At 44.8% G+C, this 72,089-nt stretch overlaps 1 long non-coding RNA gene across 1 annotated transcript; it reads left to right on the top strand.

Annotated features, from left to right (window-relative positions):
• The first annotated feature begins 30,064 nt into the window (after positions 1-30,064).
• On the top strand, positions 30,065-47,039 carry LOC115482280. Its single transcript, XR_003944054.1, has 3 exons — positions 30,065-30,384; positions 30,617-30,712; positions 46,861-47,039. It is a non-coding gene; the product is annotated as an uncharacterized LOC115482280 (long non-coding RNA).
• The last annotated feature ends 25,050 nt before the right edge of the window (positions 47,040-72,089 follow it).

Here is a 72,089-nt window from a genome sequence, read left to right as displayed (position 1 = left end):
GAGGGCAGGTGGAACATTCAAAGGACTACTCAGCTGGTAGATTGAGCAGGACTGACAGAAGAGCTCAACTTGCCTGAATAGATCTGGCTAGAAAAACTGGTCCAAAATCCACTCCCAGGTCTTCTCTTCCCCCAGGTGATCTTTTAACAGGTGACTGTGGGCTAATTGCAAGACCTCTTCCCCCTGCAGGGTTCCCTTGGACACCCTATACAACAAGTCATTCTTTATTATAAAAAATGGGAATGCTACCTTAGAGGGGTCCTGGTTGCCCATGGGATTCCCATCTACCGAAACAACCCTAGCTCGGGCTGCCCTAAGGGACTCATCCTCTGACTATGCCCTTCTCTACTCCATTTGGGTAGGCAGTCTAAAGGGTCGGGAGTTTTCAGACCACCATCCTCTCCTGGATCCAGATCTTGTAGAAAAAATTCCATTCAATCTCCATCCACTGCAGCTCCTAGATTCAGAGAGCAGCTCAGTTTCTCTAACCACCACGTGGCGGGGTTTATGCAATTTCAAGATTTCAGTATACAAGTCAGGGTCCTCCAGCAGAAAGATCTCAAGGAAAGACTCCTTCTGTAGGCCAGTGATCAGCTGGGCCCAGATGGCACCGAAATTTGGAAACTCCCAGTCCAAAACTACTGGGTAAGGTAACCAAGGCAAGAATGCTATTTCCAGCTGAGCTTGCCCAACAGGTATTTTAAAGAATACCTGAGCTGTCGGATACTGCCTCTGGTCAACATGTATGCATGCTAGGGTCACAGTCCTCTCATAATTCAATTGCAGATGGTTGAATATCTCTCTCTGAACAAGGGTCTTGACACTGCCGGAGTCCGCTACTATGGGTGCCCTTTCATCTCAAATTGTAACACGCAATTTCTGCTTTCTGGATGGAAAGCTTCCACAATATTGCAGTCGTGTGTAGCTACCAAATTCACATCCATGGCATCTTCAGCAAGATCCTAGCAGTCCCTTACTACATGACCTGAAACAAGTTGGGAAGTAAGAATCCTGTGACAGGCTAAAGGTATGCGGTGCGTTTGTGGGGATGAGGGCTTCCATTGCTCCGGCCCCTTTCTTGGAGACCCCGGGCTGAAGGGTGGTTTCTTATTCCTCTGGTTGTCTGGTCCAGCCTTTTCCCCCTTTCCTCCCAGGACTTCCAGCCTGCTTCTTTTCTTTATACAGTTCTGACTCTGGTTGTGCTTGATAGAAGTCTTCAGACTCTTCTAAAAGCACTCTCTGGGGTCAATTTAGGGTGCTGCCTTACCCATTGTTTCATAGAGGGGGTAACCCTTCAAGGAACTGCTCCAGGACAATGACTCTTGTGATCTCCGGGCCCGTCTTGCCTTCTGGTTGCAGCCATCTCCAGGCCACCTCCTTCAGTCGGCAGAAGAAACTCCATGGGTTTTCTTTAACTTGCAGGGACCTCTTCTGGAAGTGCTTCCCTCTTAGCGGGCACTTGTAACTTTCTGACTCTCCACCACCCACACCACAAAGGAATACGCTAGAAATCTATATACGCCACATGTTTTTCCCCTCAACCAAGGAATGGAACACCCTACCGACAGACATCAGAAGTATCACAGACTATCTATTCTTTCGTAAACTGCTAAAATCATACCACAAAAAAATGTATCACTGATGTAGGATAATTAAGCTGACAATAATAACCTAGTCCTCCCAATTGCTAGACTTCAAGGAACTGAATCCACACCCGATCATTATGTCAAGTCACTTCCAACATCACCGAACCATAATACTAGGATCATAAATACTAAATGTTCGCTTATATTGTTCAGAATAACACCTCACAACATGCTCATCTGTTTCAATGCATATCTTACATACAACTGCTTATTGCTGTTTCATGGTTATTTCACTGTTATACTGCTGGTTACTGGTGTATACTGTTAAATGCAAGCATACTGTTACAACGTACTGTAAGATACGTTACTGCTTACTGCTGTTTATTGTTAACTGTAAGGTTATTGTTAACATGTAACATAGTAACATAGTAGATGACGGCAGAAAAAGACCTGCACGGTCCATCCAGTCTGCCCACAAGATAAATTCATATGTGTATACCTTACCTTGATTTGTACCTGTCTTTTTCAGGGCACAGACCGTATAAGTCTGCCCAGCAGTACTCCCCGCCTCCCATCCACCAGTCCCGTCTCCCATCACCGGCTCTGGCACAGACCATATAAGTCTGCCCTCCACTATCCCTGCCTCCCAACCACCAGCCACGCCTCCCAACCACCGGCTCCGGCACAGACCGTATAAGTCTGCCCAGCACTATCCCCACCTCCCAACCACCAGCCCCGCCTCCCGATCTTGACTAAGCTCCTGAGGATCCATTCCTTCTGCACAGGATTCCTTTATGCATATCCCACGCATGTTTGAATTCCGTTACCGTTTTCATCTCCACCACCTCCCGCGGGAGGGCATTCCAAGCGTCAGTCGTTGTCAGACAGAGGGCAGGAAGGAGGTGCGGTCAGAGGCTCTGAGGAAAGGGAGCCAGGCCTGGTCCCTTCCCCAGCTATGCGGAGGGGGCCTGGGGAGAGAGGCCCAGGAAACTCCCAGGCTATGGGGCCTACAAGGCCGAAGGATCTGAAGGCCCGGCGGAGTAGCTCTCAGCCAGTCCCTCCTCCAGCACGAAGGGAGCGTAGTCCCCTGGACCGTAAAGCGCCCAGGGCCAGGGAGGATTGTGGATCTGATGCCTCCTCCATGACCCAGCGGCGTCCAGGTAAGGAGCCTGAAGATCATGGGGGAGGAAGGAGGAAGGTTGAGGCCCTAAAGGTGCAGACCCAGAAGGAGCAAGGACAAGAAGGAATGGAGGTGGGGCAGGAGGCCCAGTTGGGATTTGAGGCAGCCGGCAGTGAAGAAGAGTGGTCAGAAGAAGGGGAGGAGGCCGGTGAGTGGGAGAATATGGACCCAGGACAGTGTGCCAGAGAAACGGTGGAGCGGGTGAGGCACATCAAGTCTCTGGAGAAGGAAATAGAGGAGCTGGGGAAACGGTTGAAAATGACTAAAGCCATGAGTAGGCTGGCCCCAGCAGAGCATGGTCAAAAGTATAAGACTGAAGAAAAGCGCTTAACAAAGTTGCTGAAACAGAAGGAAAAAAGAATTGCTTGTTTTAAAACAGGCTCTGCAAATCCCTTGAGGGAGGTTTATGAGAATCAAGAGAGGATGCAGGCTGGTACATCTAAAACTATGAGCCAGGAGGTTTTCTCCCCAGCACAGGAATCTACCAGTTTAAGCTCAGGAACATTGTTTCATAAAAGGCAGTTGGTAACAGAGATTGTACAAAGTCCAAACAGTCAAAGTACATTGCAAACTATGAAAGCCCTGATGAGCCCAAGGGAAGAGGGAGTACTCAGGTTGGATACAGCTCCAGGAGAAGGGGGAGGGGCGGATTGTTTGGCCTCAGGTATTCCGGTAGAACAGAAAGGAAAAGACACAAAGTTACAACACTGTCATATTATTGAAACGGATGGAGACAGGCTTTTCACCCAGGACAATTGTTCAGTACCCACTAGTGGGGAAGAAGAACAGGGTGTGGAAAAAAGTATTGAACTTACCTGTATGGAGAGATTGCAAGAGAAGCAAAAGCCAGCAGGCTTCCAACTGCAGGAGCACTCCAAAGGTGCTCTGATTGAGGCAGCAGTTTCTGGTAATCAATTATCATCAGCTGTGCAGCTTGGCTCAGAGCAGGTCTGCCCGCGAGGTCAGGACGGACAGGAGGAAGAATCAGGAGAGGTCTCTGTTCAATCTGCAGTCAAGGTTGCAGGGGACCTGCTAGGGTATGGTTCCCAGGACATGGAGAATCAGCAGGAGAAAGAGGAGCGGGAACAGGAGTTGCATGGAATGGAGCAGGACATTGGACCAATTGCTCAGTCTAGAGTAGGCTCTGAAAGTGCACTAATTGTTAAAGCTCCTGATGTCCCAGTTGAAGGTCTGGGTTTGAACTGGTTGAGGGGGGGCTGTGGGCGAGGGGAGGGTGGGGGGCGGGGGGAGGGTCTTGGTCAAGAGAGGGGTATGCTTTCTTGTCGGCAGGTGGGGGAGGGGGATGTGGGGAGCCGGGATTCGGAGGAAGGGAAGAAGGGTATGGGAGAAGTGAGGGGGGCGGGGGAGGGGCAGGGTGCTCTTTCCTTTGCGGCGGTGGTGAGGGGGGAGGGGAGATGGGGGGGCGGCCAGTGCCTGTGGAGGGATCAAGGGGGAAAGGGGGGGAAGGGAGAGGGGCGGGGCAAATCCCCAAACGAAGGAATGTTGTGCAGATTAGATTAGGGTTACCATATTTGCCCTAAGAAAAAAGAGGACACATACCCCGCCCCCTGACACACCCCTTCCCCGCCCCCCGCCCCGCCCCCTGACACACCCCTTCCCCGCCCCCGCCCCGCCCCCTATGCAAGACTTCAAGAAAACTGTAATATCTATTCCTTGTATGTCCAGGATTCCCAATGTCTCCCTGTTCACTCTTCCACTTTCATCCTGTCTTCTTATCCAGCATATCTCCCCCATGCTCAACCTCATTCCCAGTTCCAAAATGTCTCCCAGTTTCTTCCCCCCCCCCCCCCCCTTGTCTGTTAAGCTATTAGGAATGAAAAACAAAAATGAGAATTTGTTCCCAGAGAATGTGTGGTAAAACAGTTAGCGCAGGGTTTTAAAAAGGTTTCAATAATTTCCTAAAAGAAAAAGCTAATAGACAGAACTAGGGTGAGGAAGGGGATGAGTGCTGAATCAGTACTGCAGGTGAAAGCCACATGGACTGTCTTGGAAAATCCACTTCTTATTTCTAGCATAATGCAGCATTGGGGGGGTGCTGAAATGTTTTTTTTTTTTACAGGTGATGCAGCATTCCCCTCCCCTTAGACAGTTCCAGTCCCCATCCTTCCCAGTTCCCCCCTCCCTCTAAATTCCAGGGCCCCCCCCCCCTCTCTCTCTCCCATCAAGTTCCAGGCCCCCCTGCCCTGCCTGCTCTGTCCCTTCCTTCCTTCTTCAAGTTCTAGGGTCCAGTCCCTCCCCACCTCCGAATTTTAAAGATCGCGAATCTTCCTACAACAGTATTATTTACCTCAGGTCCAGCAGCTCAGCCAGGTTATGCGTCTAGAAGGGCAGCAAGGCGAGGCCCAGGGCCAGGCGGGGCACAGAGTCAGAGACAGACACCAAAGACCGCAGGTCCTGCAGCTCCCAAGTCCTGCCACATGCATGCACTGTGCCACACTGACTCGCCCCCGCAGCAGCAGCCGCCGGACCGGGATCGCGGCTCCAGACCGCCGCCCCCGCGCTCGCTCCTCGGCTTCTCCACAGGCGCCGCAACAGGCTAGACTTGGAGCGTTTGGACCAGAACATACGCGAGCGGCGAGCCGGGATCTCGGTGCCAGCGGGCGGGCCGGGGCTGGCTCGGCCCCGCGTCACCGACTCCACTCGCTCCGGACATTGGACTCCAGCCGTGAGCTGTCCAGACTCCAGCAGAGATGCTCACGCTGCAGCTTCCCTCGTCGTCGTCGACTTTATGGCAGGCTCAGAAGCGGCAAGCTGCAGTACAGCAGGAACTGCGCCTGCGTGCCGTGCAGCGTCATCATCAGCTGATCTTCAGGCAGGCAGGCGCTGGTTGTCACGCACACACGCAGACGCTGCCTGTGTAGCTTGCCTGCGTCGGCCGGCGCATCAGAGGAGTCAGTGACTGATGATGATGATCCCGCGAGTCCCGACGTCACGAAACCCGGACAAATCGTGGAAATGCGGAAATCCGCCCGGATTCCCCATGGCACCCTCAAAAAGAGGACATGTCCGGGGAAATCCGGACGAATGGTAACCCTAGATTAGATGGGTGGGGGAGGGGGCTATGCCTTCTCGGGAGATGGTTTTGAGGATGGTCATGGGTCTGGGGTTTGTGCCGGAGGACTTCTATGCCTGTATTCACCCAGTTAATTTGCCTGAGTACGATGTTAGTTTTCTAACGCAGAGGGGTATGGAAATCTTTTGGGAAAGGTATGAGGAGGTGAAAGGAAGGGGAGATTGGAGCAATTATGTGGTTATTCCTATTAGTAGACCTGACTTGGTGCAAGTCACGGTATTGGTACGAAACGAGTCCATTTCAGGGGCAGACCTGGCCTACTGGTTACAGAGGCATGCGGATTTGAGAACCCCGTTATCCAAACTCCCGGATCCAAGTAGGGTGTGGGCAGGGGGGTGGGGGGCTTGGGTTAAGCTAAGACAGGAAGGGCAAGTGGTCAAGCACATTCCTTCTGCGGCTTTTATTGGCCGGGACAGGATTCTCTGTTTTTACAAGGGACAGCCACGGCAGTGTTTCCGTTGCGGATCCTTTCGCCATTATAGTATGTCTTGCCCAGTACAACAGTGTGTAAAGTGCGGGAGTAAGGAGCACTATACAGAAAATTGTTTCTCTATCCGTTGCAATTTGTGCGGGGGTCTGGGGCATGCCTTTAGAGACTGCCCGAGGGCGCGTCATAATAGGAGGGATGAGGGCAGGGGGAATATGATTCGGGGAGAGGGGCAGGATCTAGGTCAGGGTTCTGGGGGTCTGGGGGTTGGGAGGGCTTGGGAGGAAGGGGGAGGAGAGGGAGGTTTGGGGGTACAGGGGAGGGGTGGTTTGCAGGGGGAAGAGGAGGGTTTACGGTTAGAGGAGGGCGGGGGTCTAGAGAATAGAGGGGGACAGGAGGGAAAGGGAGAGTGGGTTCAAGTGTCAAAATTAAAGAAACGGAAGGTTTCAAAGGGTAAGGGTTTGACATTACAGGGGTCGCCTGGGGTGGGGCAGGGGGGTAATCGATTTCAGATTTTGGAAGAAGAGGATGGGGGGGCAGAGATACAGGGGGAGGGGGATGATGGGGAGAAGGGACCTCAGGAAGAGGGAGGAGGGGAGAGGAGTCGGGGAAAGGATAAGGGGGAAAGGAGTCAAGGTAGGAAGGGAAGGGGTACCCATGACGAGGAGGGGGGGATGGAAGTGGAAGATGCTGGGGTTGGGGAGGAGGAGGGGGTTCCGGTAGGGAAGGGTGGGGGGGGGTAAGAGGAGGATGGGGCAGGGGGTGGTTAGCCAGGAGCAGGCTCAAGGGGACGGTAGTGTAGAGGTAGGAAAGGAGGGGGAGGGGGTGCAGAGGGGAGAGGTTCAAGAGGGGAAGGTTGCAGGGAGGGATTCCGTAGGGTTTAAAAAGAAGAAAGGGAGGAAGAAAGGAATGAGGGAGGGGGGAGGGGAAGGTGGGGATCAGGATACAAGGATAAGGGACTGGGCGGCAGAGATAGGGGATAATGGAGAGGAGGATTACATTCTGGGTAGCAGGTTGCCACAGAGAGTAGATAGTATGCAAAGGAAAGAGGAGAGTGAGGAGTTGCATGAGTCCTAATGGGGGGTATGGCAGGGCTTCTTCTGACGTTCGCCACCCTAAATGTAGCGAGTGTGGCTTCCCAGAGAGCTCAGTGTTTGGCCTATGAGTGCTTTTCTCAGGTTAAGGCCGATTATTTTCTGATTCAGGAAACGCGTTTGCAGAACCTGGAGCAGCTGAGAAGGGCGCGCAGGGATTGGAGATGGGGACCCTCGGTGTGGGGGCTGGCAGGGGAAAGATATGGGGGAGTGGGGATTTTATTTAAGTCACATAAGGTGGAAATTCAGCGTGTGATGGAACTCGGGGTGGGGAGGTGTTTAGTGGTAGACGTATTATGGCAGGGTATGGCGTTGCGAATTATTAATCTTTATGGGCCGCAGACTAGGAAGGAGCGCAGTTTGTTATTAGGGAAGATCAGGCCTTACTTGTTTACTGCACGCCAGGTAATTTGGGGGGGAGATTTCAATTTAATTATTAGGAAACAGGATAGTGGGGGTACTAAGGTACAGGTGACATATGATGGGGTGCGCTTGCTCGGGATCATGAAAGAGGGGGGGCTGATAGATGTTCACATAGAACATTTCCCAGATGAGGATGGATTCACGTTTAGCAGGGGGAGATGTAGGAGCCGAATTGATCGGTTTTTGGTTCGTAGAGGGGTATGCCAGCGGGGGCCTCGCCTGCTGGACGTGGATTTTTCCGACCATAAACTGCTTCTTGTGGAAGTAGGGGGGTCGGCGGCTCATAGGATAGGTAGGGGGTTGTGGAGGATGAATTTAAGATGGGTCCAGGATGAGGAGGCTCAAAAGAAATATTTGAATTTTTTAGAAGACCAGTTATCCTTACGGGGGATCTTTCCCTCCAGAGGAGAATGGTGGGAGGTGGTGAAAAAACGGACGCGTTTCCTTTTCATGGGACAGGCACGGAGGAGGGGAAGGGAAAGGACACGTTTGGGGATGGCCTTGAAGCAAAGGAAGGATTATTTGATTTCCAAGGGAGGGAGGAAAGAGGATATCCAAGAATTACAGTCTCTGTTAGAGAAGACTCAATACGATCGGTATTCCTCTTTAGTTTATGAGAGGGACTTTGGTAAATTGATTAGCCCAGATCCCTTCGTTTGTTGTAGGGAAAGAAGAGAGCATAGGGTGGTGGAGGGTTTTAGGGATACTAGGGGGGTGATGCAGGATTCCAAAGAGGGAATATTGAAGGTGGTGGAAGAGCACTTCAGGGGTTTTTTTTCGGATCAGCACTTGGATGGGGGGAGGATGGATCAGTATGTGGAAGGGACTCCGGGGGTGGGGAATTGGGGGTCTCATCTCCAGGCCCTTTCGTGCCCCTGGACACTGCAGGAGGTTGAGGAGGCTATAGGGGCCCTGAGAAAGAGGACATCTCCGGGGCCGGACGGGCTGCCGGCAGAATTCTATCATACGTTTCGCAGGCGCCTGGCTCCGATTTTATTGGATCTCTGGGAAGAGGCACGTCAGAGGGGGTCTCTTCCAAAATCCTTGTTGGAGTCTGCATTGATTTTGTTAAGTAAGGGCAAAGATCCGCAGCTGTTAACTAACTGGAGGCCTATTGCGCTACTAAACTGTGATCGTAAGATCTTTGCGCAGATGCTCTTCAAGCGTATGCGGCAATTCTCGGGGGACTTGTTGGCAGCCTCACAGGCTTGTGGGGTGCCGGGTAGAGGGGTGCTGGAGGCTGCGGCATGGGTGAGGGAAGGTTTAGAGCGGAGTCGGGAGGAGGGGTCAGGGTGGCTGATGGTGGCGCTTGACCAAGAAAAAGCCTTTGACAGGGTCCAATGGGGATTCCTCTGGCGGGTTTTAGAGTATTACGGGTTCCCTAGGGATTGGGTGGCACAATTACGGTTGTTATATTCTCATGCACATGCATTTCCATTGATCAATGGGTGGAAAGGGGGGGAATTTGAGCTGACGGCAGGGGTTCGGCAAGGGTGCCCTTTAAGCCCTTTGCTGTATGCATTTTCTATAGACCCTTTTATTAGGCGTCTGGAGCAGGGTGGGGTGGGAGGATTGAGGGGGGTGGAGGTAAGCACGGGAGAACAGTTGCGGGTGGTGGCATACGCAGACGATATTACTGTGTGGGTGGCAAACAAAGCAGAAGGGGATAAACTTTTGGAGTTCATCCACGATTTCGCAGGGGATACAGGGTCACGGGTGAATATCCACAAATGCAACAGTTTGTGGTTAGGGCCAGTAGGGGAGCAGTTTGAATTAGGAGGGGGTTTCCCGGGGGTGGTGGATAGAATGAGGGTTTTGGGGATTTACTTTGAGATAGGAGATTATGCTAAATTCAACTGGGACCGTTGTCTTCAGGAAGCAAAGGGGCGGGTGGACAGGTGGAAGAGGTGGAAAATGTCCATGGAAGATCGGGTGAAACTCATCAAGACCCATTTGGTGCCCCTCTTTTTGTTCATCAGCTACATTTGTTTGGTACCTGAAAAGTGCTATGCCTCGTTGTATAGCATTTTCTTCCAGCTGCTGTGGGGCAATCGGTTGAATCCAGTCAAACGAAACACCACATATCTATCTAGGAAGGAGGGGGGGGGTAGGGATGATCAATCCGGTTTTGTTTTTTAGTTCTTTGTTTGTGCACTTTAATCTAGGGAGAGCGGTGGGTCAGGCTCCTCCAGGGTGGGCGAGTAGTGTGCTGGGGTGGTGGGAGAGGGTTTGGGTGGGGTGGAGGAGAGGGGAGAGGGTAGGGGTATTGCGGAAAGGGGCTCCGGAAAGGGTAGGGTACTATAAAACGTTAGTAAAATTAGTTCGGGTCTGGGGGATTCTAGTGGGGGAGATTAGGGATGGGAAGAGAGGAATCTGGGTGGAGAGAGTGCGCTCCCAGATGTTCTCGTCCCCTCTGGTACTTAGGGATGCTCCCGGGGAAGTGCTGAGGCAAGGGCTACGGAATATCAATTCGGAGAGGATTCCGGCTAAATATCGGGACATTGCCTGGCTGTCCCTACACGGCAAATTATATGTCAGAGAGAATCTGAGAGATAGGAAGATCCAGGACAGGAATTGTCCAAGGGGGGAATGTGTGGGGAAGTTAGAAACCATGGACCACTTTTTGAAGGACTGTCCCTTTTCCCGGGGGGTGGGTGACAGGGTTTCTGCTCTCCTCCAGATCCCCACGTTCCGTTCCTATACGTATGCGGACTGGGTGTATGGATATCGATTCAAGAGAGGTCAGCTGGATCCGGGGACGGGGTTCTTGATTTCGCTCATTCTCCGGTTCTGTCTTTGGATGGCTCGTTGCCGGGTATCCCTGCATCAAGAAGATCGATCCATTGAACAGGTCAGTTGGGATGTGGTGCGGGCTGTACAGCAAGTGGCGCAATGGGAAAGAGTGGAGAGGGATTCACAGATGGTGTCCTTGTGGTGGAAGCATGTGAGGTTAAAGGCCTTATGATTATAGTTACTGTGATGTTGTGTTGGTTGTAATTTTAGGGGGGGAATAAGGGGGGGAAAAGGGAGGGGGAGGGGTGTATATATGTATAGGGGCAGAAGGGATTGTTTTGGTGATAGAATGGTTTGTGTTAGGCATGTGAATATTGGTATTTATATGATTTCTGTATTTTTGTTATTCGTTGCTGTAAATAAAGAAATCTCCAAGCATCCACCACTCTCTCCGTGAAAAAATACTTCCTGACATCTTTCCTGAGTCTGCCCCCCTTCAATCTCATTTCATGTCCTCTCGTTCTACCGCCTTCCCAGCTACACATATTTTTACTGTTCATTTCTTACGATTTAAGTCACATTGAACTCAACATAATAATATTAAGACATGACATTTATATCTCACACTTACTACAAAAGTTCAGCGTGAGTCACGAAAGAGTAAACTGGACCATCTCCAGGAATGTTACACATGACATGATGGTCAACTAACTGTCAAGAAAAATAACACAGTCACATTAAAAATGTCTTAAGCAGGAAGGTTTCCAACAGTTTTCGAAAAACTTGATAACCAGATTGCCTTCTTAGATCAATAGGTAATTCATTCCAGTGGCTGGCTGCTAAATAAGCAAACGTGCTACCTATTTTGGATCTGGACACGTTTTGGAAAATGCGGGATATAAAGACGAATAAATGGAAAATGAAAATGGGAAAAAGTTGAGGTGTATTGCACAGACCAAATCATTTTGCATTGCATCTGCCAAATAGTGATATGTCCAAAATGATATGCCAACCCCTATTCAACCCTTGCTTACTTCCTGGTTTACTGGCCAGCATGCCACCTGAGCCTGGCTAAATCCAATCCTCCTGCCCAACAGGAAGTTATCTGTTTCAAACTGAATTCTCTGCAGGCTGTGATGCCGTTTTTTCTTGAACTGACACAAGAATTCTCCAAAGATGATGCTGTGTATGAGTTTCCAAGACCACATGGGTACTTTGTACTTAACTTGGGCCAAGAAGAACCTTTGGCAATATGCAAGGAATCCTGTTTTCCCTCAGACTTTCTGCTCTGAAAACTACAGCTCAGCAGCTCCAGAGCTCTGTCATACATTCCTTTCCTGTTAATCACTTTCATTTTCCTTCTACAGACACAGCATCACAAAAAAAGCACTTTGATGTGATTCCCTATAATGGGAAAAATGCCATTGTTGACAAACAGATTTTCAAGTCTAAAGGAAGGAGGGAGGGGAAGGTCCCAAAAGTCACCCCCCCCTTTTATTTGTAATCTTTATGACATCATTTGAATATATTTTGTCACACTCCACCAGGGCTCAGCTGTGCTCTGCCTCCACTCCGTCCCAGAGCACAAGTCCACCCCAGGTTTCCTATGGAACTTTTCAATCGTTCAATAGTTCAAACTATAGAAAAACAAACGCAAGGCTTCTCATTTTAATATTAGGGGACAGTCTCCCCCTAGACTATAGCTTCCAACAGCTCAGTTCATATAAGCAACCCAGCTCACAGTCTTGTCCTCCCAAAAGGGATCCTAAAAGAAAACCTTCTCCAACTGACAGCAGCCAAGTCCTCAGCTCCCCTGCTCCTCTCCAAATTCAAGGCAATTTCAAAAAGGCATTCCCTCCCCAAATTTAAAGCAGTTCCAAAGTTCATTCAGCAATTTTGACTTCCTCTAACTCGTCTTCTGTACCCTCCCCTCAGAGAATATCCTGAGGGAAGGGGACCCCCCCCCCCCCCCCCTTTCACACACTAGCAATTAAACTCCTGGTATTAGCCCCACGGATCAAACTTGACTTCAGTATCAGGCTTCTATTCCATTCCCTGGAAATCTGCTCAGGTGCTTCCATTAAGTTTTCTCTCCACATATTGAATCAAACTCCCCACCAAGGTTGCTAACAGACTCCTAGATTTCCTACTCTTTATCTTGGCCAGAGCAGACGTGTCCATGGGCTGTATTTCAGTATCTACATCCACCTCTGAAGTCTCTGAAATCCCCTCTGCTGGCATCCACTCCATGGGCTCCCCCTCTCCTCCCTTCTCCCGCAGCTGCTCATGGGACTCCCCCTTGGGTACTTGGGACTTGTAGTCTGGTTTTAACCAACTTCAAAGACTCCTGTGACCCCCTCCGAGGATTCTGGGAATTATAGTGTGGGTTAACCCTTCTACAGGAGTTAAGCGACCTACCCCAGGGAAGCTGGGAATTGTAGTCCCTCAATAGTTCCAGCATCTGGTTCCAGAATCCTGCCCTCTCACTCTACAGGGTACATCACAATTTGTAATAGGGATATGTGGTCAAGTTATGTCAGAATTAAATTAATTATCTCTGATTGACTCTGCTTTATTCAGACAGATTAGATGTGGCTGTCTGTGATTATGTCTCAGAGCCAGTGCAAGGGTGACAGATACTCTAGGTTGGAATGGGCAACCTTTACTACTAATAATAATACTACTATTATTTATAATTTCTATAACGCTACTAGATGTACACAGCACTGTACACGAAACATGCAAGAGACAGGGACTGTTTACAATCTGATTGAAGAATTTGTGGGAATGATAAAACAGACATGGGCACTAAACAGGTGAATAGGATTTAGGATTTAAAAGCAGCCTCAAAAAGGTGGGCTTTTACCATAAACTTGAATAAAGCCAGAGATGGAGCATGATGTAGTGACTCAGGAAGTCAATTCCACGCATATGGTGCAGCAAGATAAAAGGAACAGAGTCTGGAGTTGGCAGTGGAGGAGAAGGGTACAGATAAGAAAAATTGGAGTGTAGGGAGAGACAAGAGTGGAGAGGTACTGAGGAGCTGCAGAATGAATGCACTTGTAAGTCAATAAGAGAAGTTTGAACTTTATTTGGGAACAGATTGGGAGCCAATAAAGCAACCCAAGACAGAGCCCTGAGGTATACCAACTGATGGTGGGATAGTAGTGGAAGATGGGAGAGATAGGAAGAAAACCAAGATAGAAGAGAGTCCCAAAATTCAAGAACAGACAGCGTATCAAAGAGTTGCTGGTGATCAACAGTGTCTAAAGCCAGGGCCGGTCTTAGCAAGTGCGGGGCCCTAGCAGACCAATCTGATGGGGCCCCATCCTAGCCCCGCCCCCACCCTAGCTCCAGGGCCGGCCACCTCTCCCTCTGAGCTCCAGGGCGGCCACCCCTCCCTCTGAGCTCCTGGGCCATCCCCAGGGCTCCCCAGCTCCCTCCCTCCCAGCTCCAAGGTCCCCCTCCCTCCCAGCTCCAAGGCCTCCCGGCCTTCCACCCAGCTCCAAGGCCGGTCTCTCTCTCTCTCTCCCTCCCTCCCTCCCTCCCACCAGCTCCAAGGCCCCCCTCCCTCCCAGCTCCAAGGCCTGTCTCTCTCTCTCTCTCTCTCCCTACCACCCACCAGCTCCAAGGCCCCCCTCCCTCCCTCTGAATTGTAAAAGTTAACTCGTCATCGACGTCGGAGCGGCCGGCAGGTAGCAGCAGCAGTGAAAAGTGTGGACCCTAGCATCAGGTAACTATGATTCAGATTATTCTTCCCAACGTGCATCACTTTGCATTTGTCCACATTAAATTTCATCTGCTATTTCGATGCTCAGTCTTCCAGTTTTCTAATCTATTTGTGCATGGATCTAAGGATCGCACGTAACTTTGGGCTCCATTTATAGGATCTGGGGGCTAGTGCTTAGGCTGGTCCTACTGTATCTATATCATTTCTCTCTGTCCCCCATTTCCTCTTCTAGATATTCTGGAAAAGGTAGTCCAAGTTTGTCTGAATTTGTCAAGAAGGGGTGCGAGGAAGCCTGGTCTGGGACATCCATTCATTTTGTCACGTTCTTCTCAATGTCATCCAAACTGATTTAGGCACCCTGTAACCTGTGTATTTCATAAGTTTTAAAACGTTATTTTTTAAAATTATTTTCCTTTTTCTTTTCTAGAAACTATCTTGCCCAAGTCCACTAAAGCTCACAGACATTTTTTAGTACTTACTTGAAAGGAAAACATATGACAAGAAATCGCTTTTCTGTGGCTTTGCTTTGTGGTTTTGTGGTGCTCACAGACAGATTTTCTGAGTCTGAAGTCATTTCTCTTTATTACACAGCAAAAAACACGTCTACAGATGGTGGGTCATTGAGCGGAGTCTGAACCACAGGAGGATGACTCAACTGAAGCTGAAATGTTTGGGTGTAAAGGAAAACAGAATCAATTAAAACTGCAAATTATTATGCATGAATTAGTATATTGGGAATTTTTCAATGAGTCACTGTGGAAAAGCAAGAGATTCATATAATGAATAGCTATAATATGGGAGTCTATCCAAAGTTATGACATACTGTGATTCCACATTGAAAATTAGCATATGCTGTTGTCTGTGCTTTCACTTTTTACTCCCAAATATTCATGGATATGATGTGACTGATCAGTCCAAGCAGTAAGAGAGGGCGGAAATTTCTTTAGACCATCCAGAACAGTCCATAAAGTAGACTTGAGTAACTACTGTTTATCTCGGGGGAAAAGCAGCATGGAATCCATCCACTTTTGTTGGGATCCTGCCAGGTGCTTGTGATGTAGGTTGGAAAAAAAGATACTGGGCCAAAAGCCTCCCCCCCCCCCTCCCCCAGGGAGCCTCTCCTGCCCGGTTAAATCACTTTGAATATTGAGCGGACAGGCTTTACGTGTTAACATGTGTAGGAATTAGGGATCATGGGAAGAGAGTGAAAAAGATAGATTAATGTAAATAAATATTTCTCAAATCAGGCACTTGGCACACACTCAGCTCTGGATCTATAATTCTGCAAGCACACAGGAGCCAGTTTCCAAGAGAACGTGGGGTTTATTAAGGCCACAGTCAAGAACGTAAAACACAATATTCATTTAAACAATATAACAATTCTATAACTTGCAACTTCCCTACTAACTCTGCCTGGCTTCATGCGGCAAGAAGCACTGCCCTACCCTAGTCCTTCGAATGCTGATTTCCCTACTTCCCCTATTCTCTAACCTTTTCCTCCACCTCTCATCCCTCCTTTCCTCATTTCTCCTTACCTTACCCTTAACCCTTTCCTCTCCTCCGCCCTCATGTTCTCCCTATCCATTTTCTTCATTACTAGGCTATTCGCCCTCTTTCCCCCATCCCCCCCCCTTTTTCTCTTTGCTGGCCTTCAGGCCGTTTGTGGTCTGCCCCCACCTAACGTGGTTGCCTTGTTCATTCTAGGAAGATTGATGGATGCATGGAACAGCTCCCAGTGGAGGTTGTGGAGATGAAGACAGTATCTGAAATCCAGTTAAGAATGGGGTAAGCACAGAGGATCTCTAGGAGGAGGAAGAAGAAAAGAAGTGTTGATGCCCCTGTACAAGTCGTTGGTGAGGCCCCACCTGGAGTATTGTGTTCAGTTTTGGAGGCCGTACCTTGCGAAGGATGTTAAAAAAATGGAAGCGGTGCAAAGAAAAGCTACGAGAATGGTATGGGATTTGCATTCCAAGCAGAGACTTGTTGACCTGAACATGTATACCCTGGAGGAAAGGAGGAAGAGGGGTGATATGATACAGACGTTCAAATATTTGAAAGGTATTAATCCGCAAACAAATCTTTTCCGGAGATGGGAAGGCGGTAGAACGAGAGGATATGAAATGATGTTGAAGGGGGGCAGCCTCAGGAAAGATGTCAGGAAGTATTTTTTCACGGAGAGGGTGGTGGACACTTGTAATGCCCTCCCGCGGGAGGTGGTGGAGATGAAAACAGTAACGGAATTCAAACATGCGTGGGATATGCATAAAGGAATCCTGTGCAGAAGGAATGGATCCTCAGAAGCTTAGCTGAAATTGGGTGGCGGAGCAGGTGGGGGGGAAGAGGGGTTGGTGGTTGGGAGGCGAGGATAGTGGAGGGCAGACTTATACGGTCTGTGCCAGAGCCGGTGATGGGAGGCGGGACTGGTGGTTGGGAGGCGGGAAGTACTGCTGCGCAGACTTGTACGGTCTGTGCCCTGAATAAGGCAGGTACATATCAGGGTTTGTACATATGAGTTTGTCTTGTTGGGCAGACTGGATGGACTGTGCAAGTCTTTTTCTGCCGTCATCTACTATGTTACTATGTATGTTACTATGTTAGTATTGTAAATTTAAGCATTTGGGGTGAATGGTCACACTATGGTCTCTTTTTGCTGTCATGATCTATGTTTCTGTCTTTAAATTTAAGTGAATCATAGGATATGAAAGAGACAGGAAGAAAATTTCTGAAAAACAATGGAATAGTAGACTGAGTAGCAGCGTAATACACTCTCTGCCATCTTTAACAGTGGAGAATAGCTATAACATTATTCATAGATGGTACCTTACACCTTATAAGGTGCATAAAATATACCCAGCAGCCCTCTCTGAATACTGGAGCAGCATGGATTGGCAGCTGCCTTTTTCTATAGGTAGTGGAAATGATAGTTCCCCTTAGTTTTTCTTCCAAGGTTTCCCCTCCCCCTTCAATGGCAATGTCAATAAATTACTGAGACGGCCTCTCACATACAGCTAATAGTCCCCTGGCATCAACTTTGCATCCTTGGCCACCTTTAAATCTAGACTGAAAGCCCACCTCTTTGACATTGCTTTTGACTCGTAACCACTCGCCTCCACCTACCCTCCTCTCCTCCTTCCTGTACACATTAATTGATTTGATTCGCTTACTTTAATTTTTGAGCAGGGACTGTCTTTCTTCTATATTTGTGCAGCGCTGCGTACGCCTTGTAGTGCTATAGAAATGTTAAATAGTAGTAGTAGTAGTAGCAATAAATCACATTCTCCTGCATTATCTGGCTTACTGGGGCAAATCTGGGAATTATTTACTATGGAACAATGCACGTATAAATGAAGGGTTTACAAGTCAGCTTTTATAACAATATCCTCAAGTCCTCTTTGGCCTCCAAAATACTCTTTCCAATTTTAATTTCATCTAATGTAATCTGAAGATTTACAAACTGCACCTGGTTCATGACAATAAAACTGCCTGCCCTAAGCACTATTCAAAACTAGGGGCAATTTTGAAAGTACCCCAATTGCAGCAAAGCCTATGGGCATGTTACACCTGCAACAGTCTTGAAAGGGAAATGACTCGGTACTTTCAAGTTGTCCCAGGGTAAAATTGCCTGTTGGAACGTTGTCCAGCACAATTAAGCATGTGGATGTGTAAATGCAATCTATGGGCTAGATTTACTAAAGAGCATTATATATATATATATATATATATATATATATATATATATATATATATGCCCCCGGATTCTATATAGCACGCCTAGTGTTCCATGCTGAAATCTAGACATATTTCATAACAATGTGCATAACTTAATTGGCTTGACAAGCTAATCAGCATTAATAACAGCACCTAACAAGCAATAATGAGCACCAATTGGCAATAATTAGAATTTATTGTCAATTAGTGCTCATTATTGCTTGTTAGATGCTGTTATTAATGCTGATTAGCTTGTCAAGCCAATTAAGTTATGCACATTGTTATGAAATATGTCTAGATTTCAGCATGGAACGCGCACAATTCACTAAGCATATTCTGTAATGAACTGCACCTAAATTCTAATGCACGCAGGTCAAAAGAGGCATGGTTATTGGCATTTCGTGGGCGTTCCAAAGTTTACGTGCATACTGATAGAATATGGCCCGGTGCGCGTAAATCTACATGCAAGGATTTTGGTCACATTTTCATTGGTGTAAATGGAGGCGAGTAGTTTTAGGTGCTGGGATATCAACTAAGCATATTCTATATATCGCACCTAAATCTAGATGCCGCTTATAGAATACACTTAGCCAGAAATGTTTACTACATGGAATGTTTAGGCATCTTACATGGAAACTGGCTCATGGTGTCCACATGTGGGTGCTGAAATTTGTGTGCGGATTGAAAATGCGTTTGCAAATGAATTGACTAACAAGTCATTAACTAGCAATACATTGATGTTAACAATCAATTACTGCAACTAATTTGCATTAGATCTTGCGCATTCATCTTCCTACGCACTATTTTATAACCCCATGCGCCTAAACCCCCTTGTGTGCAATTCAAAAGGGGGTGTTTCTAGGGGATGGGGCAGAAATGTTCCAGAAATTTGTGCACGGGGTTATAGAATAGCGCCGTTCCCGTGCCCAAATGTCAAGAGTTGGGCACCCGCAAAAACAGAGAAGGTCCAAAAATTTCCACAAAAATCCGATGTCAAGAAAGAAACAAGTGGAAAAACAACTTCAAGAGATCAATCCAAGACAAGGGGTAAGATGCTCCAAAGAAACTTTATTAAGGACCCTTAATAAAGGGTCCTTAATAAAGTTTCTTTGGAGCATCTTACCCCTTGTCTTGGATTGATCTCTTGAAGTTGTTTTTCCACTTGTTTCTTTCTTGACACAAGAGTTGGGCACCGGCATTTTTACCGAGTTTCAGCTGGCGTAAATACCTGCACCCAAATGTGGGTGTGAGAATGGTTTCTAAGTGTTATTCTATGAATAAATCAAATTTATAGAGTAACACTCTGTGCTGGTTTATTTCCGATGCTCAAATTTGAGCACTGTTTACTAAATCCGGACCTTAGTACGCTCATAGTGTCACCATAACAGGGAAGATAGAGTATCCTGATAGTGAGGTTGCAAAAGAGATTGTAGTAGATCGGGTATCTTTAAATAACAATAAAAATCAGACAAAAGATTGCCAATTAATACTGTCAAGTACTAAGCATGATGTACTTAGGAACAACAAACATAGTTTGAAATGTCTATATGCGAATGCCAGGAGCCTAAGAAATAAGATGGGGGAGTTAGAATATATTGCACTAAATGAAAAATTAGATATAATAGGCATCTCTGAGACCTGGTGGAAGGAGGATAACCAGTGGGACACTGTCATACCGGGGTACAAATTATATCGTAGTGATAGGGTGAATCGGATTGGTGGAGGGGTAGCATTGTATATTAACGAGAGCCTTGAATCAAATAGATTGAAAATTCTGCAGGAAGCAAAACACTCCTTGGAATCACTGTGGATTGAAATTCCATGTGCAAAGGGGAAAAGGATAGTGATAGGAGTGTACTACCGTCCGCCTGGCCAGGACGAACAGACGGATGCGGAAATGTTAAAGGAAATCAGGGACGCAAACAAACTGGGCAACACAATAATAATGGGGGATTTCAATTACCCGCATATAGACTGGGGTAATGTAACATCTGTACACGCAAGGGACATAAGATTTCTTGATGAAATCAAGGACAGCTTCATGGAACAGCTAGTTCAGGAGCCGACAAGAGAAGGAAAAATACTAGACTTAGTCCTTAGTGGTGCTCATGATCTAGTGCAGGGGGTAACGATACGAGGGCCGCTTGATAACAGTGATCATAATATGATCGGTTTTGATATTGGCATTGAAGGAAGTGAAACTAGGAAATCAAGTACGCTAGCGTTTAACTATAGAAAGGGTGATTACGACAAAATGAGAAAAATGGTGAAAAAAAGACTGAAAGGAGCAGCTCGCAGAGTAAAAAACTTGCATCAGGCGTGGATGCTGTTTAAAAACACCATCCTGGAGGTTCAGGACAAATATATTCCACGTATTAGAAAAAAGGGAAAAAAGACTAAACGTCAGCCGGCGTGGCTAAACAGTAAGATAAAGGAAATCATTAGAGCCAAAAAACAATCCTTCAGAAAGTGGAGAAGAGAACCAACTGAAAGTAACAGGATAGATCATAAGGAATGCCAAGCCAAATGCAAAGCGGAGATAAAGAGGGCAAAAAAGGACTTTGAGAAGAAATTAGCGTTGGAAGCAAAAATACATAGTAAAAACTTTTTTAGATACATTAAAAGCAGGAAACCGGCCAAAGAGTCGGTTGGGCCGCTGGACGAAAATGGTGTTAAAGGGGCGATCAAGGAGGACAAAGCCGTAGCGGAGAAATTAAATGAATTCTTTGCTTCGGTCTTCACCGAGGAGGATTTGGGGGGGACACCGGTGCCGGAAAGAATATTTGAAGCGGGGGAGTCGGAGAAACTAAACAAATTCTCTGTAACCTTGGAGGATGTAATGGGTCAGTTCAGCAAGCTGAAGAGTAGTAAATCACCGGGACCTGATGGTATTCATCCCAGAGTATTAATAGAACTAAAAAATGAACTTGCGGAGCTACTGTTAGAAATATGCAATCTGTCCCTAAAATCGAGTGTAATACCGGAAGACTGGAGGGTAGCCAATGTTACTCCGATTTTTAAGAAAGGTTCCAGAGGAGATCCGGGAAATTATAGACCGGTGAGTCTGACGTCGGTGCCGGGCAAGATGGTGGAGGCTATTATTAAGAATAAAATTGCAGAGCATATACAAAAACATGGACTGATGAGACAAAGTCAGCACGGATTTAGTGAAGGGAAGTCTTGCCTCACCAATCTAATGCATTTTTTTGAGGGGGTAAGCAAACATGTGGACAATGGGGAGCCGGTTGATATTGTATATCTGGATTTTCAGAAGGCGTTTGACAAAGTGCCGCACGAAAGACTCCTGAAGAAATTGCAGAGTCATGGAATCGGAGGTAGGGTATTATTATGGATTAAGAACTGGTTGAAAGATAGGAAGCAGAGAGTAGGATTGCGTGGCCAGTATTCTCAGTGGAGGAGGGTAGTTAGTGGGGTCCCGCAGGGGTCTGTGCTGGGTCCGTTGCTTTTTAATGTATTTATAAATGACCTAGAGATGGGAATAACTAGTGAGGTAATTAAATTCGCCGATGACACAAAATTATTCAGGGTCGTCAAGTCGCAGGAGGAATGTGAACGATTACAGGAGGACCTTGCGAGACTGGGAGAATGGGCGTGCAAGTGGCAGATGAAGTTCAATGTTGACAAGTGCAAAGTGATGCATGTGGGTAAGAGGAACCCGAATTATAGCTACGTCTTGCAAGGTTCCGCGTTAGGAGTTACGGATCAAGAAAGGGATCTGGGTGTCGTCGTCGATGATACGCTGAAACCTTCTGCTCAGTGTGCTGCTGCGGCTAGGAAAGCGAATAGAATGTTGGGTGTTATTAAGAAGGGTATGGAGTCCAGGTGTGCGGATGTTATAATGCCGTTGTATCGCTCCATGGTGCGACCGCACCTGGAGTATTGTGTTCAGTACTGGTCTCCGTATCTCAAAAAAGATATAGTAGAATTGGAAAAGGTACAGCGAAGGGCGACGAAAATGATAGTGGGGATGGGACGACTTTCCTATGAAGAGAGGCTGAGAAGGCTAGGGCTTTTCAGCTTGGAGAAGAGACGGCTGAGGGGAGATATGATAGAAGTGTATAAAATAATGAGTGGAATGGATCGGGTGGATGTGAAGCGACTGTTCACGCTATCCAAAAATACTAGGACTAGAGGGCATGAGTTGAAGCTACAGTGTGGTAAATTTAAAACAAATCGGAGAAAATGTTTCTTCACCCAACGTGTAATTAGACTCTGGAATTCATTGCCGGAGAACGTGGTACGGGCGGTTAGCTTGACGGAGTTTAAAAAGGGGTTAGATAGATTCCTAAAGGACAAGTCCATAGACCGCTATTAAATGGACTGGAAAAATTCCTCATTTTTAGGTATAACTTGTCTGGAATGTTTTTACGTTTGGGGAGCGTGCCAGGTGCCCTTGACCTGGATTGGCCACTGTCGGTGACAGGATGCTGGGCTAGATGGACCTTTGGTCTTTCCCAGTATGGCACTACTTATGTACTTATGTACTTAATGTAAATAAGTCCTACTGCATAAAATAGAACATTAACGCGTGTTGGCATGCGGTAGTGCAGTAGCATGCTTTATTAAATCTGGTCCTAGTGTGCTGTTTTCCTCCCCCAGGGATCCTTCTTTCTAATGAAATTGAAAGTGCCCTTGATGAGAAACAATGCACACATTTCTAAATGGCAAAAGAGTGGGTGGTTTACAGAGAGGCCAATTTGATCACCTGTCCTGGCTGAATCACACGTACCAGTTTTAAAGTTCTATATTTGGTATTAAAAGCCTTTTGGCCGAAGGTTCCCATTTATCTCTCTGCTGATATTAGTAAATATGTTCCATCCAGACAATTACATTCTTCACAACTAATCTTACTACATAAGTACATAAGTAATGCAGAAGCGGAGCCAGGTTGACGGACTTCCGCCAGCGTCGGTGCACATTTTTAATGCAACACATTGAAAAAAAAATAGACTCCGGTACTGGCAGAACTCCATTTGAGGGAGCAGCTGCTCCCCTGGCGCCCCCTAGCTACGCCATTGAAGTAATGCCACACTGGGAAAAGACCAAGGGTCCATCGAGCCCAGAATCCTGTCCACGACAGCGGCCAATCCAGGCCAAGGGCACCTGGCAAGCTTCCCAAACGTACAAACATTCTATACATGTTATTCCTGGAATTTTGGATTTTTCCAAGTCCGTTTAGTAGTGGTTTATGGACTTGTCCTTTAGGAAACTGTCTAACCCCTTTTAAACTTCTGCCAAGCTAACCGCCTTCACCACTTTCTCCGGCAACAAATTCCAGAGTTTAATTATGCGTTGGGTGAAGAAAAAGTTTCTCAGTTTTCTTTAAAATTTACTACACTGTAGTTTGATCGCATGCTCCCTAGTCCTAGTATTTTTGGAAAGTGTGAACAGAAGCTTCACATCCACCTGTTCCACTCCACACATTATTTTATATGCCTCTATCATGTCTCCCCTGAGTCGTCTCTTCTCCAAGCTGAAAAGCCCTAGCCTCCTTAGTCTTTCTTCATAGGGAAGTCGTCCCATCCCCGCTATCATTTTCGTTGCCCTTCGCTGCACCTTTTCCAATTCCACTATATCTTTCTTGAGATGCGGCGACCAGAATTGGACACAATACTCAAGATGTGGTCGCACCATGGAGCGATACAACGGCATTGTAATATCCTCACACCTGTTTTCCATACCTTTCCTATTAATACCCAACATTCTATTCGCTTTCCTAGCTGCAGCAGCACACTGAGCAGAAGGTTTCAGTGTGTTATCAACGACGATACCCAGATCCCTTTCTTGGTCCATAACTCCTAACGTGGAACCTTGCATGACGTAGCTATAATTCCGGTTCTTTTTTCCCCACATGCATCACCTTACACTTGCTCACATTAAACGTCATCTGCCATTTAGCCGCCCAGTCTCCCAGTCTCGTAAGGTCCTTCTGTAATTTTTCACAATCCTGTCGCGAGTTAACGACTTTGAATAACTGTGTCATCAGCAAACTTAATTAGCTTAATTAGCTAGTTACTCCCATCTCTAAATCATTTATAAATATATTAAAAAGCAGCAGTCCTAGCACAAACCCCTGAGGAACCCCACTAACTACCCTTCTCCATTGTGAATACTACCCATTTAACCCCACTCTCTGTTTCCTATCCTTCAACCAGTTTTTAGGACATTTCCTCCTATCCCTCCAATTTCCTCTGTAGGTACCTTGTCAAACGCCTTTTGGAAATCCAGATACACAATATCAACCGGCTCCCCTTTGTCCACATGTTTGTTTACTCCTTCAAAGAATTGAAGTAAATTGGTCAGGCAAGATTTCCCCACACAAAAGCCGTGCTGACTCGGTCTCAGTAATCCATGTCATCGGATGTGCTCTGTAATTTTGTTTTTAATAATAGCCTCTACCATTTTCCCCGGCACCGACGTCAGACTCACCGGTCTATAATTTCCCGGATCTCCCCTGGAACCTTTTTAAAAAATCGGCTTTACATTGGCCACCCTCCAATCTTCAGGTACCACGCTCGATTTTAAGGATAAATTGCATATTACTAACAGTAGCTCCGCAAGCTCATTTTTCAGTTCTATCAGTAGTCTAGGATGAATACCATCCGGTCCAGGAGATTTGCTACTCTTCAGTTTGCTGAACTGCCCCATTACGTCCTCCAGGTTTACCGTGAAGTCAGTAAGTTTCTCCGACTCGTCTGCTTGAAATACCATTTACGACACCGGTATCCCACCCAAACCTTCCTTGGTGAAGACAGAAGCAAAGAATTCATTCAATCTCTCTGCTACGTCTTTATCTTCCTTGATCGCCCCTTTTACCCCTCGGTCATCCAGCAGTCCAACCGATTTTTTTTTGCCGGCTTCCTGCTTTTAATATACCGAAAACATTTTTGCTATGTTTTTTTGCCTCTAATGCTATCTTTTTTTCGTAATCCCTCTTGGCCTTCTTTATCTGCGCCTTACATTTGCTTTGACACTCCTTATGCTGCTTCTTGTTATTTTCAGACAGTTCCTTCTTCCATTTTCTGAAGGTGTTTCTTTTAGCCCTAATAGCTTCCTTCACCTCACTTTTCAACCAGGCCGGCTGTCTTTTGGACTTCTGTCTTTCTTTTCTAATTCGCGGAATATGTTTGGCCTGGGCCTCCAGGATGGTATTTTTGAACAGCATCAATGCCTGTTGTACAGTTTTTACACTCTCAGTTGCCCCCCTAAGTTTTTTTTTTTTTTAACCGTTCTTCTCATTTTATCATAGTCTCCTTTTTTAAAGTTTAACGCTAACGTATTTGACTTTCTGTGTACAGTTACTTCAAGGTCAATATCAAAACTGATCATATTATGATCACTGTTATCAAGCAGCCCCAGTACCATAACATCCCTCACCAGATCATGCGCTCCACTAACGACCAAGTCTAGAATTTTTCCTTCTCTCGTCGGCTCCTGCACCAGCTGCTCCATAAAGCTGTCCTTGATTTCATCAAGGAATCGTACCTCTCTAGCGTGTCCTGATGTTACATTTACCCAGTCTATATTTGGATAATTAAAGTCACCCATTATTAACACATTGCCCATTTTGTTTGCATCTCTGATTTCTTTTATCATTTCTGCATCTACCTGCTCATCCTGGCGAGGCGGACGGAAGTACACTCCTATCACCGTCCTTTTCCCTTTTATACATGGAATTTCAACCCACAGTGATTCAAAGGTGTGATTTGTGTCCCGTTGAATTTGTAATCTGTCTGAGTCAAGGATCTCGTTAATATACAATGCTACCCCTCCACCAGTCCGGTCCACCCTATCACTACGATATACTTTGTACCCCGGTATGACAGTGTCCCACTAGTTATCCTCCTTCCACCAGGTCTCAGTAATGCCTATTATATCCAATTTTTCATTTAGTGCAATATATTCCAACTCTCCCATCTTATTTCTTAGACTCCTAGAATTTGCATATAGACATTTCAGAGTATGTTTGTTGTTCCTATTTGCATGATGCTTAGTACCTGACACTATTGATTTGCAATCTTTTGTCTGATCTTTAGTTGTATTTAAGGGCACCTGGCCTACCACGGTCTGTTGTGCAACCTCACTATCTAGAAACCCTATCTTTCCTGTTTGTGAGGTATCCTTGCAAGATACCTTATCCCGAACCATGCACTTTTGAGCGACTGTCGGCCTTCCCCCCATTTCTACTTTAAAAGCTGCTCTATCTCCTTTTTAAATGCCGATGCCAGCAGCCTGGTCCCACCCTGGTTAAGGTGGAGCCCATCCTTTCGGAATAGGCTCCCCCTTCCCCAGAATGTTGCCCAGTTCCTAACAAATCTAAAACCCTCCTCCCTGCACCATCGTCTCATCCATGCATTGAGACTCCAGAGCTCTGCCTGTCTCTTTGGCCCTGTGCGTGGAACACGTAGCATTTCAGAAAATGCTACCCTAGAGGATCTGGATTTGAGCTTTCTACTTAAGAGCCTAAGTTTGCTTCCAGAACCTCTCTCCCACATTTTCCTATGTCATAGTAACATAGTAGATGACAGCAGAAAAAGACCTGCACAGACCATCCAGTCTGCCCAACAAGACAAACATATGTGTATACCTTACCTTGATTTGTACCTGCCTTATTCAGGGCACAGACCGTACAAGTCTGCGCAGCAGTACTTCCCGCCTCCCAACCACCAGTCCCGCCTCCCATCACCGGCTCTGGCATAGACCGTACAAGTCTGCCCTCCACTATCCTCGCCTCCCAACCACCCACCCCTCTTCCCCCCACCTGCTCCGCCACCCAATTTCGGCTAAGCTTCTAAGGATCCATTCCTTCTGCACAGGATTTCTTTATGCATATCCCACACGTTTGAATTCTGTTACCGTTTTCATCTCCACCACCTCCCGCGGGAGGGCATTCCAAGCATCCACCACCCTCTCTGTGAAAAAATACTTCCTGACATCTTTCCTGAGGCTGCCCCCCTTCAACCTCATTTCATGTCCTCTCGTTCTACCGCTTTCCCATCTCCGGAAAAGATTTGTTTGCGGATTAATACTTTTCAAATATTTGAACGTCTGTATCATATCACCCCTGTTCCTTCTTTCCTCCAGGGTATACATGTTCAGGTCAGCAAATCTCTCTTCATGCGTCTTGGAACACAAATCCCGTACCATTCTCGTAGCTTTTCTTTGCACCGCTTCCATTTTTTTAACATCCTTCGCAAGGTACGGCCTCCAAAACTGAACACAATACTCCAGGTGGGGCCTCACCAACAACTTGTACAGGGACATCAACACTTCCTTTCTTCTGCTGATCACACCTCTCTCTATACAGCCTAGCAACCTTCTCGTTACGGCCACCCCCTTGTCACACTGTTTCATTGCCTTCAGCTCCTCGGATACTATCACACCAAGATCTGTCTCCCCCAGTACCTATCAGACTCTCACCGCCTAACACATAAGTCTCTCGTGGGTTTCTACTCCCTAAGTGCATCACTTTGCATTTCTTCGCATTGAATTTTAATTGCCAAACCTTAGACCATTCTTCTAGCTTCCTCAGATCCTTTTTCATGCTTTCCACTCCCTCCCGGGTGTCCACTTTGTTGCAAATCTTAGTATCATCCGCAAATAGGCAAACTTTACCTGCTAACCCTTCGGCAATGTCACTCACAAATATATTGAACAGAATCAGCCCCAGCACCGATCCCTGAGGCACTCCACTACTCACCTTTCCCTCCTCCGAGTCTGCTACTCTAGCCTCAAGAGAACGGACACGTTCTCTAAGAGCTAGGAGCTCTTTGCATCAGGCACACGCATATGACATCTCACCAACTGGGAGATAATCATACATGTGACACTCAATGCAAAAGACTAGATAGCACCCCTCTCGTTGCTGGACTGCTGATTCCATCTTAGTGTTTTTGAGTTTTTCAATAATTTAAAACTTGCTACAGTATTAAGGATATTAGCCTAATATAAAAGTGTCTTTTAGTTTATATTTAGTGTTTCCTTCTTAGATGGTAATGAAATGTATTTAAAACTCTGTAAGAGCACTCCTTGCTTGTTACCCTAATTACAATAACTGACTATAAATGAAGAGTTGTCCTAGGGGTGGGATGACTAAACTAGATCCTGCAGTGCCTGTTAGATTCTATCTGTTAATGCTGTGGTACAAGGCTTTTAAAACTAAGTGGAAAAGACTATGGAGGTTAGTTGTTAAAATGTGCTTTTTATATTTTTATTTTGCCTAACACTAACCTACAATTCCTCCTTAAAACCCCAATCTTTAAGTTCCCAAAGCACAAAGCAAAGTAGTGTTCACTTACCAGAGAAATGTCCTCTTCTCTCAGAACTTCTCAGAAACAAAAAAAAGTTGGAATGCAGAAGATAAGACACAGCTCTAATTAATTTGGTATGTGAAGGGGAGGATGGCACTTGTTTTCGGAAGTCCAGCTTGGCCACCTGGGCTTGGGAAAGCATGTGACCACATTCCCAGAGACCTAAGCAGAGAAGCATGCTGTAATTTTCCTTAGAAACATTCTGTAACTTTCCTTAGCTCTGGACATGGGCTCAGAGCCTAACAAAAATGGAGGGCTTGTCACATCAGAGTGGGGGCTCATCTGTGAGTAGACATACTGCACAGAGGGTCTGTTCCTGGTCCAAAAAGCTCCTGGCTTTCGCTGTGAACCGGGTCCCCAGCCGATGATAAAAGCATGAAAGATGGAGACCAGTGATGTTGTATGTATAGTGTAATTATTGCTTCTTTTCCTGGTCTAAGAACTCTTGGCATTGCTTAGATGTACAGACCAGTGATGTAATGATTGTTTATACAGCTAATCATTGTGTGTATATGTGCTAATCATTGTATATATCCTAATCATTGTAGAATTTAGCTCCTCTAATAAAGGTTTTCATTTACTTATTACGAATCCAAAAGAATCCACAGTAGTCTGTGTCAGTGAGACAGGCTTTAAATCCATAGCAATTCACAGGGGAAAGGGAAAAGAGCTGGGAAGATGTATGGGCTATTCAGCCAGGGGGGGCTTGCCAAAATGGGGAGCATGGGGGGTGTGGTCATTGAGAGAGAAAGCTATGGGGGTGGTGATTGAGACAGAGCTATGGATGGTCTATAATGTGAGAGGGGCGGTAATTGAGAGGGAGGTATAGGGACTGTCAGGAAAGGGGGTTGAGAGATATGGCAGGGTTTCTGAGAGAGAGTTATAGGTGGATGCTGGGGGAGTGGGGGGGAAGATTATTTTCAGAAAGAGAGCTATGGGGATCTGTGAGTGTCCAGGCTACGGTCTGAGAAAGAGAGTGACGGAGAGAGAATAAAGGAGAGGCCTTGCTGGGAGTTGGAGAGAGAGAAAGAAAGCCAAGAAGTGTCCACACGTAGTGAATGTGACAGTTCATGCTGTTGACCCACTATGTAGCAGCATCTCATTTTTAATTGCACAGGACAAAAGAAGCCCATTTATGAAATAGGTTCAACATACCATAGAGCGTTTTTAATTTTCAGTCATTGTATCTATTCCAGACTTTCGGACTCCTGATGCAGGCAGTAGTGCTGAAACATGGCCCATGTCGAGTCCCTATGTACTGTACAGTTATTTTAACTAAACATATGTTCCTTTAAGAACCAGATTACCCTTAGTTTTTTGGGGGGAGGGGGGGTTTCTTTGGTCATCGTCACTGTTTTTCCCCTTTTTTTCACATTACAGAATAGAGTTTAGGTCTCCTGCTGCCCACACTTTTGTGGGTAAGTGTACCCTGACGCGGTTAAGTGCCAATATTCTAGTATCTTGTAAATGTGGGTGCCTAGATGATAGACTTTCCATTTTAGAGGTCAATAATCAAACCCCTTTGAATGGTAAAATAACATTTTATTAGCAGAAACCATGACTTTGATTATTACCCAATGTGTAAATGTGTACATGGCATTCAGTGTGTGTTATTTTAAAGGCGGACTGAAGAAGTGATCAAGGAGGCGGAAGTGGGGATGTGCAGGATGGCAGGGGTGGGGCCAATGGCAAGGGTAGATGAAGGGATTGTTTTCCCTCAAAGTTACCACCAGCCCTAGCTCTGTTTAAGTACCTAACCTCTGCTTGACTGTATCACTTATGTCCTATCACTACAACCCTAATCGACTTCATCCCCGGTACAAACTTAGCATTCTCTCCCTCTCTCTGTCTCTCCCCTCCCAACCCCAGCAGAATCTCTCAGTCCCTCAAACCCCTGACTCCATCTCTTATCCAGCTCAACAAGAACATGGATTGACAGCATACTTACTCTACTTGAAGTTGTGGAGCAGATTGAACATTTTTATAGCAAACGCTATTTATCGATTGGAAGCAATGAAAAAACTCAGGAATATATTAAAACACTGCTCCATCTCCAGACTGACAATCTACGGGACTGTGTAAGTACGGAGCAGGAAACTTGGATGACTCTAATGCTGCATCCAGAAGAAATGAAGCAAGAGTTTGTTTTTTTTTTAAACTTATGCCATGTTTCATCTGCTATAGTTTTCGAGCTACTCTAATAAAAGATATCAGGGTCGGACTAGAGCCAGAAGTTTATATAAGCATAAAGCTTTTAGGACTCTGTCCAACTAGATGTTAAAAAGACATTTCTCGTTCCCTTTTCATCAGATTCCTGAGGGCACAGAGAGCTCAGACGCACAATGGGATATGAAGGAAGCAGTGAGCAAATATTTCAAAGAACTGAAGGGTGATTTACTACAAGAGGTGAGTCTTTTGTAGCGTTTTATGATTTCTTCCTTTTACTTACAGATCAGTTAAAGGTTAAAGGATTAAAAAAGAACAGGCTGCTATGGGATAAGGCTGTAATAAACTCTATGTTCAGAGAATTGGGGTTTCTATTGTTTCCTGATTCTCTTTTGGTTCTGTAGTGTTACGCTAATAATTTACTGTTTCTGCAATTTTTTCCATCCATGACCCAGTAAACTAAGAGTGCTAATTTTTTCCCACTGCCCTTAGAGGTCCGTCTGTCTATTCTCTCCACTCTCTGTGCCGTGTCTCGCAGTCAGCAAGAGGAGTCAGTGGGCAGCACTTCATATCTGCTCTGTCCTCTGCAATCAGAACCACATGGGGTCCCATTTTTGAACTTTTAAAGGAGTAGCCTAGTGGTTAGTGCAGTGGACTCTGATTCTGGGGAACTGAGTTCGATTCCCACTGCTGCTCCTTGTGACTCTGGGCAAGTCACTTAACCCTCCATTGCCCCTGGTACAAAATAAGTACCTGAATATGCGTAAACCGCTTTGAATGTAGTTGCAAAAACCTCAGAAAGGCAGTATATCAAGTCCCATTTCCTTTTCCCTTTAAAAAATTAAGATCTGATGCCTAGGGTCCACCAAAGAATTAAGCCTGCCCTGAGAATACGTCTGCAGGGCCAAGGTTAGCCATACTGGGGCCAAGGGCAGAAATTTGGGAGGTGCTCCAAAGCCAGATGACAGGCTGCACTTTCCTCAACTTTTGCCAGGGGGCCTAGGGCAGTTATCCTGTTTGCATTCCTTTAGTGCCAGGCCCTGGTCTGCAGGGGAGAGGAGAGGAGGGTAGTGGCTGTGGACAGGTCTGTAGTAGAGGGAAAAAGCTGGAGGGGGAGGAGGGCAGTAGCTATGGGCAGGTCTCTGGTGGAGGGAAAACAGGAAAGGGAGGAGGACAGTGGCTGTGGACAGGTCTGTTGTGGAGGGAAAAAGCAGGAGGGGGAGGAGGGCAGTAGCTATGGGCAGGTCTCTGATGGACGGAAAGGCAGGAAAGGAGGGCAGTGGCTGTGGACAGGTCTGTAGTAGAGGGAAAAAGCTGGAGGGGGAGGAGGGCAGTAGCTATGGGCAGGTCTGTGGTGGAGGGAAAACAGGAAAGGGAGGAGGGCAGTAGCTGTGGACACAGGCAGTCCACAGAATTCTGGCACTCGTTCTGCTGTTTAAGAGTCCTGGAGGCTGCTATCCGATTTTACACTGCACAGGCCGGTTGGAACCCTGCACGAAACAGAAATTTAAAAAGGAAGTGCACTTTCGATGTTTTCTCCTTGTTTCTTATCCCAGTTTCTTTCTGGAGTTTCCAGCTCTGGCATCATTGAACAGAAGGGCACTGTGCCCAGTCAGGAGGGGCAACTAGAACCTCTCCAGTCAGAAAGCACTGATTTGAGTAGAGATTATCATATTGTCTGTAATTCGCATAAAGTCAGTTCTTGGTGGGCTAAAATCCTGAAATGTGATTCATGCAGATCTCTAACAGTTGATTGGCTGATCATATTTCATTTTTTTTTTGTCTTGAGATTATCTACAGTCTAGAAATAACCTTTAGAGTTTGCTAATTGGGAGTTATTTCCTTCCTCAAATCTCATTGCACAAGTTCCTGCTCTTCCTGTCTCCCATAATAGATTTCTGATGAACAGGCTGATATTAAAGTGTCATTTACAACAAGATGGGTTATGTATATTAACCGGCAAGAAAAGAAAAGCACAGTGGAGGTGACGAAACAGCAGAAATGTCTTTATTCCAAACTTCAAGCAACTCGACACAGTTGAACTAACATCAGTCACTTGTGAGAAAATGTGCACCAGTGCAAACACCAACCAATGATACATAAGTAAAAGCACTACTAAAGCATCTTATCACCAGGCTCCACTCTGGGGGCTCATTTTCGAAAGTGAAAAATGTCCAAAAAGTGGCATAAAGCAGCATTTGAATGTTTTTCTCACAAAAACGTCCAACTTGGTATTTTTAAAACCAATTTTTAAACATTTTTCTATGAAGTACGTCAGAAGTGCGCTCAAATCACAAGAGGCTTGTCAGGGGGTGTGTTAAGGGCAGGATCTGGACTTGGATGTTTTCTGCCATAATAGAACAAAACAAAAATGTCCAGGGCTATAACTTCACGGTCTCCATAACAGAAAGAGGGCGTGTTTCGCTTGATTTGCGTGCGAAGGTAAGCGTCCCCAACACAATCCGCTTAAATATAGATTTAATGAAGATGCTTCAATTATACGTACTGTCAATTTATGAATGCATAGATTGACAGTACAATCTCTTACAAATACGCAGTTTTTTAAAATAGGCATTCCATTTAAGCGTACCTCGCATACCCCTGCCTTCATGTATACGCTCCAAATTATACGTACTGTTTTCTTATGAATGTAATAATAGTGCTTTTTTACACTATGCAGTTTCTTTAACATGTAGGCCATTTATACTTTTAAGTTTAACTGACAGAACAGCATCGCATTGAGATGGCTGTTTTAACAAACGATTCAGACCGTTGTTTCCCGTCTTTTCCACTGACATCATGGATTTTTATTTATTTTATTTATTGCATTTGTATCCCACATTTCCCCACCTCTTTGCACCTCTTTGAAACATAAATAGAATCGTTATAAAGATATGGCGTTCTCTGCTTGGATTATTATTTATTAGTTACATCGGTGTCCGATGTGGGTATTTCCGTTCACCTAAGGAGATAAGTGTTCTAAATGCACACAGATACTGCATAAGTGCATAAGTGTTGCCTTACTGGGAAAGGCCAAAGGTCCATCAAGCCCAGCATCCTGTTTCCAACAGTGGCCAATCCAGGTCACAAATACCTGGCAAGATCCCAAAAAAGTACAAAACATTTTATACTGCTTACCCCAGAAATAGTGGACTTTCCCCAAGTCCATTTAATAATGGTCTATGGACTTTTTCTTTAGGAAGCCGTCCAAACCTTTTTTTTAAACTCCGCTAAGCTAACCGCCTTTACCACATTCTCTGGCAACGAATTCCAGAGTTTAATTACTGAATTTGCCCTTTTCAATATCGATAGAAAGTCACTATGTAATACTTTTAGGAATGTCTTTTAAGCCCCATTACTATGACAGCGTTCTTAAGCTTCTGCTTTTAAATCTATACACACTGTTGCCACCATGTACCCACTATTAGAACTGCTTTTTGTTGTAAGCAGTAAATCCCATCGTATGTCAACAAGTCCAATTGCATATTAACTTGATTATCCATATTATTATAAGTAAGGGCATGTCACTGGACATTATTATTACAACCGCTATCTGTCATTTTAAGCGCATTTCTCCAGAACACTAATATGACTATAAAAGTTTTCTTTGTACCAATATGACATGTATCCTCGGAGGGAATACGTAGCGTTGCAGTATATTATCCCCAGCACTTTTGAGTTAGTCAGCATTGCCACACGTTGTTCCTGCAACTCTTCGTGATCAGCTTGTTTTTAGTTCAATCTTGATTGTACCTATATTATTCCTTTTTTATATATAATATCCATGGTCTTTTGATCACCCTATTATGAGATATATCAATATATACACTATTGTGCGCTTTATAGTTTTACGAAATTACACTATTACGTCTAATTTATGGTTTTATGAATGCATTTTTACATATTGATATTAGTTTTTATTTTCATTTCTATATTCTGAATACACAATACATGTTTTATCAATGTTTCTGATGTTTTATGAATGTTTTTGGTCAGTTTATATGTTATACTAGCTGTTAAGCCTGTAACAACGGGCTAGTTTTTTGTTTTCCTATGGCCTTCCCCCCTTCCCCCCCCAACCCTGCTCTCTCCCCTGCCCTTCCGCCAGCGTCTGTTTCCCTCAGTTCCGCCCCCTCCTTCCCTCCCTGCTCCCTCCTCCTCAGATTTCCACGCCCATGTCCTATTGGGCTGTACTGCTGGTGGAGGCGGGGCTTGGACTTCTACACTCTCAGCGTCACTTGCCGTTTATATGTTTGATAATTATCCCAATGATATTGGTTCCAAAAATAAAAAATAAGATACATATATACTTAATTTAAACATTTTTTATGTTATTTAAATATTTGTTACTATTATTATTTTTTTTTATCTGAAGTAGACCCCTGAGGCAGGCGCTATGCACCGAAACACAGCCCATGTTGGGTCTTTCTGAGGATTGATTTGCTCAAGTGTATGATTAAAGGATCTGTGTCCCTATTTTGAAGGCTCCTGGTACTGTTTTTTTTTTTTTTTTTTGCTACAGGGCTATAAGTTGAACATTTTGGTCTAACCTGTTTTATTAACAAACTAGGAAAAAATGCCCGTTTCTGAGGGGAATGAAACGGGCGCTAGCAAGGGGCCCCCTCCCTCCGTCCCTCGAAGCTACTTGCCTTGTTCGCCCTCCCTCCGTCCCTCGAAGCTACTTGCTGCCTTGTTCGCTGTGGGCCGTTTCGGCCCTCAAGTGTCAATAGCTCCACCCTCGACGTCATGATGTTTTGACGCGTCATCACGTTTTGACGCGAGGGCGGTGCAGACACTCCAGGGCACACCAGATATCTCGGGCGCCTCAACTTCCGTGGAGGCTTCAGAACGTTGGGGTTGCCTTTTATATATATAGACTAGTATAAAAGGCCCGTTTTGATAGGCAATGAAACGGGCGCTAGCAAGGTAATCCCCACCCCCTGCAGCATCCTTCCTGTCTCCCCTGCCCCCTCTGCAGCCACCCATGTCCAGCGATTCTCCTCTCCCCCTGCCCCCCCTGCAGCCACCCATGTCCAGCGACTCTCCTCTCCCCCTGCCCCCCCTGCAGCCACCCATGTCCAGTGACCCTCCTCTCCTTTCCCCTTGCCCCCCCTGTAGCCACCCATGTCCAGCGACCCACCTCTCTCCCCTGCCCCCCCTGCAGCCACCCATAACCAGTGACCCTCCTCTCCCCCTGCCCCCCCTGCAGCGTCCCTTCTGTCTCCCCTGCCCTCCCCTGCAGCCACCCATCTAGTCTCAGGACCCCCTCCCCACCTCCCTCTTCCCTGCCCCCCCTGCAGCCATCCATGCCCAGCGACCCTCCTCTCCCCCTGCAGCCACCCATGTCCAGCGACCCTCCCCTCCCCCCTCAGCGCATCACCCAAACCCCTACCCCCCCAGCGCATCACTCAAGCCCCTACCCCCCCTCGGGCACATCAACCCCATCGCCACCCGCAGCCGCCAATACTAACGCTGTCCAGCCGCTGCTGCATCTCCTGTTGAGCAGCAGCGGCCGGTACAAAAAAAAAAAGCCAAAAAAAGATTTTAAACCTGAAAACGGCTCCGTAGACAGCCATCTGGCATTGGCTGTCATCTCTGCAGCCGCTCCTCCTCTCCCCTCTGACGTCGCTGCGCTCCTCTGGGGTCTTCCTGCAGGGGCAGTGACGTGGAGGGGAGAGTAGGAGCGGCTGCAATGACGACAGCCAATGCCAGATGGCTGTCTACAGAGCCACGTTTCAGGTTGAAAATCTTTTTTTGACTTTTTTCTTTTTGTACTGGCCGCTGCTGCTCCACAGGAGAAGCAGCAGCGGCCGGACAGCGTTAGTATTGGTGGCTGCGGGTGGCGAGGGAGTTGATGTGCCCGAGAGGGGGGTAGGGGCTTGGGTGATGCGCTGGGGGAGGGTCTTGGGTGATGCGTCGAGGGGGGGTAGGGCCTTGGGTGTTGCACCGGGGTGGAGGGGCTTGGGTGTTGCGCCGAGGGGGGGCACTGAGAGCTGATTGGTAGGCAGGGGGAGGAGAACGGAAACACGCTCCGCGTGTTTCCCAACTCCTCCCCCTGCCTGGCTTGCGGTTTTTCAGGGTAGGGGCTTGGGTGTTGCGCCGAGGGGGGGGGGCACTGACAGCTGTTTCCCAGGCAGGGGGAGGAGTACGGAAACACGCTCCGCGTGTTTCCCTACTCCTCCCCTTGCCTTGGAATCAGCTGTCAGTGACATCACTGACGTCAGTGCATTCTAAACTGCCTAGCAGACCACCTCCGAGGGAGCCACGGTACCAGGCACATTAGAACGTTGGAGGTGAGAATTATTATATAGGACAAGCCACAAAAAAGTGCCCTAAATAACCAGAAGACACCCCCTTACTTCTTCAGTGATCACTGACCCCTTCCCACCCCACAAAGATGTAAGTGAAACAGTGCATACCAACCTCTATGACAGCTTCAGATGTTATGACCAGTCCTATTAGAGCAGGAAGCAGGTCCCTGGAGTAGCCTGGTGATCGGTGCAGTGCACTGTGGCTAACATGACCCAGGCAAACAAACAAAGCAAACACTGGGCCTTCAGGATTGAGAAAAATGTAGTTCTTTATTTATAATGGAGACCCGACACGGTCCGTGTTTCGGCGTACGAACGCCTGCATCAGGGGTCTAACATAAAAATACATAAAAATATATCAATAAAAAAATATATATATATGTGATATATATAGAACGCAATAGTACAGAACCAACATCAAAATATCATCTAAAAATTAAAATACATGTGCAATCCTACATAAACATACATTCACATGTACACTTAAAAATAAAATAAAACATAATGGTCATAATTTAAAAAGATATAAAAAGATATAAATCGGTTATCATATATACAATCCTACATAAACGTACATACACATATAAAAAAGATAATAAAATATAAAAAACGTCATTATCATGGCCTGAGGAATATACATTCATACATATGTCTACATACAGTGGGGGAAATAAGTATTTGATCCCTTGCTGATTTTGTAAGTTTGCCCACTGACAAAGACATGAGCAGCCCATAATTGAAGGGTAGGTTATTGGTAACAGTGAGAGATAGCACATCACAAATTAAATCCGGAAAATCACATTGTGGAAAGTATATGAATTTATTTGCATTCTGCAGAGGGAAATAAGTATTTGATCCCCCACCAACCAGTAAGAGATCTGGCCCCTACAGACCAGGTAGATGCTCCAAATCAACTCGTTACCTGCATGACAGACAGCTGTCGGCAATGGTCACCTGTATGAAAGACACCTGTCCACAGACTCAGTGAATCAGTCAGACTCTAACCTCTACAAAATGGCCAAGAGCAAGGAGCTGTCTAAGGATGTCAGGGACAAGATCATACACCTGCACAAGGCTGGAATGGGCTACAAAACCATCAGTAAGACGCTGGGCGAGAAGGAGACAACTGTTGGTGCCATAGTAAGAAAATGGAAGAAGTACAAAATGACTGTCAATCGACAAAGATCTGGGGCTCCACGCAAAATCTCACCTCGTGGGGTATCCTTGATCATGAGGAAGGTTAGAAATCAGCCTACAACTACAAGGGGGGAACTTGTCAATGATCTCAAGGCAGCTGGGACCACTGTCACCACGAAAACCATTGGTAACACATTACGACATAACGGATTGCAATCCTGCAGTGCCCGCAAGGTCCCCCTGCTCCGGAAGGCACATGTGACGGCCCGTCTGAAGTTTGCCAGTGAACACCTGGATGATGCCGAGAGTGATTGGGAGAAGGTGCTGTGGTCAGATGAGACAAAAATTGAGCTCTTTGGCATGAACTCAACTCGCCGTGTTTGGAGGAAGAGAAATGCTGCCTATGACCCAAAGAACACCGTCCCCACTGTCAAGCATGGAGGTGGAAATGTTATGTTTTGGGGGTGTTTCTCTGCTAAGGGCACAGGACTACTTCACCGCATCAATGGGAGAATGGATGGGGCCATGTACCATACAATTCTGAGTGACAACCTCCTTCCCTCCGCCAGGGCCTTAAAAATGGGTCGTGGCTGGGTCTTCCAGCACGACAATGACCCAAAACATACAGCCAAGGCAACAAAGGAGTGGCTCAGGAAGAAGCACATTAGGGTCATGGAGTGGCCTAGCCAGTCACCAGACCTTAATCCCATTGAAAACTTATGGAGGGAGCTGAAGCTGCGAGTTGCCAAGCGACAGCCCAGAACTCTTAATGATTTAGAGATGATCTGCAAAGAGGAGTGGACCAAAATTCCTCCTGACATGTGTGCAAACCTCATCATCAACTACAGAAGACGTCTGACCGCTGTGCTTGCCAACAAGGGTTTTGCCACCAAGTATTAGGTCTTGTTTGCCAGAGGGATTAAATACTTATTTCCCTCTGCAGAATGCAAATAAATTCATATACTTTCCACAATGTGATTTTCCGGATTTAATTTGTGATGTGCTATCTCTCACTGTTACCAATAACCTACCCTTCAATTATGGGCTGCTCATGTCTTTGTCAGTGGGCAAACTTACAAAATCAGCAAGGGATCAAATACTTATTTCCCCCACTGTATATATATATCTCTTGTAAAGTGGATCCTCTTTTCTCCTGGGGTTGCAGCTCTTCCAAGAAAAAAAAACAGACTCCAAACAAAAAAACAATGAAGCTTTTTATTAAACAGGAGGGTCGTCCCTCCTGCCCTCAGTTACGTCTCCAAAAACACCAAACAAGGTTACGCAGTACAGGCTTTAACATCTGCTTCCTCCCCCCTGTCACCTGGAGAGTAGCAGTAAAAGAGGGGAAAAAAAACACACTGCGCAATTCAGCCCCGGTTTTAAACCACAGCTCAGTCAAGTCAGGCTTTCAAAACACAAGTCAATTTGAGCCAGGCTTTAAACACAGCTCAGTCCAGCTAGGCTTCCAAAACACAGTTCCATTTTAGCCAAGCTTTAAAACACCGCTCCGTTCAGCTAGGCTTTCAAAACACAGTTCACTTTTAGCCAAGCTTTAAAACACAGCTCAGTTCAGCTAGGCTTTCCAAAACACAGTTCAATTTTAGCCAAGCTTCAAAACACACAGTAATGGCTTTGCGCGGGCTCAAAGCCTAGGGTCCCACCCTCTTGGTCAGTCATACTCCTACCTGACCTCCTCCCGCATGACCCGGCTTGGCCCCGCTACTTCCTTGGCTTTCGCTGAGCCAGAGCTGAAAAGTCCATCGGCTCTTCCAGGGTGTTCTCCGGTTCAGTCAACTCCATAGGGCAAGGCTCACTCTCTCCCTCTCTCTCCTCAGGAGCCCAATCCATATTCTCTTCACCCCGCCCTTCTCCCAGCTGCTCACCCTTTCTTTCATTAAAGCTCTTTGGTGTCTCTTCTTTCTCCACCCACCTGTTCCACCACCTCTTCCACCAGGTTGCAGAATCAGCCTTACTCCTTCCCCTGCGGCCCTCCTCTGGTGACTCATGGGAATGCACATAGTTTCTCTTATCCCCACGTTCCCTTTGGGCATGCTGGGAGTTGTAGTTCCTTCTTTCGGGTTCTTTCTTGGGGGATGCCTGCCTGTAACGGGGGTATTCTTGCTTAGCCCAGGGTTCCCCTGAGGCATGCGGGGAGTTGTAGTTTCTTGCTCTCCTCTTTTCTTTCTGTTCCCCAGAGCTGCCTACATACTCTTTACAATCTGTAGATATCCACATTTACACATACCTATTCATAAGCATCAGAGCATATCCACGTACATACACATATGCACACAATAATGTCATATTTCATATTCATGTGTACAAATGTGTGAAAAACTCAACATATAAAATAGGCATGTGGACTTATGGTGCACACCCACAAACGCTCATATCATATACACAACTTTACTACAGCATCACCAACTTAACATGACCCAGGCCCATAATCCACGCTAGCTTTTACATTTGCCCCTCCAACCCCCCCCAAAACCTAACGCACTCACATATAGGTGGCACCTTCAGCCAATAAGAGCAATTGTAGTGGTTTATAGTTGAGTACAGTAGATTTTTCATGGGTTTTGAAGGGCTCATCATGCAATATAAGGGGGTAACGGTGAGATGTCTACCTAGGACCTTTTATCTGAAGTCTACTGCAGTGCCCCCTAGGGTGCCCCAGTGCTCTCCTTGGATGACTGTGTGCCCAGTCTACTAGGAAAGCTGGCTCCTCCTACATCTCAATGACTTAATTTTGTGCATTTTCACTTGTACTTTTTTGGGGGAGGGGGGATGGTCCCAAAAAGATAGATGTACTAAGCACAACAACATCTAGGAAATGGTCATTTTCAAAGAAAAAAGATAGATGTTTTTCTGGTTTGAAAATGGTCATTTTCACTACTTGATTTTTGGATGTTTTCAGAAAAACGTCCAAAGTCGGACTTGGACATCATATCGAAAATGCCCCTCCAAGTAACCTAGCGCTGGTAGACAGTGTGCTTGGTGATAAGACGTTTTAACAGTGCTTTTACTTGGGTATCATTGTTTGGTGTTCCCACTGATGCACATTTTCTCACAAGTGACTGATGTCAGTCCGGCCATGCCGAGTTGTCTGACGTTTGGAATAAAGACCTTTTTGCTGTTTCATCGCCTCCACTGTGCTTTGCTTTTCTTGCTGTTTGATTGTGCATTTTGATTCTTCTGTGGTTATGTATATTAAAAGCAATTAGGGTCCCAAAAAACAGCAAGACAATCGATCTGCAAACTCCAACGTGGACAAATATATTAAAAATAGTTTTTAATATATATTTTTGTATTAATATCAATATTGCTGTTATTATTACTATTAATGTTTATATTATTTTATATATATTTGTTTACTTATATGTTTGCTAATTTTAGCCCCTGACGCAGTCCCTTTGGGCGAAACACGGTCTGTGTCGGGCAATATTCTGGTATATGATATCAATAAAATCTTCACGTTTATCTTGATTTACTGTTTTATTTGTCCATATTAAAAGCAATTTTTAAATTATAGGCTTCATGTACTAATATGCGTTAACATACAAGATTATTTTATAAGGCTTCTTCCACATGGAAAGCCTGTTATACACACTGAAAAGTCTTCTTCTGAAGTTACCCTGTGGATTATGCAATGTACAAGTAAGGGCTCACACTGGCTGTAGTCATTCCTGGGGATGTAGTTTGGGTGAAATCACAATGTACCCCTGTATCAGAGGTGTAGCACGAGTGGGTCTAATTCTGGCACCCTTGTTACGGCTGGTGGTGATCACCAGACCCCCACTGCAGAGGTCACTCTCCTACTTGCTGCAGCCAGCGACACTGTCCATGCATGTGCAGGAGGGGAGAGGCTGGCACGACAGCAGCGTGTGTTCCCCATGTCACAAGACACATGCATGCATGTGAGGAACAGTTTTCATGTCAGTTTTTACATCTGTTCAACTATATAAATGTTTTTTTAAAGTGCTCATTTTGGCCAGGCTTTACATGGGAGTCACTCTCTATAATCTCATGTACTTTATGTCCATGTCCCAATGAAACCTCACTACTTAGGGGCAATATTTAGGCGGTGGCTGTGAGCATTTTTCTAGTAATTATTATCGTTATTCACGGATGTTCAGTGCTGAGCCATGTCCGGGCACCGGCTTCGAATATCCAAGTTTATGTAGCTGTCTATCTCTTATACTTGTCATCAGCGACACCGCATAAAGATAAAACTGTGTTTAATAAGTCCGATTTAAATGCTAAATTAAGGGTGTTAAGTTGAATATTACTTAACCACATCAGTACCAACTCTGCCCATAGACTGCCAACAAAATGGCCGCCTTTCAGACCTGGTGATATTCAGTGGCACAAACTGGTTAAGGGGTCTTTTTACAAAGACGAGCTAGCGTTCCTATGGGCATCTCTGGCGTTTAGTGAGCACGAATCATTAACACGCACTAAAAACGCTAGTGTACATTTGTAAAAGGACTCCTAAGTGCAGCTGAATATCAGCAAATTAACTGACAGGGAGCCATTTCTCGCTAGTTAAATTACTTTTAATATTGACCAAGTAACACCTGCACATGGAAACTGTTGGGCTCGTACACTTCATTTATTTTAACATATATATTTATAAACTGACTGCTCCTGCTTCAATGACTGTGGCAAACACATGTACACACCAGCAGGCATAGAAAAGGCCCCGTGTCAGCAGAATCTGTTCTTAAATACCCCACCAGAACTGAGCATGACCCTCACCTGAATGTCTCATTTGCAATCTCTATGTTCTATGTAAAGTGGGGTGTCACAGGCATGTTAACGTACTTTTTCAAGATTTAACAGGTTAATTTGTGTTAGTAAACGAGGCCCTACGTGTTTGGAGACAAATTCGTGGGTACATTTTAGCACCCAATTCGGAAGGCAACACTACTTGTGCAATAGATTCGAAAAAGCAATTTGTTTTGTCTCCTGACTATACCCACCTCCAATAAACAACCAACGAACATCTACCCTTCCAAAAGCTGCTGAAAACTTACCTCTTCAAGCAAGCCTACCCAAATGAACCGACTTAACGCACGAACCTAGTCCACACCACTACTACTACCTCTACCTCACTCCTCCCCTGCACATCTCTCCTCCTTGTCCTACTCTATACAACCACATCAAACCCCAACCTTGGCTGACTTCTAATATCCGCTATCTACGTTCCTGTACCCGCTCCGCCGAACGCCTCTGGCGGAAATCTCGGGCCCTTGCTGATTTCTTACACTTTAAGTTCATGCTGACCTCCTTCCAATCTGCTCTTTTACGTGCCAAACAGGATTATTATATCCAACTGACCAACTCTCTTGGCTCTAATCCTCGACTTCTCTTCACCACATTGAACTCTCTCCTCAAGGTGCCCCCTCCCCCAACTCCCCCTTCATTATCTCCTCAGACCCTTGCTGAATTCTTTCACAACAAGGTTCAAAAGATAAACCTTGCTTTCTCTACCTCACCAGCTCTCCCTCCACTAGTCCGTTCCCCTCTCTCTCCTTCCCCTCATTCCCTTTCCTCCTTTCCTGAAGTTACTATTGAGGAAACTACACTTCTCCTTTCTTCCTCAAAATGTACCACCTGTTCCTCTGATCCCATTCCCACCCACCTTCTTAATGCCATCTCTCCTACTCTTATTCCTTTTATCTGTCACATTCTCAACCTCTCACTTTCCACTGCGACTGTCCCTGCTTCCTTTAAACATGCTGTGGTCACACCTCTCCTTAAGAAGCCTTCACTTGACCCTACTTGTCCCTCTAATTACCGACCCATCTCCCTCCTTCCTTTTCTCTCCAAATTACTTGAGCGTGCTGTTCACCGCCGCTGCCTTGATTTTCTCTCCTCACATGCTATTCTTGACCCATTACAATCTGGTTTTCGCCCTCTCCACTCAACTGAAACTGCGCTTACTAAAGTCTCCAATGACCTATTACTGGCTAAATCCAGAGGTCAATATTCCATCCTCATTCTTCTTGATCTTTCCGCTGCTTTTGACACTGTCGATCACAGCATACTTCTCGATACCCTGTCCTCACTTGGATTCCAGGGCTCTGTCCTTTCCTGGTTCTCTTCCTACCTCTCCCTCCGCACCTTTAGTGTTCACTCTGGTGGATCCTCTTCTACTTCTATCCCTCTGCCTGTCGGTGTACCTCAGGGTTCTGTTCTTGGTCCCCTCCTCTTTTCTATCTACACTTCTTCCCTTGGTTCATTAATCTCATCCCATGGCTTTTCCTACCACCTCTATGCTGATGACTCCCAAATCTACCTTTCTACCCCTGATATCTCACCTTGCATCCAAACCAAAGTTTCAGCGTGCTTGTCTGACATTGCTGCCTGGATGTCTCAACGCCACCTGAAATTAAATATGACCAAAACCGAGCTTCTCATTTTCCCCCCCAAACCCACCTCCCCGCTCCCCCCGTTTTCTATTTCTGTTGATGGCTCTCTCATTCTCCCTGTCTCCTCAGCTCGAAACCTTGGGGTCATCTTTGACTCTTCTCTCTCCTTCTCTGCTCATATCCAGCAGACCGCCAAGACCTGTCGTTTCTTTCTTTACAACATCCGTAAAATCCGCCCCTTTCTTTCCGAGCACTCTACCAAAACCCTCATCCACACCCTTGTCACCTCTCGTTTAGACTACTGCAATCTGCTTCTTGCTGGCCTCCCACTTAGTCACCTCTCCCCTCTCCAGTCGGTTCAAAACTCTGCTGCCCGTCTCATCTTCCGCCAGGGTCGCTTTACTCATACTACCCCTCTCCTCAAGACCCTTCACTGGCTCCCTATCCGTTTTCGCATCCTGTTCAAACTTCTTCTACTAACCTATAAATGTATTCACTCTGCTGCTCCCCAGTATCTCTCCACACTCGTCCTTCCCTACACCCCTTCCCGTGCACTCCGCTCCATGGATAAATCCTTCTTATCTGTTCCCTTCTCCACTACTGCCAACTCCAGACTTCGCGCCTTCTATCTCGCTGCACCCTACGCCTGGAATAAACTTCCTGAGCCCCTACGTCTTGCCCCATCCTTGGCCACCTTTAAATCTAGACTGAAAACCCACCTCTTTAACATTGCTTTTGACTCGTAACCACTTGTAACCACTCGCCTCCACCTACCCTCCTCTCTTCCTTCCCGTTCACATTAATTTGATTTGATTTGCTTACTTTATTTATTTTTTGTCTATTAGATTGTAAGCTCTTTGAGCAGGGACTGTCTTTCTTCTATGTTTGTACAGCGCTGCGTATGCCTTGTAGCGCTATAGAAATGCTAAATAGTAGTAGTAGTAGTAGTAACTCTACTATTCTACAACTGTGTTCTTTCTGTGATACGTGGAGGGGCATAATTGAACGCGAACGCCCATCTCCATGGGCGTCTATGTCTGAAAACGGGTATGTGAAGAGGCGGGACAGACCGTATTTTTGAAAAAAAATGGACGTCCATCTTTTTTTTCGATAATACAGTTTGTGCGGGGCAAATTGATTGGATTTGTGCGGATTTGAGCTGGGTGGTATCGTTTTTCAGCGATAATGGAAACCGAAGGCGCCCAGCTCAAAAATGAACAAATCCAAGGCATTGGGTCGTGGGAGGGGCCAGGATTCGTAGTGCACTGGTCCCCCTCGTATGTCAGGACACCAACTGGGCACCCTAGGGGGCACTTGGAAAACGTTAAACAAAAAAGTAAAATACCTCCCAAGTCCATAGCTCCCTTCCTTTGGGTGCTGAGCCCCTCAAATCCCCCCCACCTGGGTGAAGTGCACTGCATCCACTAACAACTGCTCCAGGGACCTGCTGTGATGGAGCTGGGTATTACATTTGAGGCTGGCATACAGGCTGGAAAAAAAGGTGTTTAAAGTTCTTTTTTTTTGTGGGAGGGGGTTAGTGACCACTGGGGGAGTCCAGGGAGGTCATCCCCGATTCCCTTCGGTGGTCATCTGAGCAGTTGGGGCACTTTTGGGGGACTTCTTCGTGAAAAAAAGGGTCCAAAAAAGTGACTCAAAATCGTGGTAAAACTGCTTTTTTTTCGATTATCGGCTGAAAGTGGCCATGGCCGATAACCACGCCCCAGTCCCGCCTTCACCACGCCTCCAACACGCCCCCGTCAACTTTGGTCATTCCTGCGACGGAGTGCAGTTGAAGACGACCAAAATCGGCTTTCGATTATACCGATTTGGTCGCCCACGGGAGAAAGACGCCTATCTCCCGATTTGGGTCGAAATATAGGCATCTTTCACTTTCGATTATGAGGCTGCTAGTAACCCATACTATGTAAGCCGCACTGAACCTGCTATCAAGCGGGAAAGAGCGGAGTATAAATGTAACAAATAATAACAAATAATAAATGTCCCCTCTAAATTTGGATGAAGTATCGCTTGCTGGAAAATGTGCGTGTGCTTCTTGCCCTAGTGAAGAAAGACACATTTCAAAAGACCAGCCTTCATGCTCAAATAACTATTACAAGTGCATTAATTGCTTTGAAAATTTTCTCCCCACAGAGGCAGAGTCTGTATTTTCAGACTCAGAACCAAACGAACAATGGAAAGTAGATCTTGCAGTCCAGAGATGGAAAAGACAATTTAGGAAGCTTGAATGAAGTTTATTGATGGAAGACTCAACATAGTACTGTGTTTCGGCCACAGGCCTGCCTCAGGAGTCTTAGTTTAATCCTGTATGCAAAAGGTTCTGCTTAAAACAGATATTGCAAGCATTGGTCTTGAAAAAGACCTTTGATTGAAAGCTCTGAAGTCTTGTAGGTGTTGCTTGGAAAAAAATGGCAAAACGCCAAATAAAAAGACTCCAGACTCAGAGCCAGGGCTAGAAATTTGATTGGTGGGGGCATTCTCGATAGTCTTGCAAAAACACTGTTCTTCCCACCCTCACTTTTCATAAATGTCTTTTTGTGTCTTCCAGGCCAACAAGGTTTGTGCTCGGTTGATGGTCTGTCTCCAGATACAGAAACAGCTGCTACATGTGTCCAAACTCTCCACCTGCACAAGACAAAGAAATGCTCTGCTAAGTGACATGGGAAGGAGCTGAGCAAGAGAATATTTAACAGAATCTTTACTTGATATATTTATATTGGTAAACATTCACTGGACACATTGAAAAAAATGTTATTTATTTTTATACTTCTTATGTTTGTGTCTTATTCATTTGTAGTTTTATAGTTAAACATTTTTGATTGTTTTTAGTATTTCTTTTTTAGTATGTCAATTTTTTAAAATTTTGTTAATAAATGAAAATCTGACTTCAAGGAGTCAACTGTATTGTATTTTGTAACTGTTTGTTTGGAATATGTATCCAAAAAGACTGTTCCAGGGCGGGATAAAGCCCACCTTGGGACTGAGAGCCATTGCCTAGATCTGCTTCCTGCTCTTTTCACCAGATAGGGCTGGGAGGGGTGAGGGCATATACTCCAAAGTTATAAGAACTCTGGGGGGAAAAATTCTAAACACAGAAGTGAGGTGAATACAAAGAGGATTTTCAATATAGAAGGACCTTTATTGTAGTCACAGTAACAACTCATAGAAGACCAAACACGGCCGTGTTTCGGCTTCTGAGCCTACCTCAGGGGTCACCAAACCTTATAGAAATAAAATGTATATGTTGGAATAAGAAAATATATACATAATTAAATATATATGATTAAAAACACATAAATAGGGGGAAGCACGTGATGTCATCCAGCATGACGCTTAGAGTTTTTCTCAGGATATAACGGCTAATCCAATGGATGGTCTGATTTATGGAGATTACTTTATCCAACAGCTAGAGATTACTCTTTTTTTTCTGCTCCTCACCACACCTATTCAAGAATTGATGATTTTTTTGTGTACTAAGGACTTGATTCCTATGTTATCTGATGCTCAGATAGATGAAATATCAATCTCTGACCATGCAGCAATATCCTGTGACTTTATTTGGTCTTCCAATAAAACACTCCGTAGCAGCACACTGGGCAGAAGGTTTCAGCATATCATCAACGACGACACCTAGATCCCTTTCTTGGTCTGTGACTCCTAACGTGGAACCTTGCATAACATAGCTGTAATTTGGGTTCCTCTTTCCTTCATACATCACTTTGCACTTGCTCACATTAAATGTCATCTGCCATTTAGATGCCCAGTCTCCCAGTCTCATAAGGTCCTCTTGTAATTTTTCACAATCCTCCAGCGATTTAGTGACTTTGAATAACTTTGTGTCATCAGCAAATTTAATTACCTCCTAGTTACTCCCATCTCTAGGTCATTTATAAATATGTTTTTTAAAAAAGCAGCGGTCCCAGCACAGACCCCTGGAGAACCCCACTAACTACCCTTTTCCATTGAGAATACTGACCATTTAACCAGTTTTAATCCACAATAGAACACTACCTCCTATCCCATGACTCTACAATTTCCTTTGGAGTCTTTCATGAGGTACTTTGTCAAACGCCTTCTGAAAATCCAGATACACGATATCAACCAGTTCACCTTTATCCACGTATTTGTTCACCCCTTCAAAGAAATATGGTAGATTTATTTCCCTTCACTAAATCCATGTTGACTTACATAGTAACATAGTAGATGACGGCAGAAAAAGACCCGCACGGTCCATCCAGTCTGCCCAACAAGATAAACTCATATGTGTATACCTTACCATGATTTGTACCTGTCTTTTTCAGGGCACAGACCGTATAAATCTGCCCAGCAGTATTCCCCGCCTCCCAACCACCAGTCCCACCTCCATCACAGACCGTATAAGTCTGCCCTTGATTTGTACCTTACCTTGATTTGTACCTGTTTTATTTTATTTCAGGGCACAGACAGTATAAGTCTGCCCAGCGGTATTCCCCGCCTCCCAACCACCGGTCCCGCCTCCCATCTCCATCTCAGACCGTATAATCTGCCCAGCAGTATTCCCTGCCTCCCAACCACCAGACCCGCCTCCCATCATTGGCTCTGCTACAGACCGTATAAGTCTGCCATCTACTATCCTCGCCTCCCAACCACCAACCCTTCTTCCCCCCCACTTTTGTCTCAATAACCCATGCTTTTGAATATGCTCTGTAATTTTGTTTTTTTTTTATAATAGTCTTTACCATTTTGCCCGGCATCGACGTCAGACTCACTGGTCTATAATTTCCTGGATCTCCTCTGCAACCTTTTTTTAAAAAAATCGGCGTTACATTGGCCACCCTCCAATCTGCCAGTACCACGCTCGATTTTAAGGATAAATTACATATTATTAACAATAGCTCCGCAAGTTCATTTTTCAGTTCTATCAGTTCTCTGGTTTGAATACCATCCGGTCCAGGAGATTTGCTACTCTTCAGTTTGTAGAACTGCCCCATTACATCCTCCTGGTTTATAGAGAATTCATTTTCTCTGACTCATCAGCTTCGAATACCATTTCTGGCACTAGTATCCCACCCAAATCTTCCTCGGTGAAGACCGAAGCAAAGAATTCATTTAATCTCTCCGCTACGGCTTTGTCTTTCCTGATCGCCCCTTTTACTCCTCAGTCATATAGCGGTCCAACCGATTCTTTTGCCAGCTTCCTGCTTTTAATATACCTAAAAAAAGATTTACTATGTGTTTTTACCTCCAACGCAATCTTTTATTCGAAGTCCCTCTTAGCCTTGTTATCAGCACTTTGCATTTGACTTGACATTTCTTATGCTATTTCTTATTATTTTCAGTCGGTTCCTTCTTCCATTTTCTGAAGGATTTTCTTTTAGCTCTAATAGCTTCCTTCACCTCACTTTTTAACCATGCCAGCTGTCATTTGGTCTTCCGTTCTCCTTTCTTAATACGCGGAATATATTTGGCCTGGGCTTCCAGGATGGTGTTTTTGAACAGCACCCACGCTTGATGTAAAATTTTGACCCTCACAGCCGCTCTGTTTATTTTTCACCATTCTTCTCATTTTATCATAGTCTCCTTTTTTAAAGTTAAACGCTAATGTATTTGATTTCCTGTGTATACTTACTTCAAAGCTAATATTAAATCCGATCATATTATGATCACTGTTATCAAGCGGCCCCAGCACCATTACCTCCCACACCAGATCATGTGATTCACTAAGGATCAGGTCTAGAATTTTTCCTTCTCTCGTCGGCTCCTGTACCAGCTGCTCCATAAAGCTGTCCTTGATTTCATCCTCCCTAGCATGCCCCGATGTTACATTTACCCAGTCAATATCAGGGTAATTGAAATCACCCATTATTATTGTGTTGCCAAGTTTGTTTGCGTCCCTAATTTCCTTTAACATTTCTGCATCCGTCTGTTCATCCTGGCCAGGCGGACGGTAGTACACTATCAGTATCCTTTTCCCCTTTATACATGGAATTTCAATCCACAGTGATTCCAAGAAGTGTTTTGTTTCCTGCAGGATTTTCAATCTATTTGATTCAAGGCTCTCCTTAATATACAATGCTACCCCCCTCCACCAATTTGATCCACCCTATCACTTCGATATAATTTGTACCCTGGTATGAGTGTCCCACTGGTTATCCTCCTTCCACCAGGTCTCAGAGATGCCTGTTATATCTAATTTTTCATTTAGTGCAATATATTCTAACTCTCCCATCATATTTCGTAGGCTCCTGGCATTCACATATAGACATTTCAAACTATGTTTGTTGTTCCTATTTACATCATGTTCAGTACTTGCAATCTTTTGTCTGATTTTTATTTTAGGACAGCTGGAGGGGCATAATCAAACATGAACGCCCATCTCCATGGGCGTTTATCTCCGAGGACGGATACGTGAAAGCAGTGGTGTGCTGGTAAATGTTTAACAACAGGCTCTTTCCCTGGTCCCCCTCTGTGCCCCCATCCCCCTCTGCGCCCCCCACCAAATTGCAGAGCTGGCTATGGCCGGGGAGAGAGCCGGGGGGGGGGGGGGTGGCAATGCATTCTGCCAGGAAAAAAAATGATCCCAGGTTCTAATCTAATTCATGTTTAATGTGCAATAAAATGCCATAAATAAAAATAAACTTTTAATGTTGAGCACCTGATTCTCAAAGTGAACATATTCCAAACACTATAATGAAAATAAAATGATTTTTTTCTACCTTTGTTGTCTGGTGACTGTTTTTCTGATCATGCTGGCCCAGTATTCGATTCTGCTGCTATCTGTCCTCTTAACTCAGTTTCCAGGGCTTCCTTTCCATTTATTTCTTTCCTTTCCTCCTTTCTTCTTCATTTCTGGTCCTCAGCTTCTGCCTATTTTCTTCATCCATGTGCAGTTTTTCTCCTCTCTTCCTTTTCCCTCATCTCATCTCCTTCCTCACTCTTCTCTCACCTCCACCCATGTCCAGCATTTCTTCTCTCTCCCCTCCTCTCCCCTGCCCTGCATGCACCCATGTCCAGCAGTGACCCTCCTCTCCCCTGCCCTGCATGCACCCATGTCCAGCAGTGACCCTCCTTTCCCCTGTCCTCCATCCACCCATGTCCAGCAGTGACCCTTCTTTCCCCTGTCCTCCATCTTTTGTGTATGGTGTACAGCGCTGCGTATGCCTTGTAGCGCTATAGAAATGATACATAGTAGTAGTAGTAGTAGGAGACCTCCCTCCTCCAAGGTAGCACAGGGGCTAGCAAACTGGAGGTGGGACTTCTCTACACCTGTAGGTCTCCTCTATGTACCTCTCTGTCTCCCTCAGCTCCACCAAGTCTGCTAGAGCTAGGAGCTCTTTGCATCGGGCACACACATTGGGCACAAAATTTAGCGCATGCTAATTGTTAGCTTACACTAAATCCATTAGTGCGCCTTAGTAAAAGAATCCCAAGGTCTCCCTGCAGAAAATGAGACCTGTACTAAAATAATGGTAAAATAACACTTCCTAACAGTAACCCACATTGATAACTTCCCCCCTTAGTGTGGAGACTCAAGCTGATATTATAATGAATCAGTCAGTAGTAACTAGAGCTGATATTATGATGTCATAATGCCAATCATATCACACAATGATATGATTGTCTTATGCATGGATCACTTTTATTACATATAGCAGTGATTTCAATTTCTACAGACATTTCTTTTCTCTTTAATTAAAGTGGGAACTTATCAATGTGGGCTACCGTTAAAATATATTAATTTACTGTTACCTTCAGTTATCAGTCACTAGCCAGCTCATTTTCGAAAGAGATCGCCGGCCATCTTCTGACACAAATCGGGAGATGGCCAGCGATCTCCTGAACCCGGCCAAATCGGTATAATCGAAAGCCGATTTTGGCCAGCTTCAACTGTTTTCTGTAGCGGAGCTGGCCAAACTTCAAGGGGGCGTATCGCTAGGGTACTGAAGGCGGGAAGGGGGCGGGACAGGGGCGTGCTCATGAGATGGCCGGCTTCGCCCGATAATGGAAAAAAGAAACCCGGCCTTGATGAGCATTTTGCCGGCTTTACTTGGTCCCTTTTTTTTCACGACCAAGCATCAAAAAGGAGCCCCAACTGACCAAATGACCACTGGAGGGAATCGGGGATCAGCTCCCCTTACTCCCCCAGTGGTCACCAACCCCCCCCCCCCAAAAAAAAAAAAAGAAACTTCTTTGCCAGCCTCAAATGTCATACCCAGCTCCCTGACAGCAGTATGGAACTCCCTGGAGCAGTTTTTAGTGGGTGCAGTGGACTTCAGGCAGGTGGACCCAGGCCCATCCCCCCTACCTGTTACACTTGTGGTGGTAAATGGGAGCCCTCCACCCCCCCCCAAAACCCACTATATCCACATGTAGGTGCCCCCCTTCACTCATAAGGGCTATGGTAATGGTGTAGAGTTGTGGGGAGTGGGTTTTGGGGGGGATTTGGGGGGCTCAGTACCCAAGGTAAGGAAGCTATGTACCTGGGAGCTATTTTTTGTTTTAATTTTTAGACGTGCCCCCTAGGGTGCCCGGTTGGTGTCCTGGCATGCAAGGGGGGCCAGTGCACTACAAATGCTGGCTCCTCCCATGACCAAATGCCTTGGATTTGGCCGGTTTTGAGATCACCGGCATTAGTTTCCATTATCTACGAAAACTGATGCCAGCCATCTCAAACCCGGCCAGCTCTGACATTTGGCCGAGGCCAACCGTATTAACGAAGAAAAAGATAGCCGGCCATCTTTTTCGAAAATACAGTTGGCTCCGCTCAGTTACAGAGCCGGCTCCGGAGACGGCCGGCACCGTTCGATTATGCCCCTCCACGTCTCATTGCAGAAAGTGGGTCCTGAGCTAAAATAGGGCCAGTTAGTGGTAAAGTAACCCATCTTAACAGTAGCCCATGTTGATAACCGCACTTTAATCAACACCAGGATACCCTGAAGGTGATCATCCACTATGGATGGGCTGTCGTTTGCAACGGTATAGGAAATGGCACTGAAATATCCCATGGCAAAGGAAAACAAACAGAAAGTAAAACATTTTGTGTTTTTCATTTGCCAATAATAGTGTGCCTTATTTGCAAAGAGGGACACTCTTTCAGAAAGATTGGCATTATATTCCAATAACACATGCACGTGCAAACCATCGCACATGCACGAATTAGTGCACACATGCATGCACAATCAGGAAAAATTGCCCACTCTTTTCAAACAGTGTATCCACTTTGCAAATAATGTGCCCAAAATGAAAGTGAAGCCTAACCAAGACATGACAAAAAAAAAGAATGTTGCAAATAACATTATTTCCATTTGTATACCGCCCTTATCCAGAGCGGTGAACAACTCAAACATACACGATAAAACATATACAACGATTCACAGCAAAAATAATGCAAACTCATTGAAAGCATTATGAAATGTCCAGTGGCTGTCCAGGTCACTGTGTTGCCTGCACCTACAAATGCTGTTTCTTAAACAAACTTGAATTCTTCTGTGTCCTAAGAGGCCCGGGCAATTTATTCCACTCTTTTGGGCCAGCAAAAGAAAAGATACGTTTCCTTGACTTGCTGACCTAAACATGTGTACCCTGGAGGAAAGGAGAAACAGGGGTGATATGATACAGACGCTCAAATATTTGAAAGGTATTAATCCGCAAACGAATCTTTTCCGGAGATGGGAAGGCGGTAGAACGGGAGGGCATGAAATGAGATTGAAGGGGGGCAGACTCAAGAAGAATGTCAGAAAGTATTTTTTCACGGAGAGAGTGGTGGATGCTTGGAATGCCCTCCTGCGGGAGGTGGTGGAAATGAAAACGGTAACGGAATTCAAACATGCGTGGGATAAACATAAATGAATCCTGTGCAGAAGGAAGGGATCCTCAGGAGCTTAGCCTAGAATGGGTGGCAGAGCTGGTGGTTGGGAGGCGGGGCTAGTGCTCGGCAGACTTATACGGTCTGTGCCGGGGCTGGTGGTTGGGCGACGGGGATAGTGCTGGGCAGACTTATACGGTCTGTGCCAGGGCTGGTGGTTGGGCGACGGGGATAGTGCTGGGCAGACTTATACGGTCTGTGCCAGAGCCGGTAGTGGGAGGCAGGGATAGTGCTGGGCAGACTTATATAATCTGTGCCAGAGCTGGTGGTGGGAGGTGGGGTTGGTGGTTGGGAGGCGGGGATAGGGCTGGCCAGACTTATACGGTCTGTGCCCTGAAGAGGACAGTACAAATAAAAAAGTAGCACATATGAATTTATCTTCTTGGGCAGACTGGATGGACCGTGCAGGTCTTTTTCTGCCGTCATCTACTATGTTACTATGTTTTTTTTTTCTTGTATCTTCTAAACGAAACACCTGAAAAACTGGAATTGTCATCAAACAGGTGTTCTCTGAAAGAAGCACCTGCTTCAGGCAATATGAATGGATGCATTCTGAGAAGTACTGAGACGAATCGAGATGTACACAGTAATGAACCATCATCAACAATTTATATCTAAGTTTTGCCATATTGGGACAGACCAAAGGTCCGTCAAGCCCAGCAGCCTGTTTCCAACAGTGGCCAATCCAGGTCACAAGTATATAGTAAGATCCCAAAACAATACAATACATTTTATGCTGCTTATCCTAGAAATAAGCAATGGCTTTCCCCCAAGTTCATTTTAATAAAGGTCTACATGAACTTTTCCTTTAGGAAGTCATCCAAACCTTATTTAAGGACTAAGGAGCATACAATGAAGCTACAAAGTAGTAAATTTAAAATGAATCAGAGAAAATATTTCTTCACTCAATGTGTAATTAAACTCTGGAATTTGTTGCCAGAGAATGTAGTAAAAGCAGTTAGCTTAGCAGGGTTTAAAAAAAGGTTTGGATAGCTTCCTAAATCCATAAGCCATTATTAAAATGACTTGGGGGAAATCCACTGCTTATTTCTAGGATAAGCAGCATAAAATGTATTGTACAGTTTTGGGATCTTGCAGGTACTTGTAACCTGGAATGGCCACTGTTGGAAACAGGATACTGGGCTTGATGGACCTTCGGTCAGTCCCAGTATAGCAATACTTATGTACTTATGCACCAACTTTATGGAATGCTCTTCCAGAGTTTCTTAGAGTGGAGCCCAATCATAAAATATTTAAGACCCTTATTAACACATTATTACATACAGGCTTTTGGTTTGCCAATAACTTAAGCCAAAGGAAGAAGGTTTCCATACAGTCAATGGGCATGGGATTTAGTTTGTGACTGAACCATTATGTTTCTTGGTTGAGTAGTGTGTGATTTGCCAGATGTAGGATGTGTCTATGACTTGATTCTGAGTTATGACTGACTGTGAAGTGTGTTCTGGTATGAATGATTAGGTCTTTATCTGAACATATGAAGTTCTTTTCCTTTAAATGTTTGTTTTCTTTTGTTGATTTTAACCCGTTCTGACATGTTTATTGAGAATGGTATATCAAATAATGATAAACCATTATAAATATTAATAAATATCAAAAACTAAAATGAACAACACAGGCCTCGACTGCTCATCTTTGAATCTATCCATGAAAGCTCTGGCCTTATAATCTGGTTATAGTTCATTTCCTGCCTAAACCCAAATGCCATAGCCTTCCACAAGGAAGGAGCAACATAATAGAACTCTAATCTGCCAAGAGGAGAGCAGATAAATATATGTAGAAGATGGAACCAGGTTTGGGCATAGAGGTGGGATTCTCCCCAAGGGACATATTTTACAGAAATATCCCCACTTCGCATTTCAAGGCTATCAGGAATGTGGGTTGCCTCTTAAGCCAGAAAATTCTCAGTCCCAGAAGAGACTGAATTCATCTCTGAGGGCTAGCAATTAATAATTAAGAGTATAAAGAAAGAAGTACATAAGTACATAAGTAATGCCATACTGGGAAAAGACCAAGGGTCCATCGAGCCCAGCATCCTGTCCACGACAGCGGCCAATCCAGGCCAAGGGCACCTGGCAAGCTTCCCAAACGTACAAACATTCTATACATGTTGTTCCTGGAATTGTGGATTTTTCCCAAGTCCATTTAGTAGCGGTTTGTGGACTTGTCCTTTAGGAAACCGTCCAACCCCTTTTTAAACTCTGCTAAGCTAACCGCCTTCACCACTTGAATTTGTGGTTTCCACCTGTGAGGTTTTCAGAAACATAGAAAATGATGGCAGGTAAAGACCATACAGCCTATTCAGACTGCCCACCCATACCAGCTGCTATGCTCTACAGTCCCTTCCTCTTCCTCAGATATCCCATTCTATTCTATTCACTTCATTTGCATTCCACCGATAACTGCAGCTACAAAGCGGATCACATGAAGAGTCACTTCAAATTAGAAGGGAATTACATTAACAATATCAACAAGCCTGACAGAGATATTACGAAACTTAACACAGTGAAAACAAATACGTTTTTAAAACTTTACAAAACTGTAAGTATGAAGTTATCTGACAAATATTGACCAGAAAGCTGTTCCAAATTTTAGCACTGATACACAAAACAGCGTTCCCAGATCGGCTTTAATCTAGATCTACTTCTCAGAGATGATCATACAGGTGAAATAAGAACATAAGAGTAGCCCTACTGGGTCAGACCAATGGTCCATCTAGCCCAGTATCCTGTTTTCCAAACAGTAGCCAAGCCAGGTCACAAGTACCTGGCAGAAACCCAAATAGCAGCAACAATTCCACGGTACCAATCCTGGGGCAAACTGTTAGGTCACATTCTCCAAACCCAAACCATAAAAACTCTTCTACACACCAAGCAAGCTATCTTAAAATAGATACACTGCTCCATCGTCAAACAATATAAAAATGGAGAAGCTTCCTGAAATGTATCCAAGTTAAAAACCCTCTGTGCTAGCCTGATGCTTTCTTCTTAGTTATTACAAGGAGATGGTTTCTGTAGACATAGAGGCATATTTTCAAAGCACTTTGGGAGGCTAAGTTCCATAGGTTTCTATGGAACTTTGGGAGGCTAAGTGCTTTGAAAATGAGCCTCTAAGTAGTGTAATTTATTAGGAACATTTCAGTTACATCAAGTACAGAGAGTGAGAAGTGCAGAAGCTTTTTAAGCTTCTGCACTTCATGTACTACTACTACTACTTGACATTTCTAGAGCGCTACTAGGGTTACACAGCGCTGTACAGTTTAACAAAAAAGGACAGTCCCTGCTCCAAGGAGCTTACAATCTAAAGGAACATGTCAAGTTGGGGCAGTCTAGATTTTTTGAATAAAGGTATAGTGGTTAGGTGCCGAAGGATTTGAAGATGGGCAGGGAGGGGGCCTGGCGTATGGGCTCAGGGAGTTTATTCCAAGCATGGGGTGAGGCGAGGCAGAAAGGGCGGAGCCTGGAGTTGGCTGTGGTGGAGAAGGGTACTGATTGGATTATGATATGTATAGATTTTGGTATTCCATTGTTTCCATATTGCACCAACTCATTATCCATTCATCATGTGTTAAGGTCAGTTTTGTTCCTTATGATATGTCTTTTGATTACCCTATTTGATTCAGGTATCATTTGCATTACCATTTCTTTTATATAGTTTATTTGGTTTTTTTTTTTTACATGCTTTGTGTTATCATACTTGATCGGACTCAGATGACATTTATTTATTTGCATTTGTATCCCACATTTTCCCACCTATTTGCAGGCTCAATATGGCTTACAGAGTTTTGTTATGACATACTCAGTACAGGATATCAGATACAATTAGTAGTGTATAAAGATTAAGTTAGGGAAGAGAGAAGGAAGGTGTTAGGCAGGTTAGTGTAGAAGGTGGACTTTCATAACTGGGTGGGTTGGTGATGTAGTTTTGTAAGGCTATGGATTCTCTTTGTAGGCCTTGTTGAAGAGATGTGTCTTCAGAGATTTGCAAAAGTTAGTGATTTCGTCAATAGTTTTCAGGGCTGTAGGTAGTGCATTCTACAACTGTTTGCTGATGTAAGAGAAGGTAGTGGCATGTATCAGCTTGTATTTTAGTCCTTTACAGCTGGGGAAGTGCAGATTGAGAAATTTGCGGGATGATCTTATGACGTTTCTGGGAGGCAGGTCCACGAGGTTTAGCATGTAGATTGGGGCGTCTGCGTGAATGATTTTGTGTACAATCGTGCAAATCTTGAACGCAATGCGTTCCTTGAGTGGGAGCCAGTGAAGTTTCTCTCTTAGGGGTTTTGCACTTTCATATTTAGTTTTTCCAAATATGAGTCTGGCGGCGGTATTCTGGGTTGTTTGGAGTTTTTTGATAGTCTGTTCTTTGAAGCCAGCATACAGTGCGTTGTAGTAGTCCAGATGACTTATTACCATTGACTGTACTAGGGTGCGGAAGATGTATCTTGGGAAGAACGGTTTTACTCTTTTGAGTTTCCACATGGAGTGGAACATCTTTTTCATCGTATTCTTCACGTGGGCATCGAGTGTGAGGTTTCGATCAATGGTAACGCCAAGAATTTTCAGATTTTGTGAGATGGGAAGAGAACAGTATGGTGTGGTTATGGTGGAGTAGTTGTTTGTGTTATATTGTGAGGTTAGTACAAAACATTGAGTTTTTTCTGCATTGAGTTTTAACTGGAATGCATCCGCCCAGGAGTGCATGATTTGGAGGCTTTGGTTGATCTCGTTGGTGATTTCGTTTAGATCATGTTTGAACGGGATGTAAATCGTGACATTGTCTGCGTATATGTAGGGGTTGAGGTTTTGATTGGCTAGAAGTTTGGCTAAAGGTATCATCATTAGGTTGAAAAGAGTTGGTGAGAGGGGAAACTCCACATTCCGGTATCCATGGGGGGTGATATGTCCGCATTCGTTGTTACTTGGTATGATCTTGTGGTCAGGAATCCTTTGAACCATTTCAGAACTGTACCTCCAACTCCGAAGTATTCTAGTATGTGTAATAATATTCCATGATTAACCATGTCGAAGGCGCTGGACATGTCGAATTGTAGGAGGAATATGTTGTTACCAGTTGCAATTGCTTGTTTGAATGAGTTCATTGCGGACACTAGTACAGTTTCGGTGCTGTGATTTGACCGAAATCCTGATTGAGACTCGTGCAGAATTGAGTGATTATTTAGGTATTCAGTGAGTTGTTTCGTCACTATGCCCTCCATGAGTTTGGTTATGAGCGGAATAGATGCTACTGGGCGATAGTTGGTTAGGTCCATTGTGCTTTTCTTAGCATCTTTTGGCAGCGGAGTAAGTAAGATGTTTCCTTTATCCGTTGGAAAGAGACCATTTTGAAGTCTGTGGTTTACATGATTCGTGAAGTCTTTTTTGAATTGCTTGGGAGCGGATCTTATTAGGCTAGTCGGGCAAATGTCTAATTTGCATTGTGACTTGGCGTATTTTCTGAGCCATTGTGAGATTTCATCTGACGATAGCGTTTCATACTGTTCTCTTTTTCTATGAAACATTCTTTTTTTGTTATGTGTGGAGGGGCATTTTTGATATGTCATCTAAGTCAGACTTTGGACGTTTTGCAAAAAACATCCAAAATCTGAATAAAAAAGAAGGTCATTTTCAAAAAAGAAAGTGTACCTTACGTTGGATTTACATATTATGTCCTCATTATGTTACGGTTCCATTCATACAAAGAACAACCAAAAAAAGGTAAAGGAACTCCTACGCACAAAACAATCAAATCCAAAAGTAGGGCTGGACCAAGAAGACTAGCAACCAACTGTGTAGTGTATAAAACTTAATGAAGCATCGCTCATGTACTGGACCTGACATGGGGCTGTGTTTCGATGGTACCTCAGGGGTCACACTCTAAAAACAACAAAGATACAAAATAATGTATAAATATACAGATATGTGAAAGCATTAAAACAACGTAATAAATCAAACAATATTACTACCAACAGAACTAAGTATAATCAGCATGGCTTTTTTTGAGGGGGTACTTGGGGGTACTGAGTACCGGCACCTTTTCCATTAGTACATAAGCATCGCCATGCTGGGACAGACCAAGGGTCCATCGAGCCCAGCACCCTGTCACTGACAGCGGCCAAAAGAACAAGCAATTTGTCCCGCCCATCCTAGAAATACTGTATTATTCCCTCGTCCATTCTATGGCTTTTTTCTCCATTGCCTGCTAAAATTGACCTATGGACCCCAAATTTTAATGAAAGAGCTCAGGCTCTACACACCAATTCTGCCTTTGTCATGGATTCTGTGACTGGTTGTGGGGGGCCTGGTCATTGTGGAGTGGGTCCATCAGTGATCACCCCACCCCTGAAGGGTGGTCTAGCATTTGAGTACTGGCACCTTTTTTTGCTAGAAAAAACACACTGATAACAACACAAAGCATGTTAAAAAAAACAAATAAAACTATATAAAAGAAATGGCAGTGCAAATGATATCTGAATCAAATAGAGTAATCAAAAGACATATCATAAGGAACAAAACTGATGAATGGATAATGAGTTGGTGCAATATGGAAACAATGGATACCAAAATCTAAACATACCATAATGCAAAGATATGTAAGTATATGAAAAATAATATGTACATTTTGGAAACAACAAAGATACCATCCACTAAACAAAAGCAGGGGAACAAAATATATACTCATGGAAACAGTGGTTATCTATGTATGTATGTGTATTATTGTGGATTATGAGCTGGTTAAAAGATAGGAAGCAGAGAGTAGGGTTGAATGGTCATTATTCTCGATGGAGAAGGGTAGTTAGTGGGGTCCCTCAGGGGTCTGTGCTAGGATCGCTGCTTTTTAACATATTTATAAATGACCTTGAGATGGGAGTAACTAGTGAGGTAATTAAATTCGCAGATGACACAAAGTTATCCAGGGTCGTCTCGTCGCGGGAGGAGTGTGAAAGATTACAAGAGGACATCGTGAGACTAGGGGATTGGGCATCCAAATGGCAGATGAAGTTCAACGTTGACAAGTGCAAAGTGATGCACGTGGGAAGGAGGAACCCGATTTACGGCTATGTCATTCAAGGTTCTGCTTTAGGAGTTACGGACCAAGAAAGGGTTCTGGGAGTCATCGTAGATAGGACGTTGAAATCTTCCGCTCAATGTGCTGCGGTGGCTAAGAAGGCAAACAGAATGTTGAGTATTATTAGAAAAGGGATGGAAACCAAGCATGAGGATGTTATAATGCCGTTATATCGCTCCATGGTGCGACCGCACCTGGAGTATTATGTTCAGTTCTGGTCGCCTCATCTCAAAAAAGATATAAAGGAATTGGAGACGGTGCAGAGAAGGACGATGAAAATGATAAAAGGGATGGGACGACTACCTTATGAGGAGAGGTTAAGAAGGCTAGGACTCTTTAGCCTGGAGAAAAGGCGGCTGAGGGGTGATATGATGGAGGTCTACAAAATAATGAGTGGGGTAGAGTGGACAATATGTGAAGCGTTTGTTTACGCTTTCTAAGAATAATAGAACCAGGGGACACAAGATGAAATTAGAATGTGGTAGGTTTAAAACAAATTAGAGAAAGTTTTTCTTTACTCAGCGCGTGGTTAGACTCTGGAACTCATTGCCGGAGAAGGTAGTGATGGCAGCTGGCCTTGCTGAGTTTAAAGGGGGTCTGGACAGATTCCTGAAGGAAAAGTCCATTGATCGTTATTAAATTTTGGGGTTTTGCCAGGTTCTTGGGGCCTGGATTGGCTGCTGTCGGAGACAGAGTGCTGGGCTTGATGGACCTTTGGTCTTTTCCCAGCGTGGCAGTGCTTATGTACTTATGTATAATTAAGGCAGTAAACAAATGTATGAAAAAAGATCTAAAAAAAACTATAAATATATGAAAACATGAAACAGTATAAAAACATGCCACCAGATGGTACAAAAAATGTGTATTTAAGCCAGTGTGTGTGTGTGTGGGGGGGGGGGGGGGGGGGGGGGAAGAACAAGCAAAAACAAGGAAGAAAATGAGGGCGAAACTAAATAAATATAAATATAAATATAAGGGGTCCTTTTAGCACACGCTAAAAATAAGTGTGGGCTAAAGAGATGCCCATATATTCCTATGGGTATCTGTAGCGTTTAGCATACGCTAATCATTAGTGCACGCTAAAAACACTACCACACCTGTGTAAAAGGATGCCTAAGATTTCAAATGCAAAAATTAAAAACTGCCAGAAGATATGTGACTTCATTACAATGATCTGATATTGAGAATAAAATATGAACATCTTATTATGCCATCCAACGGATATGAGCTAGCAGGAGTCAGAACTATTTTAACTAACTTCAGACCTTGAACTATATCTGCTCTGGTGACTACATACAAGTATTACTGCCCGCACATCTCAGCTGAGCTCATAATGAAATAAATCTGCGAGTTCTGGACCAGGTGGCCTTATCAGTGCTGGTATGTTTACTCTTTCCTTTTCCCTCCAAGGTCCCATAGTGTAATAAATCAGTGTTGTGGTCCAGATGTATCTTTATCACTGCTGTATGTTCACGCCTTTCTTAACCCCCTTTCCAAAGCCCAAAGCTGAATGAAGCAGGTTCTACAGTCATCTGAAGCTTGATCTGTTACAGGCTGGGGAGGGTGACTCTGTACTAATGCTGTGCCCCGAAACCAATCCATTGCCCCACAGAAACAAAGACCCCAGCCTCTGCAGTTCTTGGGCTCTGTAATGTTCAGGGGGAGTCTAGTTGTATTTGATCATGGGGGAAGGGGGCTCTGTCATTCCATCTAGGATTACTTGAGAAAAAATGTCTCTAAGGTATTTCATCTAAGTACCAAAGATAAACAGAGCGTTCACAGCTCTTAGGAATCCCACAATGATACTCACATCAAATTTCAAATATAATAAAGTATCACAGGATATTTTCATGAACACACCAATAAGAAATAATAAAGCCTTCTTTCCTGAGCTGCATTCAGGTTTCTTCAAAGAGTGTGAGACTACTGGACTGTCTTACTGGGGTCAGATGTTGCTGAATAGAGATCTGGCTGATTTCCAAGAGTTATGTGAGAAATCTGATGTGTCTCCATTTGATTGATATCAGTACAAGCAAGTTTTCCACTATTTTGGATAAAGAGCTGCACTCTTTGAAACTGTCTATAAGTACATAAGTATTGCCATACTGGGACAGACCGAAGGTCCATCAAGCCCAGCATCCTGTTTCCAACAGTGGCCAATCCAGGTCACAAATACCCGGCAAGATCCCAAAAATGTACAAAACATTTTATACTGCTTATCCCACAAATAGTGGATTTTCCCCAAGTCCATTTAACAACGGTCTATGGACTTTTCCTTTAGGAAGCCGTCCAAACCTTTTTTAAACTCCGCCTTTACCACATTCTCTGGCAATGAATTCCAGAGTTTAATTACATGTTGAGTGAAGAAATATTTTCTCCAATTCATTTTAAATTTACTACATTGTAGCTTCATTGCATGCCCCCTAGTCCTAGTATATTTGGAAAGAGTAAACAGACAATTCATATCTACCTGTTCAACTCCATTCGTTATTTTATAGACCTCTATCATATCATATAATTACACGTTGAGTGAAGAAATATTTCTCTGATTCATTTTAAATTTACTACATTGTAGCTTCATCGCATGCCCCCTAGTCCTAGTATTTTTGGGAAGTGTAAACAGACGCTTAACATCATATAATACAGTAGTAGCGGGGTAAAGGATTAAGACGTGGAGGTGTGCCTTATTGGTTTCAGAACTGGCCTGGGGACCTGCGGGTGGCAGGTTTGATTCCTGATCCAGCTCCCGTGGTGGTGAGAGAACCATCCTCACCTGGATGCATTGGTGCCTACTGTTGATTTACTATAGAGGAAAGGGGAGATTTGATAGAGACCTTTTAAATACCTATGTGACATAAATGCAGAGGCGGCGAGTCTCTTTCAATTGAAAGGAGGCTCTGGAATGAGGGGGCGTAGGACGAAGGTGAAAGGGGATAGACTTAGAAGTGACCTGAAGAAATTCTTCTTCACGGAAAGGGTGGTGAATTTGTGGAACGGCCTCCCAGTGGAAGAGGTAGAGATGAAAACAGTATCTGAATTCAAGAGAATTTGAGACAAGTACATAGGATCTCTTGGGATAAGTACATGAGGAGGGGCATAATCGAATGGAAACGCCCATCTCCATGGGCGTTTATCTCCGAGAACGGGTCCTTGAAGGGGCGGGCCGAACCGTATTTTCGAAAAAATGGACGTTTTTGAGCTGGGCATTTGTTTTTTTTTAGCGATAATGGAAACTAAAACGCCCAGCTCAAAAATGTCCTAATCCGAGCCATGATTCGTAGTACACTCGCCCCCCTGATATGCCAGGACACCAACTGGGCACCCTAGGACAGTGCGGTGGACTTCAGAAAAAGCTCCCACATGCATAGCTCCCTTACCACGGGTGCTGAGCTCCCAACCCCCCTCCCCCAAAACCCACTACCCACAAATATACAACACTACCATAGCTCTTAGGGGTGAAGGGGGCACCTACATGTGGATACAGTGGGTTTTGGAGGCCTCCCATTTACCAGCACAAGTGTTACAGGTGGGGGGGGGGATGGGCCTGGGTCCACCTGGCTGAAGTGCACTGCGGTACCCACTAAAAGTGCTCCAGGGACCTGCATACACGCAGGCCTCTAGGACTTGTTACTGCTATATAACATTGGCACACCAGTTGACACCTGAAGACTAATCTCTCCGAAAACGTCCTTTATTGGAATAAACACACTTACTCACAGTTAACTGCAGATCAGAGGTTGTGCCCCACCACTGGCAACGAGTCTCCCTGGTAGTGAGATTAGCAAGTCTGAGCTGGCAGAATGTTGTACAATGCCCTCTTTCAGCCACATTCAAGGTAAGAACTAAGTTCTCTAACGTGGCTAACACATGGAAGGGATCTAAAACTGGCTTACAAAAATGGCCACTACCTCATGGACTACCGGAAACACAACAGGGCACACTCTGACCCAGTAGGCAGGGGGAAAAGCACCATGGGAGAAGAGCCTACCAACTACCAACATCATGAGACTGTAACAGAAGCTAATGAAATCACGGAACCCAATACCCTACACCCACCACAATGCGATGCTGATGTGAACCTTTAGTGCACCCGAGAGCCACATCTGACCCAGGGAAAGGCTGTGACAGGATCGAACACATTCTGCTGTCATGGAGGTGGATACGGCATTTGAGGCTGGCATACAGGCTGGAAAAAAAGTTTTTAAAGTGGGGTTTTTTTGGTGGGAGGGGGTTAGTGACCACTGGGGGAGTCCGGGGAGGTCATCTGGTCCGTTGGGGCACTTTTTTGGGACTTGTTCGTGAAAAAAAAGGGTCCAAAAAAAGTGACCCAAAATCGCAGTAAAAAGCCTTTTTTTCCCCCCGATTATCAGCTAAAGACGTCCATCTCTCCTCGGCTGATAACCACGCCCCAGTCCCGCCTCCACCATGCCTCCGAAACGCCCCCCGTCAACTTTATTCGTTTGCGCGACGGAGTGCAGTTGGAAACGCCCAAAATCGGCTTTCAATTATACTGATTTGGACACCTTTGCGAGAAAAACGCCCATCTCCCGATTTGGGTCGAACTATAGGCGTTTTTCTCTTTCGATTATAAGCTGGACAGTAACATAGTAAATGACAACAGATAAAGACCTGAACGGTCCATCCAGTCTGCCCAACAAGATAAACTCATTTTAGATGGTATATGATACTTTATATGTATACGCAAGAAAGTTCTGAAGCTAATGTCAAAGCCCTATATGGCGTGAGGATGGTTGTCTCACCACCAGAGGAATCAAACCTGCCACCCCCAGGTCCCATGTCCTAATGGTTTCAGAACTGGCCTAAACAAAGTACTTTAAAAACAATCCGAGCCTGCACAGGCAGCCAGTGTAGAGTATTCAATCAATGTGTTTTATGGTCCCACCGAGACTTCTGAAATATCAACCATGCAGCTGAATTCTGAATCATCTGAATTCTAGAAAATTGTTTAGAAGACAGACCCAAGTAGAGAGAAATTCCCGTACTCCAATAATGATAAAATAGTCAATCTTGGGATCACCTGCAAATTTGGGCACCCTTTAGAGAATCCAGAATTACAAAAGAAGTAGAGGAGGGACCAGTTCAAAACCAACACAAGGCAGATACAGTTAAAAATTCTTTATTATATAAACCCGATGCCGATCTATGCATTTTGGCGCTTGGAGTGGATAAGTCAATATGAACAAAGGTGACACCAACGTTCACAATTTCATATATAGAAAGTATCAAATCTATAAAACACAGCATTCTTGACTAGATCAGAGTTGGGCTCTTCATACTTTTGCTCCTGGAAGACACAGGGTAATGTGAGCAGAGTCTACAGGGAAGAGGCAGGAGCAGGACCTTAAAAAATTACACATTTGCACCTGCTCTGAGATGGCTGTTAGTAGGTGTATGCACATGCCTGTAAGAATCAGCTTCTACAAACTACACTCACAGATGCTATTTTGCCCTGTTCCATCTACTCTTGACCTCTGAGAATGGCTGTATGTACATCATTTCAATGTATATAGAATTGAGCAGTTTCATAACAGACCAACTGAGCACATAAAACATCATTCTATATGCTGAAGTCCCTTATAAATGATCCTCTAGGAACTGTACTTACCAGACTGCAAGCAGATTCTCAAAGGGGAATTCCCACTTCGCTGTTTCAGGATCAGAAAACAAGAAAGAGTAAACCCATTTTCATTTTACAGTGCCAATCCTTCCCGACACTTTAATTATCCACTATATATAAATGAAGTTATAAACTGGTAACATGAAGTAAAGAAAGCATGGATTCATTATGAAAGGTAGAAAATCATGAGGCAATGCATTTCCACTTTAGCTGTGTAAGTGAAAGTTGGGGAAATTTCTCCACTAACTCATATGTCCTGAAAATGAAAACAAGAGAAGTGAAGGAAGGGGAGGAACTTTGGGGTATAAAAGGATCTTCAGAAGTGGCTGGAAACAGGTTGACATTGACCTTGCCGTAAGGTTACGCGAGTGGCCACGTGAAGAGGAGAAGAAAACTTTGGAGAACTATTGATTATCAGGTAAGAGGCATTATACAATTATTTAATGATTTGTTATCAGTTCTCATCAATGCACCTGGAAAGAGAGATCTATATTTCCTTTTCCCTTTCTTTCTGTAAAAATCTATTGTAAAAAGTAGACCGATACACATATATAAAAAAAACAAAGAAATAATTTATTCAAACCAAGATAAAAACAGTACCCGACGTGGCCACGTTTCGCCCTCAGGCTGCGTCAGGGGTAAAACTACAAATAAAAACATAAAAATAGTAATAACATCATCTCAAGTTATGTATATATATATATATATATATATATATCTCTTCTCAAATATATAAAAATTCATAACAGCAAATGATAAAATAAAGTACAAAAAATGCATTACACATTCAAAAGTAAAATGGAGGAGATAAAACAAACCATTTTCCAAACATATAAAAGTGTGATCAAAACATATATAGTCATTAGAACATATATAAAACATTGAATGGATTTGCTCAAATCCAATAATGTATCAATACATACCTAAAAATCAGGGGTGATCCACATACCCCTTCAAAAAAAAAAGCCTAAAACTATATATATATATATATATATATATACATACACATACATAACTTGAGATGACGTTATTGCTATTTTTATGTTTTTATTTGTAGTTTTACCCCTGACGCAGCCTGAGGGCGAAACATGGCCACGCCGGGTACTGTTTTTATCTTGGTTTGAATAAATTATTTCTTTGTTTTTTTATACATGTGTATCGGTCTACTTTTTACAATAGACTTATGTAGCAAGTAGACTGTTGCCTTTTTTGTTTTCCTTTCTTTCTGTAGACATGGTGTCTCGGGAGATGCTCTGGAAAATTTCTCTGGTCCTCTGTCTTTGCTCCTCTGTCCTCTCCTTGAACTGCAAAGGGCTTCAGCCCCATCAAGAGGATCTGAATGGAAGGGTCCTTAAAAGATTTCATGAAATGGTGAGCTCCCAGATTTATTTGTCAGATCGACCATCGTCATATCTGTGTAATAATGTATTATTGTTATTCAGATTTGTAACTCAGAGATTTCTCCATTACAGTTTCTGTCCATGAGAAGAACAATTCCTCTGGAGTGTGTGGAGAGTGATGCGTTTCTTCTGAACAATAGCATTGACTTTGTCTACAACACATCCCAGGTATGGAACAAAAATAGAAAGTGACAAACATGCAGGATTCATAGTGTTGGGGATCCTCTATGTATTATATGATCTTAAAGACTCACTCTAGCAGGGAAGTTCTCTCCTAATCCCTCCTCTAGAAACCATCTCCGATTATTACCTTCTAGGATGAAAAAGTCAGTTGTGAGTATGTTTTTTTCCCCTAAAAAGTTTTTTTCTAATTAAAAAAGGGGTCAATACTCAAAGCAACTTAACTGGCCAGAAACGGCTCCTGGCTGGTTAAATCACTTGCTTAGAGCTATCTGCTCATGTTCAGTGATTCTTAACCACGGATCGCTAAACTCAAAGTCGGGTATTTTGTGAGCGGTCTGGGGAAGGAGTTGACATTAAGTGGTTATGTACAATATTCAGCACTTAGGGCTCCTTTTACTAAGTGGCAGTAAGCCTAACGTGGGCTTACCGCTTGCTATACAGGAAGCCCGGCGGTACTTCCCATCCCTGGTGTGTCGTCATTTATTTTTGTAGCTCTACAGTGTACCTGGCAGTGATCGGGCACGCTGCCCGGTTACTGCCAGGTTAGCACAGGAGTCCTTACCACCACCTCAATGGGTGGCGGTAAGGGGTCCCCCCTGAAATTGCTGCACGGCAAGTGCTTTACTTGCCGCACAACCATTTTCTGTAGGAAAGCGAGACTTCCCTTTTACCAAGGAGCCCTTAAACATCAATCAAATCGTACCACAGAAAAGTCATTCCTATATTTATGTGGTGTCCTTTAGGTGGTTAAGTGCTGTATATTGCCTATAACTGCATAAGAGACAGCCAGCTTCATAAACCCGGATAGTCAATCAGTGCCCAGACATGGCCTGGCATTGAATTTCTGGGAATAACACCGGTGCCAGCTAAAAAAATGCTCACCCCCGCCATCGGAATATCTACTTCTAAGATTATTTAGATGTGAAACAGCATTTTAAAAAGGACACAGAGAGAGTGGTGGATGCTTGGAATGCCCTCCCGTGGGAGGTGGTGGAGATGAAAACAGTAACGGAATTCAAACATGCGTGGGATATACGTAAAGGAATCCTGTGCAGAAGGAATGGATCCTCAGGAGCTTAGCCGAAATTGTGTGGCGGAGTCAGTGGGGGGAAGAGGGGTTGGTGGTTGGGAGGCGGGGATAGTGCTGGGCAGACTTATACGGTCTGTGCCAGAGCGGGTGGTGGGAGGCGGGGCTGGTGGTTAGGAGGCGGGGATAGTGCTGGGCAGACTTATACAGTCTGTGCCCTGAAAAAGACAGGTACAAATCAAGGTAAGGTATACACATATGAGTTTATCTTGTTGGGCAAACTGGATGGACCGTGCAGGTCTTTTTCTGCCATCATCTACTGTTACTATGTTACATTCAAACTGGAATTGAGACATCCAGGTCGGGATGTTTTACCTTCCATTAATATCTTAAACAGAATCTAGCGACATAGAGCCCTGTTCTAAGATACGGGGAGAAATGGATGTTTCTGGATTGGTTATATGAGACATGAACATCCATCTTAGAAAAATAAGCTTCTAAAATATATACCGGTCAAAATGGGCACATCCACCTTTATCTTAGATTTAACTGTTGCTACCTGAGAGCCTTGCCTCTAAACACCATTGCACTATGTGAGGGGATCAGGAGGGAGGGGATCGGGAGGGCACCATGGTCTCCATGTGAAAGCCTGAAGGGGGCACTACAGAAGGTACTGGAATGTCAAAAATAAAAGACATGGGGAGGCCTTTGTGATGTGGTGCATGATGGGGGGGGGGGGTAGAGTTGAAACCACAGACACTGGGTCTGGACAGCCATGATGTGATACTGTTGGCATTCCCTCCCACTGCCCCATAATACCCACCATCAGGTCTCTACCTTCCCCTTCTATCTCTCAGCTTAACAGCAACACCAGTAACAAATACATCTCTGTCTGTTCATCAGGTGGGAGAGAGCCTACTTACTTTACTTGAAGTCACAGAGCAGATTGAGCAGTTGTATAGCAAAAACCATCTCTGGGCTGGTACCAACAGCAGAACCATGGAATATTTTCAAACTCTGCTCCATCATCAGACTGAAAACCTGAGGGACTGTGTAAGTAAAGATTAGAAACTTTGGATTACTCTAAAGCTGTTTCAAGAAGAAATTAAAGATGGATTTCTGTCAGGAGTCTGAAAAAATGATGCAGGGCTGGACTGATCATTGGAATAATAGGGCAGAGCTGTAGGGGACCCAATACAACTATGAGGATTTTGCACATCTACTAAAGGACGTTACGCCCTTATGAGCGCTTAGCAATGTGAAAATGCTTACTGCAAAGCATATTACACCTTGCATTAAGTAAGCCTTTTGTGTTTTCTAAGCGCGTTACTTACATTTTTTGTATTTTTTTTGGGGGGGGGGGGGGGAGGACGGGTCAAGGGTGGAGAATGGGCGTGGATGTGCTATTCATCTAACGCATCGACAGTTACGTGTACTAACTGGATAGCATGGCCATGACATGGGTGTGCTTACTGGAGATAAGTACTCCTGCATCAATTATTTTTAGGTTACACGCGCTAATGCGAACCTTAGCGCATGACCTGAAAATGAAACCCTAGGAAATGCCCTATTGGCATGTTTGAAATGGGCTTCACGCACAGGAAACTCCTGTGTTTAACACGCAGTAACCTCATTTTCTAGTACCCCTAAATAGTGGCATAGCTACCGATCGGCCTGGCTTAGGCCCACCTAGCGGCAGCACCACACTGCTCTCTCCTCTTTCTTCTGCAGCATCCCCTCATCAACCCTCCTGTCTCCGAACCCTGCCCCTCCCCAGTGTACCTTACAGGCGTACCCGGCACCTGCAGGGATTCATTTTTGCTGCTTGCGCAGCCCCGCAGGCTTCCCACCCTAGCTGACGTCATTGCCTATTTCCTGTCTGGTGGGATGTGACAGATGGAAGCCTGCGGGGCAGGCGCAAGCAGCAAAAATGAATCCCTGCAGGTGCCAGGTACGCCTGTAAGACACACCAGGAAGGGATGGTGTTCAGACACAGGAGAGAGGGGAGAGATGTTGGATGCGGGGTAGGTGAAAATAATCTGTCATTTTTTTTATATCTCTAGGAAAATGGAGGGGGGATATGGAAGGCCACATCCAAGATACTGGGTCTCCTACTCCACTGCCTCCTAAATGTTAAAAGGAATCTCACCATTCTCTTTTCATAGATTTCTGAGGGCGCTGGGAGCTCAGAATTGAAGCAGGACATGAAGAAAGCAGTGAGAGAATACTTCAAGGAACTGGCGGATGCTTTGTTAAAAGAGGTGAGTCGCACATTTTCTTTTGCCACTTTTATGATTTCTTCCTCTTTATTTACAGATCAATTAAGGGTTAAAGAATTAGAAAGGAAATGTTGCAAGGCTGATATGGGATGAGGCTGTAAACAGATTCTAGATTCAATGACTTGGGGTTTCTATTGCTTCCTGATCTCTTATGGTTATTTAGAATGGCCTGAGCATTTCGCTGCTTTTACGATCTTTCCTTTCTTGTCCATGAAATTAAGGGGCCTTTTTGCTAACGTGGAGGGGCATATTGTATATCTGGATTTTCAGAAGGCGTTTGACAAAGTGCCGCACGAAAGACTCCTGAAGAAATTGCAGAG

The sequence above is a fragment of the Microcaecilia unicolor genome, chromosome 12, assembly GCF_901765095.1.
Source record: "Microcaecilia unicolor chromosome 12, aMicUni1.1, whole genome shotgun sequence".
NCBI classification, from domain to species: domain Eukaryota; kingdom Metazoa; phylum Chordata; class Amphibia; order Gymnophiona; family Siphonopidae; genus Microcaecilia; species Microcaecilia unicolor.
The sequence above is the reverse complement of the archived record's forward strand: the minus strand, read 5'-3'. Positions and strand labels throughout refer to the sequence as shown.